Source organism: Argopecten irradians, chromosome 12, assembly GCF_041381155.1.
Source record: "Argopecten irradians isolate NY chromosome 12, Ai_NY, whole genome shotgun sequence".
NCBI lineage: Eukaryota > Metazoa > Mollusca > Bivalvia > Pectinida > Pectinidae > Argopecten > Argopecten irradians.
The window spans coordinates 21,033,983-21,106,071 of NC_091145.1; the positions used below are offsets into that span (position 1 = coordinate 21,033,983).

At 35.8% G+C, this 72,089-nt stretch overlaps 2 protein-coding genes across 2 annotated transcripts; both read left to right on the forward strand.

The window, feature by feature from the left end:
• The first annotated feature begins 719 nt into the window (after positions 1 to 719).
• Positions 720 to 6,716, forward strand: LOC138336730 (neurogenic differentiation factor 1-like). Its single transcript, XM_069286283.1, has 2 exons — positions 720 to 2,074; positions 6,486 to 6,716. Exon 1 carries the CDS (start codon positions 1,036 to 1,038, stop codon positions 2,068 to 2,070), a length of 1,035 nt encoding a protein of 344 aa, XP_069142384.1. The 5' UTR covers positions 720 to 1,035; the 3' UTR covers positions 2,071 to 2,074; positions 6,486 to 6,716.
• A 5,436-nt stretch (positions 6,717 to 12,152) lies between these two features.
• On the forward strand, positions 12,153 to 43,145 carry LOC138336113 (calcium-activated chloride channel regulator 1-like). The gene is made up of 14 exons (XM_069285421.1): positions 12,153 to 13,078; positions 18,472 to 18,760; positions 22,627 to 22,756; positions 23,096 to 23,258; positions 23,681 to 23,819; positions 24,599 to 24,723; positions 28,992 to 29,216; positions 33,702 to 33,980; positions 34,267 to 34,488; positions 34,767 to 35,037; positions 35,414 to 35,499; positions 38,416 to 38,497; positions 38,772 to 38,981; positions 39,355 to 43,145. Exons 1-14 carry the CDS (start codon positions 12,920 to 12,922, stop codon positions 40,050 to 40,052), a joined length of 3,078 nt encoding a protein of 1,025 aa, XP_069141522.1. The 5' UTR covers positions 12,153 to 12,919; the 3' UTR covers positions 40,053 to 43,145.
• Positions 43,146 to 72,089: the final 28,944 nt, after the last annotated feature.

The following is a 72,089-nucleotide window of genomic DNA, read 5'->3' on the forward strand; positions in this document are numbered from 1 at the left end:
TAATAAAGCGGTTTTTCTTAGTTTTCTTTTTTTCATTTTGTACTTTATTAGCCGTCTCTTACGGCGCTTTCCAAGTTTATAGCTTCTTGCTTTCTTTCTCCTCTGCTTTTCTCCCTCTCCACCCTCTTCCTCCTTCCTTTTCCTAATTTAGATATTTTAGGAAGTTTGTTACAGTATAATGATTTAAATAGCCGTGTAACAAATACTTCAAATAACTTTTAACCCTTTCCCTTGTATTTTTTATTTTAAACATATTAATCAGCACTTCGAAGTTTCGAAGACCTGGATATTTCCCTTAACATATAGATTTTAGGATCAAATTACACATATAACCATTTGTAAAACAGTCAGAAAACTATACGTTTCATGTAATCATTCACAAAGTCTGTAATTTTTGTGTAATTAGTTTTAAAGCCGAAATCAAATTTAACTACTCCTTACAATTTTTTGTTTAGTCACTGTTCAGCAAGTCGTTAATTTGATTAAGTGAATCTTCCTTTAGAAAAAAAATTATATGGGTAACACATTAAGCGGTCGTTAATTGTAAATGTTTACGTTATAGCTTTTATTTTGAAAATAAAACTTTATGAAAGACACCAAATGTTATAGTTCCACCTTGTCTGATGCCTGTTATGTGTGTAAATCGGTGTGAAATGTATTATTTTCACCTTAATTGATAATTAACTACTTACTTAGGAGATATGTACGAGGGCTGGGGTGACTGAAATCTAACGTTGTGATGTGACCGATAGAAATCGCTAATTAAACTCACATTTGAGCCGTAATGCAACGGTCAGCGGTCGGACAGGCTGGACCCCCTAACCGCGAGAACGGGACAGGACCTGGCTACTAAAATTTATGGCTCTGGTATTACTTCACACAAAACAATAGAAGGGGCTATCTATTGGTCACTATATCCCCAGATTTTGGCCAATCCTCCCCACTTGACCATTTTACCCAGACACTGAAACACCATCCCTTTACAGTGTAACAATTAAGAAATCTGAAACATTGACCAGCGGTCATTTTACCAAAATGGAAATGGAACGCGAGATTAGGAATGCCGAAAGAGACATTATTGAAAATAAGAACGAGTCGTTTGATAAAAACGATAAAGATATGTCGGATGAAAGTGAAGATGATGAACCTATTGATTTAACTTTGGAATGTGACACGGTAAAGGAGGAACTAAATTCGGATTCTCAGGAAAGGACATGCTTCACGGGAGGTAGGCATACACTCAGGAAGGCGCTTTCCTCTCGTCAACGGTGTATTATGAGCGAGGACGCAAAGAGGAAGATGGCAAATATACAAGAAAGGAATCGTATGCAAAAAATGAGTTCAGCACTCCAGCAGCTGAAAGACTGTTTGCCCGATGAGTATAAATTGTACAATAAGAAACTGTCAAAAATCCGGACATTACGAATAGCCATTGGATATATCCGAGCATTGGAGTCAATGTTAAAGTGCACTCCAACACCTCCGAAATGTGAACAGATTCCCGCCGGAACTCCAGGAGTCCCCGGACCAAATTCGGCGTACCTAGCAGCCCTCGGGACCTGTGCCCCACTAGCCTATCCCACCCCTGGGCCAATGGAGACAATGTATCCCAACCCGCTTAGGTACACGCCCTACTACCAGGGCTCGCCATATTGGATACCAGAAGGACTTCATTACCAGACTCCGAGAATGCTGACCCTACAATCATGTTGCGATACACCCAACTACCCGACTCCCGATGAAACCCCCGGATCCTCCTCATCCAAATACACACCCGTATACGACAAATACCCGGATCATAAATCTGACATTAGGTCACATCGCCTGTCCAGCGTCGCTAAGAGACTTGTCCGATCGTCCGTATACCCTTCTCCGTTTGGAGACAGACGGAACAACAATGAACTAAACACCAGTTTCCTAAGTGCCGGGAGCGAGGAGATGACCGAGCCGGAGGAGGGACGGGAAAGGTTTAGTAGTGATTGTTGTTTCGCCATGGAGGGAGTGTATCCCCTACCCCCGGATGATGCCACGCCCGACCACTGCCAGACTGTTGGATACTCTGCTCAATGAATAGGTAATCTAGTCTTTTTAATGTCATTTATTTTACTCAAGTTATACATGTACTGCATGTGTGTTATTTTGTCTCCACATCACAAAGAAATCGTTGAAAAATGTAATTTATTTTTAGCACAATGAATCAGATTTGACAGCAGCTTTTGGTTTCATTAGTAATAAAAGATACATATTGGTACCCTAAAACGCAATATCTTAGCACGAAATAAACAAAAATAAGTAAACCGCAAAAATTAACGCATCTTCAGTATCCTAATTGATATTTCGTCGCGGTATAGGTTTGGTGGACGGCGTTAATTCATTTAGTATATTTTTTGGTCTTTTTGCATTTAGTAATAGTACTATTTCAAACATTTTAGACGCAATTAATTGCATAATTATATGGTTGCCGCATTCTTTGTTACAAAATCGGATGCCACATGCACTACATACATTAATTGTATGTAATTTTGAAATATATATTGAAATCTGTGCTCAGATGATGTTAATTGTATGTAATCTTTAAATACAGGTATGTTTGAAATCTGTGGTACATGCATTGTGCATTAATTGTATGTAATTTTTAAATATATATTTTGCCATCCGAACTATTTCGCGATATTGTACTTGCATTTTGAACTAATCATAAAAAAAACATATTAATCAAATTGTCATCCTTAATTTTTGTGAAAACTAAAAGCCAACTTTTCTTAATTTTAATTTACTTAAGATATCCTGAAAAAAGATCAAGTAACTGAGTACAACATGTCATGATTCATTACTGACAGCGTTGATTTGACACCATAATGATAATATTTAACGTATATACAGAAATGTTAAGTCCATGCATGGCTATATATAGAAATGGAACGTAAGTGTGGATTTAGTCTTTGAACTATTTATATACATGTACAGTATATGTACACGTATCTAACATGCCATTTTCATCTTATGTGCCTTGCACAATTCTGCACCCATATCAGAATTACATCTAGTTAATTGAAATTCTAATTTAGTTTAAACATATATATAATATGTTTGTCATAGTTTGCAAACGGATTGGGCATGAGTTGTAACTTAACATATAAAAATCCTCTCGTCACAATAAACAATACATTGAATACAGTGTACATCATAAGACGGCTTTATAAAATATAAAGTTCTCATTATTGTTTTATTAATTTTTGTTTTTATAAAAGTGAGAGATAAAGGGGATATATAGAGAGGGGGATTCTTATACTAGAAGCGAAGCGAGTATCAGAAATTGCATATTGTAACAACGCAGAACACATCGATCGCCAGAAGTTTTAGAACAAAGTAAGGAATCTTGTCTAGTATGGCCAACTAACCCGATTTCCCCGGTAGACCCGTATTTTGGAATACATAATAACCTGATTGTCTTGAACTTGGATTTGATAGCGACTGAATAAGCAGGTATTCATTACAAAGTCACCTACAACCTAGCATACTAATCAATATCATATACCGATTTGATCCAACTAGAAATATATTAAACATAACAAAATTAATGATTTAATGAAGTTAATTTACAGTTTAAAAAAATCATGATAAATATCAAGTCATTCATTTATATGTACTTATTGGTAGTTAACTCCACTTGACTTTACATATACTCCATAATGTACATATAAAACAAACACAAAATGATCAGTCACAAGTTGTTTTAAAAGTCGTCTTTCAGTATAATACAATCAACACATTAGTGTTGACTTTTAGATATAAAAATTAAACAATTCAAATAATTTTACTTTGAGTAAATTACAATTCAAATTATTTTACTTTGATTAAATTTAATAATACATTTTAACAAAGCGTATTATGTTTACTTAAAGAATGCATATAAGATTGCAAATGTTAAAAAAAAAGTTAAAAAATTTAAATAACGAAAAGTAAATTTAAGTCGGCGTGTCGAGATCTGGACATGGACAAAGTTGCGTAGGCGATTTGTTTTAACCAGCTTATAAATCAATTAAACTGAATCTGACACCTGCCGGACATATTTTTGTCTTGTGTGTTTTTGAGCTGATTCATATCAATCAGGTAAAACAGTTAAGATTTTAAATAATTTTAAAATGTAGTGATCCCCCGGTATAGAGTACACTTGTACCGGACGGTTAATTATAGACAGTTAATGATTAGTGTAATATCTTGTTTTTAGTAAGTTTAGAATTGAACATACATAATATAGATTGTTTACATACGTATGTAGGATGATAGGGTCCCGTGCCACATTATTGTCTGCTTTTCTTATATATCATAAACCGAATTGTAACCACAAAATGATGACACGGTCTAGTCCGATTCATCACCAAACGATGCAACATTGATTACTCAAATTACTCATTATCTAAATAAAATTGGAAAGTTTTGAAATTAACCTACGCTAATCCAACCGCAAGATTAATTATTGACAAATTAACAGCGAAATTAAGGCGTATAAAAACGAGAAAATTGACATATTGTGTATTTTAACGGTGTTTCATTAAACAAATATCTACAAGTGTATTTCTCGTCCGTGTCACTGTCGCACACACTGACTAGAGAGCTTTTTGTAATATATATATATATTTTTATATATTTTTTTTTATGTATACAATATGCGCGTATAAAACTGAGACTTAATCAAAAACATCAATCTGTACATATTATACCCCAAAATATGCAGTTTGTTTCGATTTACTGATATTTTTCAGAAAATGTAATTTCCAATGAATATCAAATTAATATCATCACGCCTGTAAAAAAGATCGTTAGATTCGTCTAAGTTACTTCAAGTGGATTTTTTCGTTAGATTTCAATGTACATGTGTAAAGTAAACTTTATTACTACTGTTTGAAAATGTACATAGCTCAATTAGGAATCGATTAATTACCTTAAATCATGTTAATGGGAGACTATATTATCATCAGGGATTCATCACGTCCCTGTTGTCACGATTAATTCGTGTTTAATTTCAAAACTAAAATATTTGATTAAAATGTTCACGCTTATCAGTTACCGTTAATAGTCTCTAATTAACATATGCTCCCCATGTCGTCTTGTTTACCGACAACAGATTTCTCCCTCTACGCTTCCGGCGACACCAATCACGCGCAAACAAGTGGCGTTGAATTAGCGATTTCACGCTAATGTCCCTCCTCACACGATTCGGTGACTGTCTCACTCACTTAAAATGAATCCATCCATCTCACATCCCCTCCCCCGGGACGTCAAACCCTACTGATTCCGGCACGATGAAATGATTGTTTAATTGGGGGTAATAAAATGATTAAGTTGGTCCCTAATGGAGGTGGAGTGTGGGAGATGCTATCCGGTAATATGATGGTGCGAGAATAACGCTAATGAGGGGTGATAGGGGCTAGATTGGGGCTAGATAGCGGCCGTCAGTTCGCGTCTTTGCTTCTCCTGTCTTAATACATTAACGACCGTATGAAAATAAATGGGTTTCTACTCGTCTTTTGTATTTTCATTCTTTTAAGATTTTATCAAACGCACCCCAATAAAACATGTAACAGTTTTATTTTCTGTGATCTAAAATGGTCCTTTCTTTAACGTTTCAGATGAAAACAACTTGATGAATAATTGATAGTTTTATTACAATCACTAAGAAAAATTCGGCCCTGGAAGGAATGTTGACTTTCAGTGAAAACATCATATTTCATTTGTTTGTATGGAAGTTACGAAAAATGCGAGCACAAACGTTTATTGTTTTTTTTTCTGAAGAAATAGTTCTGTGGGATATAAGATGGATTTTTCTGTCTTTGGTTGTCTATGTCCTTGTAATCGTTATTGGAATGAATATACAGTGTAATTGTAGGTGCATCTAACCTCTAATTTTAATGTAAATGGCATTAAATAAAGTAACATCATTTCTCCAATACAGTGAATATGTTAACAGACAAAGGCAAATTTCAATCTTTTAAAAATAATTTTGTCGGAGAAATACAGCGTATAATCTATTCCTCCACATTCCAGTCCCTATATACTAGGATCATCCTGCGTTATGATGTATGAGTTATCTCCCGTGATACATAGAGAAGCGGTCGAATGAAAACGTAAAAGAAATTATGAAGCCACACTATACGTAACTATCAACAAAAAGTCAAGTTAGATTCAACCCCGATATTGTTCTAAATCACAAAACAATAAAATTGGATATTGGACATTTGAATAAATCATTTCTGCCTAGAAATAGCTATGCATATTGATAGTTTAAACTGTGTTTATCTTATTTAGAGAAAGCTTTAAGGTTGTTGATGTTTCTGGAGTTACATGTGTATAACGATACAATAATAATATGGACGCTGTACATTGTTGTTATGATGTTAAAGAATGACAATACTTAGCCTAATACTTAGTGAACATATTGAAAATAATACGTGAACTAATAATAATTCCTTTGTTTATTGCAGTGAAAGGCGGAGTTGGACATCTTTCCAGTTTACTTGTTCAGCGAGTTGAATCACCCAAAGAATTCAGAGGAGTTCATGTCGGTGCTTCGAGACCATTTTGAACGGAAGCTGAAGATACATGTAGAATAGACTCACATGCAAACTGCGTGATTTTCAATGTTTTGAGATGAAAAATTACTCTGTCGAATCGCTTGTTCTTTGTTACTTTGTATAAATAAACTATATGTATTAAACCTTGATAATCAAGTGAGTTCGTTTTTCCTGAAGTTTAAGACCTTGTTGTTCAAATCATTATTAAACTAATCACATTGACACACCAATGTTGATATGACGTCAAATCAATTTTAACAAAATGGATATAAATTTCTCAAATATATAAATGAAGTAAGGACAGATTTCTTTTAGCAAATGAGATAACAAACTTTAATTACCGTAACCAGGTACAATTATCTAATCATGTTTTGAACAACTGGGCCAAAAGATCAAAAAATTTCGAACGCGATCGAAGATGTACGTAAAAGCGATGTCATACTGTCTTTATTTCTAACGAGATGAGTAATATAGGATCAGCAACTGATAAAAACCCATATCTTCAATACGCTTATGTTATATAATTAATCAGATTGATAGAAGCAGTCAGTTATTTCATAGCGGATTAACATTATATTAAAGGCCCACTACCTTTCCGGAGAAAAATATAAAGGTTTCTTAAAAAACATTAATAACATCAGAAAATGCATACCGATGACCTAAAATAAGATTACAACACCAAACATATGCAAGATTTCATGCGTAATATATGAAAACAGAGGAGAGTCGATTCGCCGTTTTGCCGTCTGGCGCAGTGATAGTCAACTACCGCGCGGTATTTAGGACGACGGCGGGAAACATAATACGACCCGCGTTATGAAAATAAACATTTTATTTATATTAATCAAATCGTTCAGAAGGTGATGGTAAATGTAGTATTAACGGTAAGTTAATAACTTTTAAGACTCTACAAAAATATCGATCTTGTTTTACATTCCCATTTTAAAAATTAAAAGCCGGTTCGGAAAGGTAGTGGGCCTTTAAGGTAAGTCTGGGGATGTTATGAGGAAAATGTTGAGAAGCGTATAGGCCATTTATTATATAGGTCAGTGACATGGTTTGTATTTCAGATACTAATTGCAAATTCTAATAAACTGTTATTGTAAAACAAATACAAAATTGTTTCATATCTCTGTAAGGCATGGACATACAAATGTATTATATACAATACCCAAATTGTGACTGAGATTATTTCCACGTGACCCACTGGTCATGACCTGGAATTAAATAACGTTAATACACACATATGTATATTACGATTCTGCTTTAGGTATCTACTTTCATTTTTGCGTGCCGACCCCAAATATTTTTTTATGAATGAATACTATGTAAGTAAACTAGACAAGTCATTTATTATAGTGTTTTAGATTTCGCTTGACGTTACTATCTATTGGGACATACGTTCTTAATACATCGTATGGAGGAGAAACAAATTAATTCACCCCTACAAGTTCATAATGGACAGGTCAATTGTTGGATTTAGAAGAGTAGAATGAGCTAAAATTGGTAGTGCGATTGGAACACGTGCATATATTTTATCATTAAATTGTACACGGTGGTATCTTACTTTAGGTTCAATTACCATTCTTATATACTACATAATGTAGTAACATATAAACAAACCAAATGGGGGAAGGGGTGATTTCAATATTTCATAGCACAGCTTCACGGACATTTCTTAACTTATGGGCCATAAAAAGCAATGCAATATTTAAAGAAATTCCCTTAACTTAAGATTTTCCTTAACTTCTTTGATGCTTTCATTTGGTGAATTTAAGTTCAGGAATTTTCGTAAAACTGGGCAAGGCAAATGTATGTTTCGGAAGTTTCTTTCTGTTACTTGGGGACTGAGGTGGCGTGTACACACGTGATGATGTAAATACACTATAAACGTATACGTTATAGGATAAAATAGGGAGACAGTCCCGTTTGATTTGACGTCATCAAAAACGTGCCGAGTGTCTCTCATTAGAAGCGGATAGTGGCACATCACACCAAAATACGGATCACGAGTGATATATCCTATTTATCTCCGGGTTCAGTTAGTATAAAATCCCAATTTTATCAAAGTGCATACAGAGACTTAATTATATAATAATTCTAGGTTGATAAGCACAGTATACTATGGTGAAAAGACCATTCTTACCGCTCTTACAGGGTAAAATTAGCAACCACCATATTACAATGCAAGGGAAATTAATTTTCTTTGTCTTTTTCTTGTTCAATTACCTCCTTACGATGTATAGTCAAAAATATATAAGAAAAATGTTTCATTTACATCTGCACAAGTTAGGTGGTTGCCTCACCAATATCCATATTGGTAAAATTGCGTTTGAATATTTTGTTCTACAAAAATTTATGAAATATCTGATTCTTTTTAAAATTCCAAATTTGGAAAATTAAAATAAAATCCAGTGTAAGAATAAACCCGAAATCTTATCAATTTGTGTGTTTATACGGCTTGTTTCTGAAAGTGGGTTTATGATAATCTTCATCATGTCTTCCTAACACTCGCCAAATTCATACACCTTAGGATAAAACGTACAGGATCTCGCACCCCATAAGTAGTAAAAGAAATAGATTGTCAAGTACAAGATGGCCTTGCATAGCCACAGTTACTGATACAGAACTAATAATGGGAGGTAACCCCGACCACTTGCTGTGAGCGGCCTTCGGCTACACAAAAGGTATTGTTGTTTATAGTGTATTGTTGTTATTTTGAGCTTTGCTGGTGGCTGTTATTAAATACAATGATATGGTGTTTTCCCATATAGCCTTGACATCGTACATACCAGGGTATTATTTTCATTCCATGTTGTTTCGTGTTAGAAATTTTCCGAAAATTACGAGAGAAATAACGGAATTATATCCGTCTGTTTTTTGTCTATGACAATACATAAACCCAAAAGATGCTGAGAACAATGCTTATTGATAACTCCGTGAGATACTGATATGGCATTGATATTTTGCTTTTACTTATTTTCACAAAAAAACCCAAACGAACAAAAACAACAGATGTGGCGCATTGATACATAATGTACATGTATCTTAGCCCATATTGTGTTTGGCCAATTACAGTGTGTGTTACCGCGAAAACTTTCTACGTGTAACTCGACGTGCAAATCATTCAGTCTATGCAAAACTAACAAACGCTTGCCTTCGTCTCTTCTGGTCTTAATTCGTTCCAAATCCAAACCCAGAATAAGGTATAAAGACCCTACAAATAAAGTGATAAAAACTATTGTATAATCTATAGACTTCTTGATTATATAATTAAGTTATATACTAAAACTATTCTACAACCGAAATAAGTAACTATAGATCATTCACACATGTATAAATCAATAAAAGTACCTCAGGACTGGTCATGACCTATATACAGTATACCGTTTAGTCGGTAATTTTCTGTGACATTGTTTTAGTTGTGAAAATTAATATGTATAACAACAAATGACAGATAAAATCGCATGTTCTCTTCTAGTCAGACTGCAACATTTTAGTTCGTTAAAATTCAATTTTCTTGTTTTAAGTCGAAATCGACAAAATTGTTTTTTAACCACGAAAAAACCCGGTTACACGGTATCGTACGTAGGATTGATAGCCAGTATACACAAACTATGTGTGTGGTACAGAAATGTACAGTGCATACTTACATGTATACTTTGACAAGGGGATGACAGATGTCATTTAAAATATAGTACCACAAGGTGCACGGTACATCTATGGGGGCGGGGATCTGTCAATCAGCGTGGGATATCATTCATTAAAGCACATTTTATATGGTGTTTTATTCCATAGTCTATACACTCTTTATTAACTTTTTAAAACTAAGTCAGTGTGAAATCATGAGTATCTCCGGTGATGAACGTTTTCAACAAGGAAATAAAATCCGCGTTGTGAATACGACGGTTGAACGATGTTTTGTCAGCACATTGATATTACAAATACTGGGTAATTTATGTATTAGGTGAAGATGTCTGGGTGTTATCTTGTCGCAACACAAGTATTCTTGTTCAAGAGAGGTTTTTAATTGCCGGAATGTTATTTATTATGAACAAATTCTATCTTATTCTATACACATTGAACAAAATTAAACTTACTTATGGGCTTGAAAGAATATTGTATTAAACGAAGAAAACGGTTTTTGTAAATTTGTATATATATGTAATGAGACGAAGAAATTTTAATGAGCAAAACGTTTAGCCACACATTTTACAATCTCCGTAATGTATTAATAGATTAAAAAATTAGAGGAGTCTTATTACACTCCCTTGTGGTAGACCGCTTTTAACTTTCCTATTACTATCAAAACGTTCAAGATGGATTTCACCTAGCTTTTCTTTCGTTTCTATGTACCTGAAGATGGCCAAGAGGCCGAAAATTTGTGGAAGGGATATTTATACTGTTTAATGTTTATATATATTCTCCCTCTGGAGAATTAGTATTTGAAAGTTTCATATTACTTTTTGAAAATTTGATTTAAAAACAAACTGGTGAGTGGTGAATTGTGACATGTGCACTCGACGTTTTATATTCATGTTAAGAATTTCTGCCCTGTCCTTACGAAGAACCTTAAAATACCCAGACACCCCAAAAAAGTCTATAAAAGTGGTAGTTTCTGCTCCTGCTTGGAGCTCAGCATAAAGGGAATGGGACGACTGGTTCGCCAGTTGTCAATATAATGTGACCGGGTGAGGTGTGTTGCTTGGTGTCTTCGGCGGCATGCTTCAGTTATATAGCACTATAAAAAAAATGGCAAGAGTTCCACTATACAAGAAGACACAATACAAATAAACCAAAAAGTTTCCTAAAACGCACACCCGCACTTCATACACGCAACAAATTGCATACATAGAGGGGGGTTCCTTACATTATCCTGGCTGTTAATATGATGTTGATTAATCAAACAAACAAACAAAACACCTTAAAATACTGTATGGGGAAAGGAGGGGCGGACTTAGAACTGGAAAATCCAAAAAGTTAACAGTCGAGTTCCGCTTTAAACAAACTTCGGTTTTGCTTCTTGAAGCTTTATTTTGCAGTGATCTGGTTACAAACAGACCGTTAGGCGATACCCTATCGATTGTCTAATACATCATTAGTATTTGGATGCTCCACTGGGTAACCTGTCGACTTCCGGTTCTTGACATTCGAACCAAGGGTCTTTTTTGCGGGTCAGGTTTAATGTGCATGTGTTCAGTAAGTCTAAATCTGATCTGTTCGAACACGAGAAAAATTTAATCTTGTTAGTGAAATATTGACATTTGTGCTGAGGTTTACAAAGCTGCCTGGGAACTTTCACAACAAAGTGTAATTATGATAATGTTTATGTACATTTCTCGAGATCATAAACCTACACACATCAGCACCTATGGATATATATATGTATACGTGTATATATATTTAGTACAAATGATATCGTTTTACTTTGACAGTACAATGTTTTACGACTGATTAACCTCGGAACAATACACACACTACTGCACACAAGCCTTATGTTATAAAATGAACAACTTTAGAGCACTTTCTCGACCACGTAACCTAATCGACACACCATCAGATCCTAAATGACATTTCGTGTCGCTGTACATTAACCTGGATCGGATGAGTCAACCGATATCTATTGGTTTAACGTTTTTTGTTTGTTTTTTTTTGGAGTAAAGTTTTAAGTTTTTCTACATTACGTTTGTTGCACTTAACTGACAGCCTGGACATCCTCCCCTACTCCCGGGGGTACGTGCACCACGTCACGGGTAGAGAATCAATTGCTGTGGACGTACATCGACATAGATTCATTGAATCGTGACGACGTCACAGGTGCGAGTCGGCACGCGATTACGGTACAGGGGCGGAGGGGGCGGACGAAAGGGGAGACTATTGCTCGTCGATGTGTTTTTTTAACATGGATTACTTTTGTCGCTGTCTAATATAAGGCCCTGACCGAAACAGGACCAGTAAGATTTCTGTAGGGAAAGGAAAGATGTGTAGCCTATAATTAGAAATAATCCGACGTATGCTGAGCGGCCCTAGTTAAAGTTATAAAGCGTATAAGCAGGATTAAAATGGATTTGTCATCTTAGAGCATTGACAAACCGCTGTGTTGGACTTTATTTAATCCAAAGGATTGTATTTTGTCTACATTCCTCAATACACATGTTCAAGGATAGAAGAGATAATGTAAACATATACAGGTACACGACAAAGGATATCACTTCGTTCGTGGGGTGGGGATGGGCAACACTCTCCTGTAGCGACTAAATAAAATCGCAAAAACTTTCGATGTAGGAACAGTACATCTACAGGACTTTACAGTGTAAGCTTTAGTACACGTTTTTATTTACAAGATGCGTGTTGCTTTATCAAGGATAATCTTTTTATTTATGGTGCCTCTTGTCATTTCGGAAAAGCATGAAATCCGAATTGTGGACAATGGATATACCGGTGTGAAAGTTGTCATTTCGGACAAGGTACCCGAGACTGCAGGACTCGTGGACGGAATTAAGGTAAAGTATGGTATATGTATGACCTACTCCGGACAACCAATTTAATTTTATGAGCATAGCATTATCTGCATGTAGTTCTTATTATATGGATTTCTTTGACAAGCTTAGATATAGTTAACTTTAAATCATATAGGATAATGTAAAAAGTGAAGAAAACTTCAAATAATGAAAAGGGAAGCAAACGGAAAATTATGACTTTGGAGAATGAACTTGACAATATGAAATGCTTTCAGACTTCAGAATATTTCATGATTAGACCAGCCGCTGTACACAGCAATGAGCTGTAGTACTGTAATATGTATCGCTGTAACATTTAGTATCTTACTCGGACCTGTTTGAGTACTGTTATTATCCGAATTAGGTGGTTAACAAAAACACATTCATATAAAATATAAAAGCAAATATCCGTATTAAATATAACGATTAATAATATCCATCCCCAAAAGGTGTTTTTTTCTAAAGACTAAAGCAAATATCAAAAGCAAGGAATGCCAAAACCACAGGAAATCGCAAACATTGTAACTTGACCTAAAATGGTAAGGAGAAGAAACGAATGGGATCAAATGTCCTCAATGAAAGTTTAACACACGATACTATGGTACCCTTATTTTCCTAAATATCATTCATCTTGAATGGTATAGTTAGATGTGAATGTAAACAAAGACCCACGCCTCCTCTAAGAAAGCAAACATCTTAAGCAAGCTTTGATCCTTGTTTGATTATTTTGCGCGTACCAGTTTGGGCCATCCTTATTTACATACTACAGTGTGTGTCTTATCCCTGTGAGATTTGCTACGTAAAATGTACATGCTTATTTGAACATATTACCAAGGTTCGAGTATGATAATTGAAAAGTAGATTGGGAAGCACATTGGAAATAGAAATGGACACAGCATGCAACGAATTGACATTATTTACAAGTGTCAATTGCAGTAGTCTAGAAGTATAACGCTAATGTTGTGGCGGTCGAGTGGTAAAAGTATTAAACATTCTACCTCTAGCCCTCATTCTCTGGATCATAGACAAGAGAGTCACTAGGTGCGGAAAGAAGACTTTATTTTTTCTGTTCAAATTCCAGATTTTTTTACAACTAAATCCATCCCGATATGCCATGAAATGATACGGAACCTGATAACTGAAACCACACGAACAAAAATGTTTAACCATTGTTAATGACGACAAATAAAAATCTCGCCGATTTCTGAAAGAATTATCCCGTTTTAACGAGGTGTTGTTGGGCCATTAAATGTTCTGCTGTGATACAATACCTTTTCGCCATAATAAAATGAGTCTTTTATATACATTAGGACACGTTTATGCTAAACTATCTAATTTAGAATTCGGGTACGGAACAACTCCCCGACAGGTGTACAATATCCTGGTTCCCGTACCCCGATACCCGTATTGAGTTACTAAGCTAGGGTAACCCGTACCTATTTTATTGCTCCCTCCTCCCCTGTTTTATATTTCCGGCTTAGCTTTCACCATCTCCAAAAACTAAGCCATGTATTTATGGGGTTTAGTACTAACTTTTCGGCGATATCTAGCACTGCCCATTTATTGTGACGTCACTGATACTTGAGGATGAGGTGTGACGTTTATCCCATCCCAGCCAAATCGTGCAGAAGTTCGAAAACGAGTAAAGGGTTAAAGCTTTCTTGCAAGTACTATAATGGACCTTTTATGTAGATTTTAGCAGTTTTGCATAATTACAATGTATGAATTGCCGCATGAAATCCTTTTACTAAATCAGTTCACAGATAATAGAATATTGTAATTGTAACACATTTCCAACTCAGTCTAGTATTTAACAGTTGAAGAGATTCATTTAGTTTAATTGCATTTCAAGTTTAGGGTAAATCTCCTCGCATCAACTCTTTTGACTATGTGTCATTATCGTACGAGTCCAAGAAGGATAGAACTAAGAAATGTAACTTAGGATGCAGTACATATGATGTTAGGATTTTAAAAGAAATGCTGATATAATATGACTATGGTACTAGGTACTGAAACTGCTAAAACAAGATTATTGCTCCTTCTTAATAAAGATGGAAGAATCACTTCTTATTTGAGCCATAAAAATAAAACCTTGACTTTGATATGCGAAATCATGAAGGACGATGTATATGATCATCTTAATACGGCTAATCAGAGTTTAATCCTCATTTTATAAACTAAAATAATATTGAAATAATACTGAAATAGAACTGAAATAATACTGAGATAATACTGAAATAATACTGAGATAATACTGAAATAATACTGAAATAATACAGATGTAATACCGTCAACAGCCTTCGGCGTTTCATTAAGATTGTGTTAATATTAGAGTTTTAATGCCGGGTGTCCAGTGCTATTTAATTCCCATTTCAGTTGTGGTTTTAAACTGATTGATTTCGAGAGCATTACAAGAAATAAAACATTATTTATTTCAAATATTGGTTTACTGTGCGTGAATATGATGTTTATCGATATGCATGATTTGTGCTAATTCGGCGTGAAGTATGAACCTGACCTGATATATTGTTAATTAGCTGACAGTGACTAATCTGTTGTATTGTTGTCTGCAGAAACCACAGCAACAATAAATTATAGATAAATCGTAATACATAGCATTATACTAATATTCGATTTATGCAATTTACAATATACAAATTAGAATAATGAGGAAAACAAGAAATCTAACAACAAAAATGAGTTGATACCATTACACTGTAGATAAATAAACCTGTATATATATTTCTTCTTACGAAACTAATGGTTGGTTATTTTTCTATTGTAACTGCACTTTTTTTAGTTTTGACTGATATGTTTTGACGCGTGTAGGAGGACACAGACAAGGAAATCTTTACTGTACATGTTTTACACCTGTATGATTCAGTTTTATATAGTAAACATTCCACAGGGTTTGTCCCCTTTTATTGTCTGTGTGCAGTACATCATAACCTCTTGCTCACAAACAATGTGATCAGTATTGTGTCATGTGGAACAATTTACTACGGAGAGCTTTTGATTGATGAAAGATCACAGAGAAAACAGCTAATATATAGCCTGCTTTAATTTCTGGCAGCAAACAATGTAGATTATGCTGATATTCTTGAACTATGTGTATATGACATTTCAGCTGGTGCACGGCATTGGAGCATTTTAAAAGAACTTAAGAACGGTTTTATTGAAATGATTATTATTTCCTTTATTTCCTCCAATATTGAAGAGTTTACAGAAAACAATATATTGATAAATAAAGAGACATTCTAACATACACACGTTACACATATATATACATATCAATAATCAGTAGAAAGGAATATATTCAAATACATTAATGCTTATAATAATTAGTTATAAACATATGTAGATGAGACATTACAAATGATACACGCAGTTTGTAATTACAAATACATACGTATCAAAAGTCAATATCTAAGGCTAGCACAAAAACATACATATTACAAAGACTCTGGAGTTCACAAGATTTAGTAAACATGTAACTTCAGTTACAGTTAATATGATCAAGTAATTGCCTAAAAGACAAGGTCAGTTATGAATACCACTTTATTTGTATGAACACTTTGTTAATAATAATAATTGCATTTAGTCTAAAGTCTTCCAGTTCATTTTGAGATAAATGGTAGTTAAATAGTCCACCAAGAAGAACATGCAGTAGATGATATTTTGACATTAAATTGGGATAAAAAACAAAATCTATATCTTTCACAGTACAGAGAATATACCTTAGTTGGTCTCGCAAGTTCTCAGTGTCGCTACATTCAAGTACACTGTGCAATATGAGATCATTATAAATTAGACAACAAAAATGACACAAATATAAATTTTCACTATCGCGTATTTCTATGCATATTTTAACAATTCGTTTAATGCATGAACTATACTGTGGAAAACGTAAAGCAAGTTTCCATATTGCATATGGTTCTATTCTTTCATGTAAAAGAGAAAAACGAGAAACATCTTTACCAGCTTTCATCCTTTCACAAAGTTGGAGCTGTTCATATTTTTTAACATGGGTATTTACTAAACGTTTCCATTCGCATTTGTTTGGAAATGTACCACATTAAAACAATTACATCCAGTACAAAATACAAATCAATTTACTTTCCCAAAATTTGGATAATGTCAGGGATAAATCCGCTGTTATAACTGCACAATTTAAAAACGAAGAGACGTTTTACGAAAATTTCGCGAGTTAAAACTCCTACATTTGTATATCAATGGAACATATTCTACCAAGGAACAACAATTTTTTAATACTAATATACACTTCAATAGAAAACCAATTAATCAATCAATGATGTGGACATATCTGTCCTCGTTCTTATATTGAAACCTTGTATGGATTTGACAATGAAATTTTGTGCTTTTTCTAGCATGTATACTTCATTTTTCTTTAATTGCCACAACTCACATCCATAACGTGCAGATGGATAAACTTTGCATTTAATAATTTCAACAGTGGTCAACGGATTCAGGGCACACTGATGAGCACCATAACGATTGAGAGACATTACACCACACTTTAATTTAGAACAAGCACGTTCTGTACGTTGTACATAGTTATTTTTACCATTCAATGTTATACCAACGTGAATAATATTATCTACAATTGGTAGTTTAGTTTCATAAACTGTAACATTACAAGAAATATTTGGCTTATATTTGGAAGTTAATATAACAATCTTCGATTTAGAAGCGGAAAATGTAAACCCCCATTTTCTACTGTAATTCTCACAGATAGAAAGTAAGTATTGAAGGTTAGCTACATTATTGCTAATAACACATATGAAGCTCTTAATATCATAAATATCAATTTCATATCCTACCATGTCGATCATCCTTCTCAAAATATTCATTGTTTATATAATGTATAATAGTGAACAGTACTTATTATAGGCTCCAGCGAAACCTTCTGTCTCCCCGAGAATTTGATTATGTCGGGGTCAAAAGCTTTCTGATGTCTATAACAGCTTCACTTCGGAATATGAATCAAATCATTTCTCCGTGGTGACAATGCGTGTTTTATTGAAAGTGAAGAAACGTGATGTACTAATTAAATGATCAAAGGCGTGATATTTCGCTTTATATGGGAACTTCATGCACTAGACTAAAGTAGGAATGAGGAGGAATTCCCATAAGTTTCATTTGTGGAATGTAGTGAAAATCGCGTGTCACACATTCACGGGGTCAGTAACTGTTTTATAGACCGTAATAAACGTTCTGTACGTAAACTTAATGGTTAGTAAACATGTAAGTGTTTTTTAAATGTTGTTGTGATTGTACTTAATTTCCAGATTTCTCTCAAGCAAAGAATGATTTAATCTATTGCATATTGTCACACTTTTATGGATTTTATCAACCTTGAACTTTGTATTTTTCAGGCGGCCTTTACCGAAGCATCCAGAATATTGTACCATGCCTCGAAGAACTTCGTCTACTTCAAGGATATTACGATTGTTGTCCCGAAGTCCTGGTCATCTTCCGCCCAGTACATGACGGTTTCCGGTTCAGCGTCGAACAGCATGGACTTTCTGGTTGATGTAGAAAGACCGGAAACCGGAAACACGCCATACGTTCACGGGCTTACTGAATGTGGCGGACAAGGGTTGTATGCGCATGTCACACCGGAACTGATGCTCACATCACAATCCATAGGCTATGGTCCTATCGGTAAGCATTCATATGTACGATATAGGTAAACATTCAAGAATGAATTATCTCAATGGAAATTGCGTGATTGCTCAATTGCATGTCATTAAATATACATGTATATACATTGACCGCCAAATTGCGCAATAAAAAGATCAAGTCCTTATGTTCTAACAAAAGAAATTGCAAGTGATATGCAAGATTTCAATGTGATAGAAGCTGGATGTCGTAATGTTAGCTCACATAAACATTTTCCGTGATAATTTTCGTGTAATTGTTGTATAAAGTGTCCTAAAACCCGGACAAAACAGTATTTATCTGAAATCGTACACATGACTCTCTGGTATACTGAGTACCTGTTCCACTCAATGTTCGGACAAAAGACGCGGATAAAAGTATTATTTTCTGTAAATCACCGACAACACAGCATTCCTCCTATAATTTAGCGGCTCTAATTTCCCAATAAAATCCTAACTTGTGTATTAATTGAGTCACGATTCATGATGATTTGAACAATTTAGATGTAAATACGGAAGGTTTGTGAAATGAAGCGAGTATTTTTACGAGGTTTTTACTGTGCTGGAAAAATCTAAAAGTGGACTTGCTAGCTTTTATTACAACTTTATATTTAATTTTTAATAAAGTAAGTAAAATATCTTTACCCTAATTGTGTTGCCTTTCTGGTTACAGGGCGTTGTAAATTGACAAAGAAATATGTGGAAAAACGTAAAACGCGAAAAAACAACAGTTTTTTTTCAATCCACAATGTGCAGTGTTTCATATATATAATGACATATTGTTTAATGCAATACTGTTGCAATGTATTGGTTAACACAAAACTGAACAAATCTTTTGTCTGTATAAACACGTATTATTAAACACGAGATCTTTAGTCTGTATAAACATGTATTACTAAACACGAGATCTTTTGTCTGTATAAACACGTTTTATTAAACACGAGATCTTTTGTCTGTATAAACGTGTATTAATAAACACGAGATCTTTTGTCTGTATAAACACGTACATGTATTATTAAACACATCTTGTGTTTGAATAAACATGTATTATTCAACACGATATTTTTTTTCTATATAAACACACGTATTATTAAACACGAGATCTTTTGTTGTATAAACATGTATAATGAACACGAGATCTTTTTCTGTATATAAACATGTATTACTAAACACGAGATCTTTTGTCTGTATAAACATGTATAACTGAACACAGATCTTTGTCTGTATAAACATGTATTACTAAACACGAGATTTTTTGTCTTTATAAACATGTATAACTAAACACGTCTATATAAACACGTATTATTAAACACGAGATCTTTAGTCTGTATAAACATGTAGTACTAAACACGAGATCTTTTGTCTGTATAAACATGTATTATTAAACACGAGATCATTTGTCTGTATAAACATGTACTACTAAACACGAGATCTTTTGTCTGTATAAACATGTATTATTAAACACGAGATCTTTTGTCTGTATAAACATGTATTACTAAACACGAGATCTTTTGTCTGTATAAACATGTATTACTAAACACGAGATCTTTTGTCTGTATAAACATGTATTATTAAACACGAGATCTTTTGTCTGTATAAACATGTATAACTAAACACGAGATATTTTGTCTGTTATAAACATGTATTACTAAACACGAGACTTTTGTTTGTTTAACACGTATTATTAAACACGAGATCTTTTGTCTGTATAAACATGTATTATTAAACACGAGATCTTTTGTCTGTATAAACATGTATAACAAACACGAGATTTTTGTCTGTATAAACATGTATAACTAAACACGAGATCTTTTGTCTGTATAAACATGTATTATAAACACAGATTTTTGTCTGTATAAACATGTATTACTAAACACGAGATCTTTTGTCTGTATAAACATGTATTACTAAACACGAGATCTTTTGTCTGTATAAACATGTATTATAAACACGAGATCTTTTGTCTGTATAAACATGTATTACTAAACACGAGATCTTTTGTCTGTTATAAACATGTATAACTAAACACGAGATCTTTGTCTGTATAAACATGTATTATTAAACACGAGATCTTTGTTGTATAAACATGTATTATTAAACACGAGATCTTTTGTCTGTATAAACATGTATTACTAAACACGAGATTTTTGTCTGTATAAACATGTATACTAAACACGAGATCTTTTGTCTGTATAAACATGTATTATTAAACACGAGATCTTTTGTCTGTATAAACATGTATTATTAAACACGAGATCTTTTGTCTGTATAAACATGTAGTACTAAACACGAGATATATTTGTCTGTATAAACATGTATTATTAAACACGAGATCTTTTGTCTGTATAAACATGTATACTAAACACGAGATCTTTTGTCTGTATAAACATGTATATTAAACACAAGATCTTTTGTCTGTATAAACATGTATTATTAAACACGAGATTTTTGTCTGTATAAACATGTAGTACTAAACAAAAGATCTTTTGTTTGTATTTACACGTATTATTAAACACAAGATCTTTTGTCTGTATAAACATGTATTATTAAACACGAGATCTTTTGTCTGTATAAACATGTATAACTTAACAAGAGATCTTTTGTTTGTATTTACACGTATTATTAAACACAAGATCTTTTGTCTGTATAAACATGTAGTATTAAACACGAGATCTTTTGTCTGTATAAACTCGTATTATTAAACACGAGATCTTTTGTCTGTATAAACATGTATTACTAAACACGAGATATTTTGTCTGTATAAACATGTATTACTAAACACGAGATCTTTTGTCTGTATAAACATGTAGTACTAAACACGAAATATTTTGTCTGTATAAACATGTATTATTAAACACGAGATCTTTTGTCTGTATAAACATGTAGTACTAAACACGAGATCTTTTGTCTGTATAAACATGTATTATTAAACACGAGATATTTTTTGCCTGTATAAACATGTATAACTAAACAAGAGATCTTTTGTTTGTATTTACACGTATTATTAAACACAAGATCTTGTGTCTGTATCAACATGTATTACTAAACACGAGATATTTTGTCTGTATAAACGTGTATTAATAATTACGAGATCTTTAATTGTATAAATATGTAATATGAAACATGAGATCTTTTGTCTGTATAGATATGTAATATGAAACATGATATCTTTTATTTGTATAAACATGTAATACTAAACACGAGACCTTTTGCCTGTATAAACGTGTATTAATAAACATGAGATCTTTAGTCTGTATAAACATGTTTTACTAAACACGAGATCTTTTGTTTGTATAAACATGTATTATTAAACACGAGATCTTTTGTCTGTATAAACATGTATTACTCAACACGAGATCTTTTGTCTGTATAAACATGTATAACTTAACACAAATCTTTAGTCTGTATAAACACGTATTATAAACACGAGATCTTTTGTCTGTATAAACATGTATAACTTAACAAGAAATATTTTGCCTGTATAAACGTGTATTAATAAACACGAGATCTTTAGTCTGTATAAACATGTTTTACTAAACAAGCACTCGTTGATTCGGAATCCTTTAGCTATATTCAACCTTCCCCATAATGATATTAACCTACTATTGGACCAGATTTTCTCAAGTCGTCCGTGAAACACGTCATAGTAATACCTCCGACACTTCATGTCCTTTCCTCTTCAACAGGGATCTACATGCTAATGTCACTCATATTGTTGTGAAATTTCATATCTTTCATGCAAAATTTGTCCCTATATATGATTCTGGTTTAGGAATGAGAATGAATATTTAGTTCTGTCTATGTTGTTCATATCTTCCAAATTTTGTATTGTTTTGTTGTGTAATATCAATAGCGGATTCTTTTTTGTAGAGAAGATTCTTGTTCACGAGTGGGCCCATTTAAGGTGGGGAGTGTTTGACGAGTATCCGACTGTGGAACAGCCAGACATCGATGAAATCGAGAAATTCTACAACGACGCTGGTACATGGAAACCAATCATGTAAGGCAGGACCAAGTACAAAAACTTGCTTAATCATCCAATGATATTTTTTGTTATCTCAAAAAGCTGTTTGATAGTTAATGATACGGGCATTTTCATTGGCTTAAAATGATGTAATGTTACATTTAACTGAAAAGTTTGCATAATGGACTCTATGAACACAGTGGTATGTTCTTTGAAGTTGATTTTGAATAATGCAATGAATATTGCAAGGATTAACGTGAAGTTTTTTTTGTGGAGAATTTATGATGAATACTAATCTGAATTTTCTCTCATCATATTGGTGAATAATTTGTTTTAGCGAAACTTTGTTTTACGAAGTGTCAAATGTCTTTGTAGGTGTACGGACAAAATAAGAGGAGCGAATCTGCGGGATTGTTCTAATGCGCGATCCAGGTGTTTCGTAGATCCGGACGGTAAACCTGAGGCGGATTGTCAGTTCTGTGTTCAGGCTCCAAACACTGCTATAGCCTCCCTGATGGCTTTCCAGTGGATATCGTCCGTAAGTATAAATAACATGCATTCGGATTGGCTGAACATCTATATTATAAGGAAGCTTTTGATTAGCTGATACAGTTGATGTCATTTATTTCGCTAAAAGTCATCTATTGAAGAGGTATACACTTGTATGTTGAAGTGGATATTGCAGGGAATGCGCATAGATATACATGAATATATAAACGAAAACGTCTTATATTTTAGAGGTATTAAGACAAACACCATCGGTAGAGCATTTTTATGTAACCAGTTTTATTGAAAGGGTACATTATCTTTTAAAAGAATGCTGTGGCAAAATAGTTAGTTCCGCTTATTTTTTTCCTGCATAAAAATGACTGGCAGAAACGCTTAAACATATCTAAATGATAATACATGTGTTGGCATTTCGTAAATGTTTTAAAGCGTCATCTGGGCATTTTATTTTAGGTCGTTGAATTTTGTGACGAGGATACCTCCTCTGTTGACGAGGCCCTACGTCACAACACACTGGCCCCAAACGACCAGAACAGGTTCTGTGGTCAGCGGAGTGTGTGGGAAGTAATGCGGACACATTCGGACTTCAATGGTAAAATCATGGTCACTATACTGTCAAAAGTCACAAAACATAATATCATCATATAAGCGCTTGAATTCAGAACAAAGCATTGAAAAGGAAAATCAATATAATACATGTATGTACATCAACAAATGCAACATCACGATATTTTAAGAGTTGATATTAAAAAAGGTATTGTATCCTAAGACACCATCGGCCGTAAATAAGCAGCTGAAGTCTATAATATTGCATAACTAAATGAAGCAAAAAACGAAAGTGATCGTATAAGGTTTGGAATAGATCAAAATTAGATAAAGTTGTAACATACATAATGTACTTAGCGATAACGTTATTGCATAAAACTCAAAAGTAACACTCCAGAAGGTGACCAGATACAGATCTACATTGTACCGACGATATGTCATTATTACAACACGGGGATTCCTTACTACTTTTCTATTTTTGTATTATTTTACAGAATTTTATTGACATCAACCAGGCTTAACTCACGATTTAATGAACAGTAACGGACAGGACAAGCTCGCTAGAAACAACATAGAATCAACAAAGTGATTGCATTGAAATCGCCTGTTTATTTATTAAACGACATTCATTACATTTTTGACTTACAAATGTGTATAATGGAAGTCGACATTTTAAAGACATAATATGCACTAATATTGGCCTAAGTTGGCGATACTGGACCTTTACAGTGATATTTGATTGTACAAAAATCTGAAACCATATTCCATTCAAAGCTTATGCAAATCAATGAAATATAACGAATCATATGATCACTTTTTTCTCAGCGTCCAACACTGCTGGTGCCAGCTCCAAGGCGACCGATCCCGTGTTCACCGTGGTCCAAGAAGGAGAGTTACGATTGGCTCTAGTGTTAGATATCTCCAACAGTATGAATGCTCAGATTGTAGGGGTGAGTATTAGATATCTCCAACAGTATGAATGCTCAGATTGTAGGGGTGAGTATTAGATATCTCCAACAGTATGAATGCTCAGATTGTAGGGGTGTGTATTAGATATCTCAAAGTATGAATGCTCAGATTAAAGGGGTGAGAACTAGATATCTCCAACAGTATGAATGCTCAGATTGATAGGGGTGAGTATTAGATATCTCCAACAGTATGAATGCTCAGATTGTAGGAGTGAGTACTAGATATCTCCAATAGTATGAATGCTCAGATTGTAGGGGCGAGTACTAGATATCTCCAACAGTATGAATGCTCAGATTAATGGGTGAGTACTAGATATCTCCAACAGTATGAAATGCTCAGATTATAGGTAGTATTAGATATCTCCACAGTATGAAGTATTAGGTGATACTAGATTCTCCAACAGTATGAATGCTCAGATTTAGGGTGAGTATTAGATATCTCCAACAGTATGAATGCTCAGATTATAGGGGTGAGTATTAGATATCTCCAACAGTATGAATGCTCAGATTATAGGGGTACAGATGAGTATTAGATATCTCCAACAGTATGAATGCTCAGATTATAGGGGTGAGTACTAGATATCTCCAACAGTATGAATGCTCAGATTATTGTAGGTGTGAGTATTAGATATCTCCAACAGTATGAATGTTCAGATAATAGGGGTGAGTATTAGATATCTCCAACAGTATGAATGCTCAGATTAGTAGCGGTGAGTATTAGATATCTCCAACAGTGTGAATGCTCAGATTCTAGGGGTGAGTATTAGATATCTCCAACAGTATGAATGCTCAGATTGTAGCGGTAAGTATTAGATATCTCCAACAGTGTGAATGCTCAGATTCTAGGGGTGAGTATTAGATATCTCCAACAGTATGAATGCTCTGATTATAGCGGTGAGTACTTGATATATCCAACAGTGTGAATGCTCAGATTTAGGTGTGAGTATTAGATATCTCCAATAGTGTGAATGCTCAGATTTAGGTGTGAGTATTAGATATCTCCAACAGTATGAATGCTCAGATTGTAAGGGTGAGTATTAGATATCTCCAACAGTATGAATGCTCAGATTGTAGCGGTAAGTATTAGATATCTCCAACAGTGTGAATGCTCAGATTCTAGGGGTGAGTATTAGATATCTCCAACAGTATGAATGCTCAGATTATAGGGGTGAGTATTAGATATCTCCAACAGTATGAATGCTCAGATTGTAGGGGTGAGTACTAGATATCTCCAACAGTATGAATGCTCAGATTATAGGGGTGAGTATTAGATATCTCCAATAGTATGAATGCTCAGATTGTAGGGGTGAGTATTAGATATCTCCAACAGTATGAATGCTCAGATTGTAGGGGTGAGTATTAGATATCTCCAACAGTATGAATGCTCAGATTGTAGGGGTGAGTATTAGATATCTCCAACAGTATGAATGCTCAGATTATAGGGGTGAGTACTAGATATCTCCAACAGTATGAATGCTCAGATTGTAGGGGTGAGTATTAGATATCTCCAACAGTATGAATAGGGGTGAGTATTAGATATCTCCAACAGTATGAATGCTCAGATTGTAGGGGTGAGTATTAGATATCTCCAACAGTATGAATGCTCAGATTATAGGGGTGAGTACTAGATATCTCCAACAGTATGAATGCTCAGATTATAGGGGTGAGTATTAGATATCTCCAACAGTATGAATGCTCAGATTATAGGGGTGAGTACTAGATATCTCCAACAGTATGAATGCTCAGATTATAGGGGTGAGTACTAGATATCTCCAACAGTATGAATGCTCAGATTGTAGGGGTGAGTATTAGATATCTCCAACAGTATGAATGCTCAGATTATAGGGTGAGTATTAGATATCTCCAACAGTGTGAATGCTCAGATTTAATTGTGAGTACTAGATATCTCCAACAGTGTGAATGCTCAGATTTAGGGTGAGTATTAGATATCTCCAACAGTATGAATGCTCAGATTATAGGGGTGAGTATAGATATCTCCAACAGTATGAATGCTCAGATTGTAGGGTGAGTATTAGATATCTCCAACAGTGTGAATGCTCAGATTATAGGGTGAGTATTAGATATCTCCAACAGTATGAATGCTCAGATTGTAGGGGTGAGTACTAGATATCTCCAACAGTATGAATGCTCAGATTGTACGGGTGAGTATTAGATATCTCCAACAGTATGAATGCTCAGATTGTAGGGGTGAGTATTAGATATCTCCAACAGTATGAATGCTCAGATTATAGGGGTGAGTACTAGATATCTCCAACAGTATGAATGCTCAGATTGTAGGGGTGAGTATTAGATATCTCCAACAGTATGAATGCTCAGATTGTAGGGGTGAGTATTAGATATCTCCAACAGTATGAATGCTCAGATTGTAGGGGTGAGTACTAGATATCTCCAACAGTATGAATGCTCAGATTGTAGGGGTGAGTACTAGATATCTCCAACAGTATGAATGCTCAGATTATAGGGGTGAGTACTAGATATCTCCAACAGTATGAATGCTCAGATTGTAGGGGTGAGTATTAGATATCTCCAACAGTATGAATGCTCAGATTGTAGGGGTGAGTACTAGATTTCTCCAATAGTATGAATGCTCAGATTGTAGGGGTGAGTTATATATATCTCCAACAGTATGAATGCTCAGATTATAGGGGTGAGTACTAGATATCTCCAACAGTTTCAATGCCAGATTGTAGGGGTGAGTACTAGATATCTCCAACAGTATGAATGCTCAGATTGTAGGGGTGAGTATTAGATATCTCCAACAGTATGAATGCTCAGATTGTAGGGGTGAGTACTAGATATCTCCAACAGTATGAATGCGCAGACTATAGGGGTGAGTACTAGATATCTCCAACAGTGCGAATGCTCAGATTATAGGGGTGAGTACTAGATATCTCCAACAGTATGAATGCACAGATTGTAGGGTTGAGTATTAGATATCTCCAACAGTATGAATGCTCAGATTGTTAGGGGTGAGTACTAGATATCTCCAACAGTATGAATGCTCAGATTGTAGGGGTGAGTACTAGATATCTCCAACAGTATGAATGCGCAGACTATAGGGGTGAGTACTAGATATCTCCAACAGTGCGAATGCTCAGATTATAGGGGTGAGTACTAGATATCTCCAACAGTATGAATGCACAGATTGTAGGGTTGAGTATTAGATATCTCCAACAGTACGAATGCTCAGATTGTAGGGGTGAATATTATCATGCTGCAATGATATCTTTGCCTTTTTTCAGGAACACAGGGCCAAGAATCTTGAATCGACTTTTTGTGAAGTTCTGGAAGGCCTAGTAGATACCAGTTATTGCTTATGTAGATTGCTGACATAAATGGCTACCATATTTGTTAATATGATGAACCTTCACTTTTAATCAAAGTCACAGGGGCCAAAAAAACACCTAAAATCTTTAAACTACTTCTTGCCCAGTTCTGAAAGGCCTAAGATCTGCCTGAAGTTGGACTTGTTGCATGTTGAGATAAAAGGCTACCAAGTTTGTTAATAGGAATGGCATTGATTGTAATTCTTGTTAGTTAATTGCCCATCAAATTTCCTTATTTTCATGATGGTTCAATACCGTAAGATTTTCTGTTGATAAATCATAATCCTTAAATATCTAACCAGGTGATCTGTAATTAATGATATCGTACTGTATAACATATTGATCAAGGCAGTTGTTGAATAATATACAATACACGTTAATTAATTAATCTGTGTTGTATCCATGTGCGCGTTCTTCCGTGGTTAAGTGATTAAAAATCGTTTTGAAGATACAAGTGTTCATGGTTAATGTTTGGATTACAGTTACGTGTAAATCCGACTTCACGTGTCATTTCTTGATCATTTCCAGCCAGCTGTTACGACATTTTACACACTGATTTATAGTATTTTACCTGATGTTTTTTTATCGTGATATCGGTGGTTTCCATTTTAGGCCGCATTATTTGTTTCAGTTTGCAAACAGCTGAAATGCTGTGTTATAGGAACGTAATGACCTAAATAAATTGGAGTGTCTTCGAAAGCGAATTTTTTTGGAAAGGAGGGAGGGTTGTAGCGGGACTTGACTGGGTCAAGTATAGCTCAATCGGAAATCACATGGCTATTTTCAAAGGTCAAGCGTTTGAACTCCCTGTTAAATTCTTGGCCGTCTTTGCTAATAATTTGTCAATATAATAAAAACTGTTTACCATTACCTCAGTTATTCATGACGTCATTCTCATTACAGCCGTCCAGATTGAAGTTGTTACAAGACACCGTCGGAAACTTTCTTTCCTATACCGTCCCAGATAATTCTGACGTAGGAATCGTCACTTTCTCATCTGATGCCCAAATAGTCACGCCCATGAGCACCGTGACATCCGACGCCGTACGTCAGAGTCTGGTGCAGGACCTCCCCACAACAGCTTTTGGATATACAGCCCTTGGAGCCGGTCTTCTGAAAGGATTGGAGGTCAGTGAGATAATTTAGAATTATATTCATCTTACTGTTTTCGTAGGTCTTTCGCTACACTTTAAAACATAATTTTGATGTCATCTATTGTTTCTGTACTTTAACTCCCGGATTATCGGACAATTACCTGTAGCTGTCCTATATGTTACCTTTTACTGTCTTATATGTGACTCTAATATATAAGACAGTCACTTATAAAACAGTGAAAGGTAACTTATGAGAGAGTTACACATTACAGGTGAGTATGTCTTCGGGCGTAACCCTATATTTATGTTGAACACACAATACACTATCTGCCGGAATATTCCATTATTTTTTATTCCAAATTACGAAAAAATCCCACACAATGTATATGAAGAAAATTTAATCCTCTGTTGATGCGTAATTAAACATATCCATAGAATTTCTGTATGTATCCCTTATCGACTGCCCCCCCCCCCCCCCCCCCCGGGGGGGCAAACATGTCTTTTTGCAACCTCCCCCCCCCATTTTCGCCGACTGAAATTTTCTAAAAATGCTTATTTGAAAGAAAAAAAAGGGTCCTCCTGCACATTTTTCGTACTTCATTCTAGAAAATTTTCCGCTGCGCGGCGCATTTACTAAAACGTTCAAGCACATAATGTCAAACCTTAAATAGTAAAAATTCAATACACACGAATTAGATTAAAATGTCCATCAAGGGATTCTATGTACTATTTAAAAAATGTCTCTTAAAAGATCAATTTGTCTTAGCGAGACAATTAATTCATTTAGTGGGGTTGCATAATGTTATGACGACACAATTATCATTTCTAAATGCAGGTAGCTTTAAATCGAAAAATTACCATGTTAAGAACGCTTTATAATCATTAAAATACATCGTAAAACTCATCTCAGCCATTCTAAATCGTAATTTTTTCCGGGGGAAATCCCCGGACCCCCTAACACCAAATTCTCGCGCCTTTGGGCGCTCGCAAATTCATCAAAATGCATCGTAAAATCATCTAAGCCATTCTAAATCGAATTTTTTTTCCCGGGGGAGCCACCAAACACCACAATCTAATTTAAGGTATTCTAAAGTAGCAAATTTACATGAAGTTTGTAATATGTCTTTTAACTCTAAAGAGGATGTTGATAACTGTATTGACATCTTTTCCGGTATGATTAGTGAAGTCGTCTTGCCAAATTGTGACGTAAAATCTGTAAAAGTTTTGCCAAATGATGGGCAAAGGAAATACAGAAATGATAAAGAAGACAAACCCTGGTTTTCAGATCAATGTAAAAAGAACTACATCGAATACAAAAACGCTTTAAAAGATTATAATAAATGTAAATCGATTGAAAATCACTCAACACTTATCGATAAGAAAAAACGATATAAGAAATTAGAATGTAGACTTAAAAGGAAATACAAACTTCAAGAAGGTAACATGATGGAAACTTTAAGAAAATCTAACCCGAAACATTTTTATAAGTATTTTTCAAAAGGGCCTAGTCAAATACCTCGGTCAAATATCAATATGGAAGATTTTGTGGAACATTTTAAAATGTTAGGAGGGGCTAACGATGGCATTGTTAACCAAGGTCGCTTAGGCGATGACGTAGAATCCACTGTCTTCGACGAATTGGATAAACCGATTACAGAAGACGAAGTCCACATCGCTATTCGAAATATCAATCGGAATAAAAGCTGTGGGGAAGATGGTATTTTAAATGAACTTTTCTTAGACTTTGAGGACATTCTCATTCCTCATATAACAAACCTATTCACAAAAATATATGACTCTGGATTTTTTTCCCAGAGATGTGGTCACGTGGTAATATAATACCTATTTACAAAAATGGCGATGTCAATAAAACATGTAACTATAGAGGTATCACGTTGGTTAGCTGTATGGGTAAACTATTTACATCTATTTTAAATAGACGACTTTTAAATTGGGATAAAGAAAATAACGTCATTACTGACGCACAGTTCGGTTTTAAAGAAGGTTGTTCAACAGTGGATGCAATCTTTGTTCTCCAATCATTAATTAATAGAGCTTTAAAAAATAAAAATCGTCTGTATTGTTGTTTTGTAGATTATAAAAAAGCTTTCGATTTGATTGATAGAAGTCACCTTTGGAGCAAATTAATTAAACAGGGAATACAAGGAAAACTACTAAAAATTATAAAATCGCTGTATGATAATGTCAAATCATGTGTTAGATACGAAGGTCATGTTTCAGATTATTTCCCTAATAGAATCGGACTCTTTCAAGGCGAAATATTGTCACCGATTTTGTACAGTCTTTTTGTAAATGATTGTGAAATTAACTTCATAAATGAAAATTGTCCATCAATTGAATTACGCATGATTACTATATTTTTACTAATGTACGCGGATGATTCTGTTTTGTTAGCCGAATCGCCATGTGCCCTGCAATCATTGTTAGATGCATTGCAGAAGTACAATGATAAATGGAAGCTTTCACTTATACCGTCCCAGATAATTCTGACGTAGGAATCGTCACTTTCTCATCTGATGCCCAAATAGTCACGCCCATGAGCACCGTGACATCCGACGCCGTACGTCAGAGTCTGGTGCAGGACCTCCCCACAACAGCTTTTGGATACACAGCCCTTGGAGCCGGTCTTCTGAAAGGATTGGAGGTCAGTGAGATAATTAAGAATTATATTCATCTTACTGTTTTCGTAGGTCTTTCGCTACACTTTAAAACATAATTTTGATGTCATCTATTGTTTCTGTACTTTAACTCCCGGATTATCAGACAATTACCTGTAGCTGTCCTATATGTTACCTTTTACTGTCTTATATGTGACTCTAATATAAGACAGTCACTTATAAAACAGTGAAAGGTAACTTATGAGAGAGTTACACATTACAGGTGAGTATGTCTTCGGGCATAAGCCTATATTTATGTTGAACACACAATACACTATCTGCCGGAATATTCCATTATTTTTTATTCCAAATTACGAAAAAATCCCACACAAGGTATATGAAGAAAATTTAATCCTCTGTTGATGCGTAATTAAACATATCCATAGAATTTCTGTAAGTATCCCTTATCGACTGCCCCCCCCCCCCCCGGGGGGGGGGGGGGCAAACATGTCTTTTTGCAACCTCCCCCCCCCATTTTCGCCGACTGAAATTTTCTAAAAATGCTTATTTGAAAGAAAAAAGGGTCCTCCTGCACATTTTTCGTACTTCATTCTAGAAAATTTTCCGCTGCGCGGCGCATTTACTAAAACGTTCAAGCACATAATGTCAAACCTTAAATAGTAAAAATTCAATACACACGAATTAGATTAAAATGTCCATCAAGGGATTCTATGTACTATTTAAAAAATGTCTCTTAAAAGATCAATTTGTTTATGTCTTAGCGAGACAATTAATTCATTTAGTGGGGTTGCATAATGTTATGACGACACAATTATCATTTCTAAATGCAGGTAGCTTTAAATCGAAAAATTACCAAATTACGAAAATTAAGAACGCTTTATAATCATTAAAATACATCGTAAAACTCATCTCAGCCATTCTAAATCGTAATTTTTTCCGGGGGAAATCCCCGGACCCCCTAACACCAAATTCTCGCGCCTTTGGGCGCTCGCAAATTCATCAAAATGCATCGTAAAATCATCTAAGCCATTCTAAATCGAAATTTTTTCCCGGGGGACCCACCAAACACCACAATCTAATTTAAGGTATTCTAAAGCGTAATATTTTCCTGTGGGAGGCCCCGGACCCCTCAATCACCAAAATCTCGCGCTTTCAGGTGCTCGAAAAATCATTACAATACATTGTAAACTCATCTCAGCCATTTTAAATTACAATATTTTTTCCTGAGGGTCACCCTCAGACCCCTAATACACCAAAATCTCGCGCCTTCGGCGCTCACACGCTAATTTGGCCAATTTGCGTATTCGTCAATTTCCTTTTAGCGACCCCACTGTCTATAGATATATGAAAAATGTACATAAAGCATATATGGTTTGGAGTTGAATTAATCTCCTCCTGTAGGTCCGGCGGCGGGAAGGGGGGGCTGAGGACCTTTGCCCCCCCCCCCCCCCATTACGTTTCATCTTCCTACGTCACTGTCATGCATTCGGTTTATGAATGCTATCACATATAACGCAGGCAATATTTATTTCTATGTTGCCATTGTCTATATTAGATTTGTCATGGTTGAATGCATATTCGCAGAGCTACCTGAGCTCATAGACAAATGCAAAAAAACTGGTTTATATTAGAAATAAAAGTGTACTTTATTAACACAAAGACTTGCTATGTTTTAAGATAGAGATACATAAAAGCCTCAAACTGTACAATATTTGGGAGACTGGCCTAGATACAGTTCTCTCTCCTGCATATATACAGTTTTCGGCTTATCTCCATAACAGAATAACGAAAGTTATTAGTTTTCGAAAAGTACAAACTGTATTGCTATTTAAAGAAAATCTATGGTTTTTAATTAAAAAAATCCCGCCAATCATCCATAGGTACTGAACACAACAGCGAGTCTGAATGGTGCTATCATTGTACTGGTAACGGACGGGAAGGAAAACAGACGCCCCCTGGTGGAGGACGTGTTACCGACACTTGTCAGTTCCGGTGTCACTGTCCACTCACTGGCTATAAGCAGTGCGTCGGACGGTCAGCTGACATCCATCTCCCAGGCCACAGGCGGGAAGAGCTTCTTCTACTCCGAGAGCACCAGTTCCACGGTATTACAAGATGCTTTCAATGCAATATTGGATGGAACAGATACTCCCATACAGGTACGTACTAATTTCCTGGCGGTAGGAAAACGAGTTTTAAAGTCCTTGTGTTGTGAATGTCATATAAACATATACGATTGAATGTCATTAAGTTTGACTCGTATCAACTCGAAAGCCGTGTTTAGTTCTTCCCTAAAATGGTTTTACTATATGTTTTACTACGCTTATTTCGAATACATGGACAATGTGGAATTGCTGGAACTGCTCCGCCGTCGAATTCAGGGGATATGACTGTATGAGTATATTAGAACGTCTTGCTATCTCACTCTTCAATTCTATTCTTCAGGTTGACAGCCAAAGCGTTTCTGTACAGGGTGGTACTCCTGTTACCGGGCAGTTCTATATCGACTCTACGTTGGGACCCAGCACCATCTTTCAGGCCATGGTCAACGACACGTCCACCGCGTCTATCAGGGTAACTGGACCCGACGGTACGACGTACACCGACACAAGCGGGTCATCCGCTAACTCCATATGTCGGAACGTGGCCATCAGTGGCACAGCGGCGGTAAGTTCCTATAGAACGGTTACCAGTAACTTAAAAACATCGTTTTAATATCCATTGTTTATATTAGGTATTGTTATAGGTACAGACGGTATTTGATATTCTCAAATAGAAAACGCACAGGAACAATAGTACTGTAAAAATGGCATTGACGTCGACGATAATGACAACGACGACGACGACGACGACGATGATGATGATGATGATGATATACCGCTTTTATTTATTTATGCAATTCTAAGGACCAAAATTTATTAAAGATTATATCACACTCCCAACAGGCTGGACGATATACATACACCATAATCTCAGATACGGATCTAAAATGCACAGTGAGCGCACAGTCTAAACGGAGAAACAGTGCATCTGACGGCCTTGTCATACGGTCGTGGACCTCGAACCAACAGTACAGTTATGGACAGGCCTCCACTTTCACGGTTTATGCCTCCGTCCTCAGGAATAAATCACCAGTTTTGAGATCAACCGTAACAGCCAACTTGGAGAACGAGGACGGCGTGACTGTAGCTATATCACTCAAAGATGACGGCGTGGGTGCGTACATACATTCTGTTAAGATACTGGAATACCGTAGTCCATCAGAGATTGTACATAGATTAGCGAACTTAAATAAGTTTAGCTCTGATGGGGTATTCACATATTAAAGCAGCAACCACTACATCTCACTCTCACATTTGCTAAAGAAATTGGCATCTCGGACAATCTGTACTTAAATAAGTATAACTACGAAAGACGCTAAAATTAGAATACTTATAAATAAGTAAGTGTATAGTATGTGAAACATTTAACACTTGCGGAGATTTGATGTCATTTGATGCTACACTATACTTATGGGCATGTTTCTATAGTCCAAAAGCACTGGCAACAGTATAACTTGTAAATTCTATCCATGAGTACTTCCATCCTTTAGGGTCTGACCTCAGAGCTGACGATGGAGTGTATTCGGCTACCGTCCTCCCCAAACATGTAAGCCTTAATGGCCGACTCAGTGTCAAGGTAAATATGGCAAGCCAATTTAACATTTATTGAAGGAGCAGGGTTTATCCCGTATTTAATCGAATCAGATATCTTATATAAGTATGTAAGATATCTTATATATAAATGAAATATCTAATATCTTTATAAGATATTTTATATAATTTTTGTGAAATCTTATAAAGTATATAAGATATCTTATATAGCATATACGATATCTTATATAAGATATCTCATATATATTATTTAAGATATCTTATGTAATCATAGGATATCTTATATATTATATAAGATATCTCATATAGACATTAAGTAAGATATCTTACTGTATATATGTATGTAAGATATCTCATATAGCATGTAAGATATCTTATATCGTATATAAGATATCTTATTTAATTTTCTATATAAGATATCTTATATCGTATGTAAGATATTCTTATATAATTGAAATCTCGTTGCTATATAAGATATCTTATATAGAATTATATTTCGTAGCATTTAAAACCAGAAACTAATTTCTCCCTCGAGCATCATTCGGAGAACTTCGGACCACATCTTAGAATCGTTCGCAATAACAGAGATAGCACTGAAAAGACAAATCAAGCACTGTTTGGTTGCATTCAACGATGTATTAAAAAGGCAGAAGTAGTTAATTCCCATCACTCTAGTAGTCAATTTGGACATGGAAACAATAAATTTATTGGCTATATGGTGACCTATCTATGCATGGCATGATGCATACTTTTATCTCGTTCAACCAAACACTTGATACTAGCGTACATACGAGTCTCAAAGTCTCTATGACTTCCGGGTAGGGGGAATTCATTTCTGGGCCTTTGTTGAAATCTGGTTCCTATATAAGATATCTTATATAACGATATTTCAGTTATATAAAATAGCTTATTATACAAATATTTCATGGGTTACTGTGCTCTAGTTCATAAGATTTAACCCGAGGTGATGGTAATCAACAAATGTTATATTGCACGAGGCCAAATTGTTTTATTACATAATCACCAGTTTTTCAGTTGAATATTTTTTTTATAAAACGAATACGACAATCACTTAACAAAATCACCAACACCGTACCGTATGGAAAAAAAAACCTTAATATCCTATTGAAGATTGACGTATAGCCCACGTACGTCACGTTGTAACTCCGGTTTGAATGTCTTATTGTCTGTTTTAACATTATTAGACCTGCTTGCAGCCTTTTGATCTAATACATTCATCGTGTCCGTCCTTTACTCGGTACAGTAAACGTCTACATGACGTGCTTGATTCGAGATCTATAAATCCAGCGCGAAATTGAGCGTGAACCTTTGTGACGTCATAATAACGTAACTCACTGTTACTCGCAATTCCTCGGAAGTTTTCCACAAAACTAGACAACAACAGCGAGGTGTTCCTAACGCCGTGCGATATAACATCTCGAACCGTGCAATATAACGTTTCCATGGAAGCGTGCAATATAACTTCGAACCGTGCAATATAACAACGTTTTATTGAACGGTCGGTGTAATAGTTGAAAATATTATATTTCTTCATATATAGATTGGTGTAAACAAATTATGTAATAAAATATTTTATTACATAATTTGTTTACACCGAGGTGATGGCGAAATTGAGCGTGCAATATAAACCTTTGTGATCATATTGATATTCATAATTCGTCGGTGTTCGCCCTCTACTTTATAAAACCAAAATGTCAAGCACAGCGAGCAACGTCTATGGCGTGCTTGATCCGACATCTTTTAAAGCTAGCTCGAAATTGAGCGTGAACCTTTGTGACATCATAGTAACGTAACTCACTTTATACGCGCAATTCCTCGGAAGTTTTCTACGAAGCTAGACAACAACAGCGAGGTGTTCCAAAAGCCGTGCAATATAACATCTCGAACCGTGCAATATAACGTTTCCATGGTAGCGTGCAATTTAACTTCGAAATGTGCAATATAACAAAGTTTTATTGAACGGTCGGGATAATAGTTGTAAATATTATATTTCCTCATATACAGATTGGTGTAAACAAATTATGTAATAAAATATATTATTACATAATTTGTTTACACCAATCTGTATATGAGGAAATATAATATTTACAACTATTATCCCGACCGTTCAATAAAACTTTTTTATATTGCACATTTCGAAGTTAAATTGCACGCTACCATGGAAACGTTATATTGCACGGTTCGAGATGTTATATTGCACGGCTTTTGGAACACCTCGCCGTTGTTGTCTAGCTTCGTAGAAAACTTCCGAGGAATTGCGCGTATAACGAGTTACGTTATTATGATGTCACTAAGGTTCACGCTCAATTTCGCGCTAGCTTTAAAGATGTCGGATCAAGCACGCCATAGACGTTGCTCGCTGTGCTTGACATTTGGTTTTATAAAGTAGAGGGCGAACACGACGAATGTATTGGATTAAAAGGCTGCATATAGTTCTAATAATTTAGAAAATGCTATACGACATGAAAAGTGGAGTTACGCTGTGAAGTAAGTGGACTAGACGCCAATCTTCAATATGATTAGAAGGTTTCCCGTACGATACGGTGGTGAAGATTTTGATCTGTGATTCTGGAATTCATTAAAAATCAACTAAAAAACTGGTGATTATTTGATTACGTAATAAAACAAATATTTTATGGGTAACTCAGTGCTCTAGTTCATAATATTTACCCTTGGTGATGGTAATCAACAAATATTATATTGCACTCGGCCTTTGGCCTCGTGCAATATAACATTTGTTGATTACCATCACCTCGGGTTAAATATTATGAACTAGAGCACAGTAACCCATGAATATTTGTATAATATAATATATCTTAAATAGATAACTTAAATGAGATATCTTAATACGATATATATATGCATTGAAATTAAGGATCGACATTGCTTTTTGAATACATTTTATTTTGGCTTACCATAGGTAACTGCTGCCAGCACAGACGGATCTGCCAAGGTACTGACCAAAACTTCTGGAAGTGGTGCGGCTCCCATCAGCGGATCTGGTAGGTTGCTTTTGCTGTACTTTCATTCATTATCGAGATATTGTATAACTAGTTATTTTAGCGAGGAAAATATTTTCACGATTTCGCGGGACGTGGCTATGGCGCGAATATTTAATCCGTAAATTATTGAGAAATTGATGAAATAAAAAAAGAATTTAAAAAACTTTTTCGAGTTTTTATCCAAAATCCCGATATCGCGACTCGCAAAAATGATCGGTACATTCTTTTCTATGATTAATGGCTGTGGCACTCACTATATTTATTTGTTGAGCAGGCAACCCAGTAACCCTTGGTAACCAGGAGAACTTTCAGAGAGTGTCCCAGACTGGTGAGGTGGTTGTTGCGGACTATGTTCCAGGAGCAATACCAGATGTTATTCCACCCGCTAAAATCACCACGCTCGTACTGACGTCAATCGATGATACTTCTGGTGTCATCCAGGTCACGTGGAAAGCTGTTGGTGATGACGTAGGTGATGGAACAGGTAATTCACATGTATATTTCCCAAATAGGCAAATAAGACTATTGTTAATATACTACAAATAATTAAAGTTTCAAAATTTAAGCAAATATTACTTGTTCCATATTTTTTTACATTTCAAAATACAGTTTTTGTTACCTATTCAAATATAGCAACTGCTTATACAATTTTAGGTTTTTCAACCGAAAAAGAAAATTCAATCTATGGATTTTATTATCCTGTAAGTTATGATTCTCTTTACATGCAATTAATTACGTTATTAACTTATCATAATAGTTGCATATTCATACATTTACATTTATTCTTATTCCTGTGAATCGTGAAGCGAACAGCATTATACATTAATTAACGTCTACATTTCCTTATATCTTCACAGCCACTGTATACGATGTGCGATTGTCAAATGACATTAACGCCCTGAGGACAAATCCAGGGGGCGCCACACAGCTGACATCTCAGGTTCCTACTCCAAAAGTTTCGGGACAAACGGAAGTGTTTACTTTCACTCTCCCCTCACTTACACGGGACGGTCGTACCTATTATCTTGCCGTCCGCGCTACAGACGACAGTCAAAATACCGGCGAACTCTCCAACATTATATCGTTTTCTCTTGTTACTGACGTCAATTGGCTTCCAACTACCACAGCACCTGCTCCCACTACTACCACTACTACCACCACTACAACCGTCACACCAAGGTTGGAGCAAAGTTCCGACCAATCGGTCCTGATTGGTCTTTCTACGGCAGCTGGAGTGGCTGCCCTTTTACTTATCCTGTTTGGTTTAAGCTTGTCCTTCTGTCTTGGCCGATGGAAAAGACCTCCGCCACGAAAACATATCAATGGTGACGTGGAGTCAGGATATTTGTCGCCAAGGCGACACACGCGGAAGGCGCGTTCGAAACGAAAGAGGAGTTATCACAGTAATCGCACGGACGACTCACGAGATTATAAGCGGAGTCGACACAAACATGATCCTTTTGATATTTATTCAGTACCGGGTGTTACTCCTTATGACTATCCATATACAAAATATAGTTCGTCCTATAGCGATAGTATACCATATGCATATTGATAGTCCAATGTACATGTACAGTATATAAAGGTCATCTATTTCCGCGGACGTATACATCCCTTCCATATCTCCGTATTCCTATTACTGTAATCCACTTTATTTTCGCGAGATATTTATCTTTTCGAGGGCTACTAGAACGCAAATTCGAATGCTTTATGAATAATTCTATTAAACATAACATTACGATACATATAAAGGGAAAATTCACGTTTACATTTTATGTTTAACAGCAAGTGATCTCAACCTACTAGTAATGTATCCGCGAATTTGAGATTTATGATGGCTCGATATATACTTTACACACAAAAATAAGGAGATTTACAGTAAGTTGTGGGTATATGAGATACCATGTGCTGGTTGGCGTATATATCTTAAAATGGCATCATTATTTAGTCATCATATAAACATATGTTCAGAAAATGGGTATCTAATTCATCGTTACTGTTGCTCTTTGCAATTTTTCATTTACTCTCATTCATGCAACCATTAGCGTGCATCACATTTTTATCGTGTTTCAAGATGTGTACTGTGTAGCTGGTTAATGGTTATGTCTGCTTAAAGGCCCACTACCTTTCCGGAGGAAAACATGAATGTTTCTTAAAGACACTAATAACATCAGAAAATATATACCAATGGCCTTTAGATGAGGTTACAACTCCAAACATATGCAAGATTTCCAGTGTAAAGTTTGATAACAGTAGAGAGAGTTATTTCGCTGTTTTGCCGTCTGGCGCAGTGATAGTCAACTACCGCGCTGTATTTAGGACGACGGCGGGAAACATAAGACGACCCGCGTTATGAAAATTAACATTTTATTTATTTTAATCAAATTGTTCAGAATGTGATGACACGTGTAGTATTAACGGTAAGTTAGTAACTTTAGCGACTATACAAAAATGTCGATCTCGTTTTACTTTCCCATTTTAAAAATTAAAAGCCGTTTCGAAAAGGTAGTGGGCCTTTAAGTTATACTCAACACATTTCAATTAAAAATATTAAACAGATTATTTTGCAAATAATAATTTCGTTGATCTCTCGGTGAAATGTTGCTCAATTTTTGCACCATAATCTGCCAAATTGTTAGAATGTATCGGTGTATGTGTGAGGTGCGAAATGTCGTTGATGATGAACGAATTCCAATGATACGAATAACCCAGTGTTTTTAGTTATAGAAATATTGTATTATTACAATATATGTCTAATATCTAAAATTTTAATATCTGACAAAAATAGTATCGGCGCTGGCCTTGACAAACTCTTTATGACATTGTTTAAGGGATGCAGTTACGTTAGGGATTAAGAAAACTTTTAAACTATGCTGATGTGTTGCAAAGTGTTTGGCATAAAACATTTACAGCAAAGAAGTACTCACTGTGTAGGAATACACACAACGTTTGCTTCCATGTGCAAAAGCTTGTCTGATAGGCATGGTTATAAAACATTAACATTACGAGGAATGTTACATCCAAATACACAAAGCATTGCATACTTCAAATATCGACATGAAAAATGAGGCTTTAGATACTGATAAAAATGAATTGAATAGAATTATGATCGCCCGTGCTGTAAATTGTCGAATATACAGTATCCAGACACAGATAACGATTCTGTGAAGTGTTTAGTGACGTCATGGTGACTTTTAATATATCATGTGATACATGATTAAATTGTAACAAATTTATCCTTTTCTTGTTTTGATAGTCCGTTTTCGATTTCATTTTGTAGCAGTGTGCTACAAGTTGGTAATGATGATACCGTGTAACTTGCATTCTGTCTTTCCAACGATGGCTTATTTATATTGTGTTGATCTGTTAATTACGAATCTATATCAACTTTATGAATGCGGTTTTTTATTGTATAATATATTGCAATATTTGATATTTCAATAAAATGGAAAAATATAAATTGTGAAGAAATATTTCTTGAGAATTATTATAAAGGACCTCTTATTTCACAAAACGGAGTACGATATAGACAATATATAAATATATATGAGACGTCATAATCACTAAATAATTGATCTATATGTCGCTGTAGTAAGTCACTAGTAGGTATTCGGACCACAGATAATTAACATAAACAGACCTGTTTCAAAATCAGAGGCCCATAGGTCTTAACGGTCATCTGATTATTGGCACAATACAACATAGTCGTTTAAAGATTTCAGCCTATTTAACCCCTGTGAATGAAGATCAAGGTCATTTTTTAAAAACAGATATGGTAGCCCTTCATCCCAGCATGTCTTAGGCCCAATATCAGGGCTCTAGGCCTCCTTGTTATTCTTAAGAAGTCATTTAAAGATTTTAATCTATTTGACCCCTGTGACCTTGAATGACAGTCAAGGTCATTCATCTGAACAAACTTGTTAGCCCTTCATCAAAGCATGCTGCATAAATCATAGCTCCGATTTCTCGAAACAAGTCATTTTCCTCCTTATGTAACTTACATATACTTATATGAAATCTTCGACTTAAGTTTCGAGAAATCGGGACCTGATCTGTTCAGTGTTTGTGAAATATGTTATTAAATAAATTCACTGAGTTGCTAAGATCATATCTCTTTCCGCAGCTTGACTACTTAAAATGCGAAAAAAAAAACATTTCCAAATGTCCAACCTGTTATACAATGCACTGTGCATACGCATGCAGATTTTTTTAGTGATATATAATTATTTGACCAGATACACTGTGTGTACACAGCTTGGGGAAATTTGCTGCCACTTTGTGGTATCAAGTACATGTGTTTTTTGTTACATTGAACATATCTGTTTTATTGTCTCTGATCCTTTTGAATGCAGAAGTGGATGAAATTTCAGTTACCGTATTTCACTGAAATCTGACATGTTATTCAAATCAGTCTTAAAGTTATATGTGCTATACTTAGGCAAAAGAAATCTTCGGTAATCTATTGAAAATAATCAGTTTTGCTTATTCATTTTGAACTCTTATTTGTACATGTAAAATTAAAACTTGTGCATTGTAATTCTCAACATGTTAGAAATGCTTGGTGGTGAATAAAATGTTATAAGGTCTTCTTGATTCGTGAGCATGAAAATTACGGCACAAATCACTTTAAATAAATAGTTAAACATCACATTCAGGACTTTGCCTGTACATGGGGCCACGAGATAACATCTAGTGCTTAACACGAGATAACATCTAGTGCTTAACACACCGATGATAACGACTACCCAGCTGCCAGTCTTGTTAGCTACCAGGATGTGAGTCGTCTTCAATAATATAGATATGGTGGCATGTGTCATGGAAAATACGGTCCAAGTAGACCAAGTACATCTCTCAACTATCCACATATTCCACAATTATGATGTCACTTGGTTGTAGCTTAATTTCAAATTGGCGAATATTAGTTTTTGGTTGTAAACTTTGCATCATTTTCATGGCCACAAAAAGGTCATATTGCTTGCAAGCCACACTCACACGGAAGAACACATCTCATGAACTTGAAATAGTTTTTTCTCTATCTGACCACAGTAGTATGCTCTTGCTAGAGGATAATCTGTACTGTTTTGAGCATAAATGTATGTTCCGTCTAGGTAACTGTCACATTGTCACCATAGAAAGCTTTAGTGAGATAATGTTGTTTGTAAAGCTGCATCTTCACGGCTGATATGATCAGTACCATGGTTCATTGTACTTTGTGACGATTTGTTCATCTGTTCGATTATAGTACTAGTGTGGGTGCTACCATATGTTCGTCAAATTTTCCAAGGTGTGGTCACGAAATGTAAGGTGTTTTTTTTCTTTTCTTTTTTTCTTTTCTCATTTTTTTCCTAAATAAACGCAAAGCAATGTGTGTACTTTTAATCAATAATGGACCAACCTTTCTTTTACCTCGGACAGAGATCGATATCCGCAATTTTACCAGTGTGAGATTTTTTTCTAAGTCACAGAGTTAATCGCACTCTTTGGGTGACACTGAATATTCCAACCCTCAGGCAAAGCCTCGTGTTTGACAACTTTCCCTTCGAGTTGAGATTCTCCTGTCTCCTCCCCTATTGTTTTAGTTAGGCCACGGGCATTTACAGACTAAAACAAATATTCTGACAGCATGTCTAGGTAGTAATATATTATCAGAGTTAATATCAGAATAATTATTATTAAATAATAATATATAAATACTACCTGCATTAGAGGGTGACAGTGCCTAGTGTCACCCCGAGGATATCACTGGATATGACTGTCACCCAAGGGCGAAGGGTGACACATTTGTTCCAAAGAATGTAGAGAATACAAGGTAGATTCAATAGTTGAAACAGCGTTATTGTAATAATAAAATGTTCTCGTTATAGGATAAAAGCGTCTACGAGTGCTAATGTAGTATTAGTACACTGTAACACTCTACATTTGCATCGGGAAAACCTACGGGAAGGCCAATCAGGGTTTAGGGGAGCTATGATTGCACCTTAGTACATTATGCACCTGTGTTTGAAAGAAGAAAGAAACACCGAAATCGAACTTCATTTTACATAGCAACAAAAATCAATCTTTCTAAATATTAATACTATTTAGTACATAAATCTTTGCATCTCTCTTAAAAACCAACGTATACCCTTGTGATACTAGTGATTACTCATATTAATGGTTGTGTGAAGTTGGCTCGATATACATATGTACGACATTCGACATTCAAATATCGTTGGCCACCGAGCGGAATTTTGAATGTTGCGCAGCTCGACATACGACATTCAACATTCAAAACCAATAACTGGCCAACGAGAACAGAATTTGAATGATGTTTTGCTCGACATTCGACATTCAACATTCGGAACTTATATATGACCTAATTAATGAACGGACTTTTGAATGTTGTGCAGCTCGTCATACGACATTCAACATTCAGAACGTATATTACTGACTAACGAACGAACTTTTGAGTGTTGTGCAGCTCGACATTCGACATTTAACATTCAGAACTTATATATAACTATCTAATGAACGGACGTTTGAATGTTGTGCACCTCGACATATATAACTGAATAACAAACGAATTTTTCAATGTTGTGCAGCTCAACATTCGACATTCAACATTCAAACTTATATATATAACTGACTAACGAACGGACTTTCCAAGTTGTACTGCTCGACATTTGACATTCAACATTCAGAACTTGTGTATAATGACAAACGAACGGACTTTTGAATGTTGTGCAGTTCGACATTCGACATTCAACATTCAAAACCAATAACTGGCCAACGAGAACAGAATTTGAATGATGTTTTGCTCGACATTCGACATTCAACATTCAAAAATTGAATTTTTGTGCAGCTCGACATACGCCATTCAATATTCAGAACTCATTTTTAACTGACAAACGAACGGACTTTTGAATGTTGTGCAGCTCGACATACGACATTCAACATTCAAAACCAATAACTGGCCAACGAGAACAGAATTTGAATGATGTTTTGCTCGACATTCGACATTCAACATTCGGAACTTATATATGACTAATTAATGAACGGACTTTTGAATGTTGTGCAGCTCGTCATACGACATTCAACATTCAGAACGTATATATAACTGACTAACGAACGAACTTTTGAGTGTTGTGCAGCTCAACATTCAACATTTAACATTCAGAACTTATAGATAACTGACTAACGAACGGACGTTTGAATGTTGTGCACCTCGACATATATAACTGAATAACAAACGAATTTTTCAATGTTGTGCAGCTCAACATTCGACATTCAACATTCAAACTTATATATATAACTGACTAACGAACGGACTTTCCAATGTTGTACTGCTCGACATTCGACATTCAACATTCAGAACTTATATATAACTGACTAACGAACGAACTTTTGAATGTTGTGCAGCTCAACATTCGACATTTAACATTCAGAACTTATATATAACTGACTAACGAACGGACTTTCCAAGTTGTACTGCTCGACATTTGACATTCAACATATAGAACTTGTGTATAATGACAAACGAACGGACTTTTGAATGTTGTGCAGTTCGACATTCGACATTCAACATTCAAAACCAATAACTGGCCAACGAGAACATAATTTGAATGTTGCAGCTCGACATACGACATTCAACATTCAAAAATTGAATGTTTGTGCAGCTCGACATACGCCATTCAATATTCAGAACTCATTTTTAACTGACAAACGAACGGACTTTTGAATGTTGTGCAGCTCGACATACGACATTCAACATTCAGAACGTATATATAACTGACTAACGAACGAACTTTTGAGTGTTGTGCAGCTCAACATTCAACATTTAACATTCAGAACTTATAGATAACTGACTAACGAACGAACTTTTGAATGTTGTGCAGATCGACATTCGACATGTAACATTTAGAACCTATACAGTGTATATAACTAACTAATGAACGGATTTTTGAATGTTGTGCAGCTCGACATACGACATTCAACATTCCGACTTGATCGGAATTTTGAATGTCGTTTAGTTTGACACATGACATTCAACATTCATAACCTATAGCTGGCCAACGGGAACGGACTTTTGAATGTTGTGCAGCTCAACATAAGACATTCAACATTCAAAATTTATATACATATGATAAACGAACGGACTTTTGAATGCTGTCGATATTTGACATTCAACGTACACAAACTATACCTGGCCTGCGAGCGGAATTTTAAATGGTGTTTAGCTTGACATTCAACACGTGATATTCATTTTGACGTTTTTTTGTTTCGACATTTGACAGTTAACATTTAGAATGTGAATGTTGAAATCAAATGTCGTTGTGCTTTATATGTATAAACGGAATCTTTCTCCAACACAATTTCGAAGATTGTTTCCTTCTTTATTTTGTGTGTTAGCTGATTTTTACCAGCTCGAATAGGCGCAATGAAGATGGATACAGATAGATGTGAGACAATACGACAAAAACATTAGATGGCAAAACCAAACACCAAATTAGCAACAGGAATACCACTTTGTCACCTTCTTACCTTGAGTTTGTCGCGTTGTCACTGTATTTTTTTCTTGTCCCGTTATCATATTTCATATTGTCGCATCAAACTATGAAGAAATGTCTTATGGTTTTTTTTCAGTATGCGTATCATGACCAACATCTTGAAAAGCGTATCAACATGCTATATATTCTAGCATGGACTTCCAGCACCTTTTATGACACCAATACGATTATCTTTTCAAAGAGTCAAACCTCATGAGAAATTGTTATTAATTGTAACCAAAATTTTCTCCAAAGAATTTGGATTTTGATTCTTAATTAATAGACTACTGTTATCTTAAATTTAGATAAATTACACTTTTAAGAAGGGAATGACAAAGACTAAACGTTAGGTTAAGAGGATCGAGACACACCTCCAAGTCAGCACCATGTATATTTATTGTGTTGTACGGTATCCCTCATATATTTCATACATTTAACAGAACCTGTACATGATGTTTTGGTGATCACAAACTTAGACACCATACAGTTAATGGTATAAGTATCACATAAACCAATGTTCTTGAAGAAAGAAAAATGTTGATCAGTGTCAGCGGCTTAAGTGCTTAATTATCTAGTGATGTGAGTGATGTGAGTTTTTTATACAGAGATCGATTTTTTCAAATGTAAATCAATTTTACGAAAGGATTGTTGGAACGAAATCATCCAGTAAAAACATGTCTCTTAACTTAACAGAGACAGAGCAAGCCGACATACAGGACATATATGCCGTGACCAGGGCATTGAGAGTTTTTGCTTCATTGTTTGTCAATATCGTGTTGGCTGTGCGGTATTTTTGTTTTGAAAAAAAAACCGCTTAGTTGAAGAAGCGTGCCTTTCCCGTTTGGTGACTGCCCCCTTGTCTGGTCCAATCTTTTTCGAGGGACTCTTTCTTCTATTCAGAAAGATTTGAATGAGGACTCTCTTTTGCCCTTCGTTTGAAGATAATGCGTGAAGGCCAGTACCTCACATGGGCCAGCGCCACCCGAAAAGAAGGCTGGAACTTCAGCTCCCCAGTCTGCTGTGCAGCCGAAATCGAAGCCTTAGTTGAAGGGCAACAAGAGAAAGGTTATTAAGGATAAACCTCCTTCTGGGGACAAGAAGAAGAGTTAATGACCCTTTCTCGATTTCCTTTGTCGTTCCAGACGAAGGTTCTTTTTTGCAGGACTACGCTCCTCCAATTGCAGATTCTGGTCCTTTGAGAATTAGATTTCAGGACAGGAAACGGATTTCTGCACTCCAGGGGAATAGATGTTTACACCTTTTTTCGACGATTCTTTCATGCTCCAGCCAGTGTGGTATTCTTTAGAACAGAACACCCGTCTGGTCCTGAAACTTTTAATCAAAGTCGGTTTCATTCCTTTAAGGGAAAAGTCCGAGGTTTCCCCTTCTCAAGATTTTGTCTTCCTGTGAAACTGTTTCCACGGGGTTCAGAGTACTGCCTTTCCACCGTAGGAGAAGATCGAGAAGGCTAAAGATCCTGTTTGACCTCTATCGGCTCGTCCCACGTCAAGGTTCCTTGGTTTCTGGGTTACCGCAATAATTTGGCAGATTTAGTCCCCCTGGGGAGACGTTATATCAGACCTCCCCAGATGTTCTTCCTTGCGAACTGGGTCCCTGCCATCAGAGAAATTAGCTTCCTCTCAACCAGTCGGAGAATGATTTATTCGGTGTTCAACTTAAATCAAAGTACTGAAAGTACTGAAGGAGGCGTAATTCAGATTAATGATGTATTGAAATATTAAAGATAGATCATAATAGAGGTAATAGTACATGTACAATATTGATTGAAATAACAGATTGCAAATTTCGTGCTTTCGAAGAATGACTGTAGTTTATTATAGGATAATGTGGATCAAATATTTACAAATTGGTTAAATAATGGAAATGTTTAATCTTATAAGGTTGTTAAAGAATAAATGCTCCAAAGATCTTGAAAGTATTGTATGAGAAATACATATGAACAATGAATAATGACATATAGAATAAAAATGATGCAAGACTAATGTATATTCCTTTTGAAAGTTTGTGTTGGTGTTTACATGCTTTAAATTTCAATCATGGTTTCTTCCATCTGGGAAAAGTGTATGACAGTAGTAGTTATGTTCCTGCTGAGCTCAGCATATACTGGCAGTAGAGCCACTGGTTGACCCATTGTCAGTTTAATGTAACCAGGTGTGTTGGGATACTTGGGTGTCTTCAGCGGCATGTTCCAGTGATATCATTATACATGTATACGTGAAAATATGTGTGGCGGCCATATTGGAAAATGGCCGCTACGACGTCATAGGCTATGTTTGGATATGGCCCGGGTCCTTAAAAGTTTCCTTTTGTTGTGTTCTTGATGTCAAATTAAATAATTTATTTTTCAATTCGAAATAAATTTTGATAACTATGACATGATGTTTTTGGAATATAATAAGTAATATGTGTGGCGGCCATATTGGAAAAAGGCCGCCATGATGTCATAGGCTATTTTTGGAAATGGCCCGGGTCCTAAAAAGTTTCCTTTGGTTGTGTTCTTGATATGCGCCAAGTTTCATGCTTTTATCAAAAAGTGCACAATTTGACTAAATTTCTGCACGAATCCGCTGGACTACAAGAGTTGCACTATACAAGAAGACCCAACAAATACAGCACAGTCTCTGCATGCTACACGCACGACATACATTGGAGGCCGTCCATGCCATTGATGAATCCAACAATCAAATATTGCCAAATCCAGTGTCAATCTGTCATTTATAACAACAGTGTAAGGTGAAGTTGAAATCGATCTCCAACAATTTTCTCTCCAGGTATATTCCATTAAAACATCTAACCCAACTCAGGCTATTAGGTAAAAACATCAATACCCCTCATTTTAATTTAGAGAAGTTAAAATTGGATTGGAATGTTACATTTTGTTGCAATGGAAATACTGTAAAAAGTGCATTTTTACTATGTAAATAGCAGTATTTTATGTGTATTCATATTATCAATGACAATATTCATTGTCAAGAGTGCATAAGAATCTTGGATTCTAGAGTTATATAGTTTGTATTTTTAATACTGAGTTGAGATGTTCTGATACTGAGATAAGTGGGCTGTCACTATAGACAGTACAGTGTTAGATGTAAAACGAGCATGCTTGCTCATTATTGTTTACTGAAGAGTTTTCCTCGTGTTTTATTATCACTGTTCGTATGTTTTTACCTTTTAAGTCTGATTTAACTGTAAGTCCGGTGTATGAGTCGTCTAAAACGAGCGAGAAAGCTAATATTTTGCCAGAGAGTGTGCACGTTGCGTGAAAGTATGGGAGCCGCCATCTTGTGCACAGTAGCAGTGCACAGTAGCGACCTCTCGTGACCTATTGAACTGCCTCGGGGTCATTTGAGTGTACCTGTGTATCCAATGTGTATTGGAGTATTGGAATGTGGGATCGTTGGATGTATGGGGTGTATTGGAAATATTGGATTCGGATCGGAGAGAGAATGACGGTACGGAAGAGTTGTGAGAGCGGTTAATATAAAATATAGATATGTAATAGTTTATTTGATACTTATTTTTCATACAAGTGCCATTGGAGATCGTAGGACTTTTATAAGTTCAACGGGTACTACGTATACGTTACGATCGTTGGGTGGGACACCATTACTCCCGTCGGAATCCGCCGGGAACGGGTGTTTCCCGGCGATCTCGTGCGTTGCCTAGTTGTACTTATATTATATTGGATAGGCGTAAGGATCGTATGGGGATATGGGAAGTTAGTTGCCAGCGGATTTTAGAGGTTAATGCTGTTTTTATATTTTCGTTGCCGTCAGCTTATACACCTTTGGATTTTTCCAAAATCGTATAGCTGTCTGGTATGCTTTAGGTAAAGGGAAGCAACTCGTAGGAATAATGGGGATGGAAGGGAGATTTTTTTAACACATTTATAAATTTATATTAGCTATTCTTATAGCTTGTATAGGAGATTGTCAAGAGTTGGACTTATCAAATTTATATCAGTCTAGAATAATGTATAGAGCCTTAGTGTACAGTTTATATCTTTTATCTATTGCTGATACTTCTATACCTTATAGAGTTGGTACATAATAGTTCCTTATATTGCAATATTTAGTGGTTATATTCCTTGGCACTTGGTTCATGTCTGTTATCAATTTTATAGTAATGATAGGTATGGACCTTTTTGTTGTGTCCTCTACATATATCAGAAAGTTCTGATATCCAGAGGTCAAGTTAAGGTCTATGTATTAGTTCAAATTGTCCATTATAGCCCTTATTTATATAATATATTTATGAGAGTATCTCGAGTGTGTCTGATATTGTCATTGTTGACTTGTCAATTGTCATTGTCTATCTGTCAGTGAATTAATAAACGGTAACCGTAAAGGGGTGCGTAAACTGAATCTTTGATTCCTAGTTCTTTATGGTTAATAATTAGTAGTATGTACTCAGGTACATTTAGATCGGTTTGGAAATACCTATAATTTCCTGTTGGTTTGTCAAGTCATTAAAGTCGTACGTGCTCCATACATGTATGTAAAGGGGTTGAGCCAGGGGCGAAAACCGTTACAATACTAGTTAATATTTTAACGGAATATCCCTTTATATAGAGTATATAACATATGCAGATTAACAAGAGATTGTGTTCAAAGATTTACATATCAAGTGACTCTTTTAGACAGATAAAACTTTTAATTTATCATATAACATTCAAACATACCATGTATTTACATCAACTATCAAGTGAACATATCTGCAGATAAACAAGCGCATTGTCTTTACAGATTTAAAGGTCAAGTGACTCGAATCGGATAAACTTTTAACTTATCATCTACATCAACCCTCAAGTGAACACATCAGCAGATAACCCTTTACCACATGCAAACTAGTAGACTGCATCACCAGGCTTCCATGAGGAAAGTATACAATGTTCAACACGAACATTGTTGCAACATCTGTCAAGTGTATGCACCATCTCAATTGCACTTTGTGAAGTTTTCAGTCTACGTTTTTAAAAGTTTGATTTAGTTATTTTCATGTAAAGTTAAAACATCTATGTAGATCCGTCAAGGTCTTGAATGTAAATTAAAATCAAGGTTAAAATAACCTAAACGTTTACGTAGATGATTTATCTAAAATTAATAATACTGAAATATACGTTATGCGTTAATATGAATCTTCTAAGACACAAGATGGCTTGTTCAAGATTAAAACGAAAGACACGCAAAGTCAAAGGACGACAGATTAAATATCGAAAGTGACACCTCGCAAATTATAGTGACACAGAGTAGATTCTACTTAGATAGTCCGCTAAAACATGCTTATATTATTATGCTTTTTTTTTTTTTTTTTTTTTCCAAATATAAAGTCTATATATTAGACCAAAAAAAAATATAATATAGGCAGGCTTAGCGGAAAATTTCTATTTAGAAAATGCACAATATACTGACACATACTCTTGTTGGAGCGATACATTGTATAGAGAATTAAAACTTCCCGTCAAGATAGACTTTAAGAAGACAAAATACTATTTTTAAAAGTTTGATTTAGTTATTTTCATGTTTATTTTTGAGAAATGTTTTGTTGATAAAGTTGCTTCAAAATGAATCAAACTACACAATGATGCTATCATTTCCAAATATTATTCAACATGAGGACTTCAAAAAATAATAGAAAATGGGCGATTTTCTCTGTCGGAAATACTCAAAATTACTTGAAATATCGTAAACAAACAATCAATTAGCTGTAAACAAACTAATTTTTTTTTATTTTTCTTTTATTTTTCCAATTTATCATACATGTATAATACACAACATTATATCAATTATACTTCCACAAACAAACAGTAAAAATAAACACACACGCAAAGACACACATACTCCTCACACAAATAGTCATATAAACAAAACACTGCACAAAAGACAACACTAAAACTACATTTTACAAAACATAACAGTATACAGTAGAAAAGCATTTAGATTAAATTATATAACTTTAAAAGAAAAGACTATGGTGGTCAACTACTCGGAAAAATATACCTGGTAAAGCATTAAGAGAGAAAGGTATGGCGACAATTTTTTTTTTTTTTTTTTTGATAATCATGATAATTCTAGTAACCTTTGCCATTTTACGCATTTCTTTTCAAATTTAACTTTCAGTATATTATCACTAATTTGTATATTAAATTTCTGAATAGTGTACTGATCTTTAATATGATTGATGAAAGCTGTGATGGATAATGGTGTATTAAGACATCTGGACTTATATATATACCATTTAATCATAAGAACTATTTCATTATCAATTTCGCTATTTGTTACTCTATTATGAAATCCGAAAAACAATGTTTCTTTATTAAATCTAAAGGGAATTAGCAGAGCATCAATAAAATATTCCAAAATGTTGTAAAACTCTTGTATTTTGTAACAGTTCCAAAACGCATGCTCAATAGTTTCTATTTCATCATTACATAGCAAACAAAAAGGGCTTTCGGTAATACCTAATCTAAAAAGATGAACATTTGTTGGAAGTATATGATGGTTTATTCTATACTGTTGCCACTACAATTTTGTATTTTGAGAAACAAGAAAAGGGGTTCTATAAATCATTTTCCATTTATCATTGTCAAAGTTAAAAAAGTCTCCCCATTTTTTCCGTCCTGTTGCAATAGTATCATTTGAACTGAGTATATTGTAAAAATCTTTTGCACCTTTTTTACTCTTAAAAAATAATCTAAGATATATTGGCATGTAAGGGAAATTTAGAGTTACATTTGTCAGATCATGATTGGCAATATATCTTCTAACACTACTAGCAATGCCTTCAAACTGGAGAAAGTTGATGTTTAAATCATACCGTTGACCAAATTCGTTGAAAGTATATAAAATATTATCTTTTTTTTTATAAAATCATTAACTACAGAAATCCCTTTTCTGTACCAATCGTGATAAAAAATACTTTTGTTTTCAATTTTGAATAAATTGTTATGCCAAATGGGTGTTTTTAATAGTGATTCAACACCTTTTTCCAGTGATGTATTTTTTTGTTCTAACATATACCAAGCTTTTAAAACATCTTTCCAAAAAAGATTTTTACATTTTTTTTCACAATAAAATATATATTCATTACCACAATATGCTAGTTTATTCAAATCAATAAATGTGTTAACAATGGTCTTATATTTACTATCTCCAGTGAGAAGTCTCCTTATCCATGTTTGTTTTAGAGAAGCAATGAAAGAATTAACATGCACCATATTAAGACCCCCTTCATAATATTTCTTAATTACCACATCTCTTTTAATTTTGTCAGTTTTACCATTCCAAAGGAAGTTGAAAAGTTCTGAATTTAGTTTTTTAATGAAATCATCACTAGGATTAGGTAAAGAGATGAACAGGTGATTGAATTGAGATATTAATAGAGATTTTATAACATGTATTTTACCTATGGGTGTAAGGATTCTTCTTTTCCAAGACTGAATAAGAGATTTTAATTTTATCAAAATTTAGTTTTGGTATACGATGAAGGTCAACATGGAATTCTATGCCAAGGAGAGTAAACTTAGTATTTCCCCATTTTAAATTCCACTCAGGATAAAAAATTTCATCACTATATTTTTTATTGCCAATCCAAATTATTTGAGTTTTGCTAGAATTTATTTTCAAGCCAGATAATTAAGCATATTCTTTTAATTCTTTCATTGCTTCTTTAAGAGACAATTTCGATCCATCTAAAATAAGAGAGGTGTCGTCTGCATATTGAGATATTAAAATTGGCTGATTTTCTACACTGATGCCTTTTATGTTATTATTATTCCGAATTCTGATGGCTAAGATTTCTACACAGAGAATAAATATATATGGAGAAATAGGATCTCCCTGACGGCAACCACGTTTGATTTCAAAGAAAGGTGAGAGATAGCCCCCTTGATTGACTGCTGAAATTGCACTATTGTTTAAAATATTTACCCATTTTCTCATACTATCTCCAAATTTAAAAAATTTCAATACATTGTCCATAAATTTCCAATCAACTGAATCAAATGCTTTTTCAAAGTCAATGATAAGTAGCATACCCGATAAATCATTTTCGTCTGCAAATTGTATCAAATCATAAATTAATCTAGAATTTTCACCGATATATCGACCCGATAAAACCCGTTTGATCTTTATTAATCAACTTATCTAAAACAAGTTTTACTCTATTTGCTATTGAACCAGACCCAATTTTGTATATAACATTTAGAAGAGAGATAGGATTCCAGTTTCTGAGAAATTGCTTGGGCTTATCTCCCTTAGGTATGCAAGTTATTATTTCTTGTCTCTGAGTTACCGATAATTTTCCATTACTATATCCAAAATTTAGTGATCTAACAATAAAATGACCTAAGAATTTCCAAAAACATTTAAAAAATTCAACAGTGAAGCCATCCGAACCAGGACTTTTCTTATTTTTCATGTTTTTTAAGTTTTTGCTGCTTCACTGTATGTAATAGGACCTTCTAATTTATTAGATTCTGAGTTATCTAACCTGGGTACTTCACACTGAAATAAGAAATCATCTATGCTTTTTTCTTCAATATCTGTATTATTACCAAATGAATAAATTTCTTCAAAAAAAATCTAACTTCATTAAGTATTTCATCCTGTTTTGTAACTATTGTCCCATTATCTTTCTCTATTTTTGGAATGATTTTAGATGTAAAATTTCTATTTTCCAAATTCAAAAAGTAACTTTTGTTGGTTTTTCCCCCTCATCTAGCCATTTTGCTTTTGATCTTATAATACTCCCCTTGATTTTCTTTTCTCTTATTTTTTTCATTTCTTCTTTTTTTCATCCAGTCTCATAAAATCTATATTATCTTGGTCTTCCAAAAGCTTAATTTCATCATATAATTTTTTTTTATCCTGTTGTTTTTTCTTAAAAGACGAATAGGAAATAGTTTTGCCTCTTATTTCAAGTAATAGAGTATCTAAAAATAGTTGATCATTAATTTGAAATTGTATATGGTCATCAGGAATTTGGTCAAGTTTATCTAAATTACATATTGGGACAGCATATTGTTTTTTATGTCTAAAATAAGTTTCTCTATTGTTTTAAGATATTCTAAGTCATGAAGAAGTAGATTGTTAAATTTCCATAATCCCTTTCCTTTTGTAAAATCATTAAACTTGAATGATATAACTGGACTAGAATGATCTGATCTGTACCCAGGCTCAATATCTGAGTGATTAATACTAGGTAATAAGCTTTCGAGACTAGGAAGAACTCCAAACGTGCCTGCTGTTCTTTTTTCTCTATGTATATCTATGAGTATGTGGATGACTGTCTCTGTAAATATCTACTAAGTTAAGCTCCTCCATCAATTCTTTAACCCTCTCCCTAGCCCTTGGATTATTTACCTGTTTGTAGCTATCATCATAGTCTAGGTCCGAATCAAGTATTAAATTAAAATCCCCACAAATTATATAATTTTCATGGAATTCATTCAACGTGTCTGATATATTGCTATAAAAACCTGGTGAATCTGTGTTTGGACCATAAAGTGTCAGCAAAGTTATTTTTGTGCCCTCTATTTCTAGCTCTAAACAAAGAAAATTACCAGTCATATCTTTTTGCTCTCTCAAAATTTTAAAATCAAAATTATTACAGAATAACAACCCCTCTAAAATTTGACTTATTCGAGCTAAACTAATAGTATTTTCAATGTCTGTAGTAAAATGTGTGTCTTGGAGACAGCATATATTGTACTGTTTACTTTTTAAAAATGCAAAAACATCTTTTCTTTTATTTTTATCCCCTAACCCTTGACAGTTAGCAGAGATTATTTTAATACCTTCCATAGTACGGTTATATAGCATTTAGTAATAGCTGACCACATTGAATATATTGAATAAAGAACTGTAAGGACACAAATATGAGACACAAACAAACACAAAAAAAACCACAGGAATTTAAAACAATACTTTTTGGCATAGAAATAGCCTGTATGAACATTCCATTACAAGTCTGGCCATCTCCTTAAACAAATATATTGAAGAAATATATGTCTTTTGTAATTCACAAATTTACCTCATGCACAAGAACAACTTTTACTTAATTTACAGCAATTTGATTTTTTCTCACATCATAAACTTATACGTTAACATACTAACTTTGTACACATGTAAAGTAAGTTTTCTGAATGTGTAGCAGAAGATAATGGAACTGAAGAAGAATAGCACACCAGTTATCTCCCTTTTGCAGTACCAGTATTATAGATATATATGTACAAATAAGAGTCAAATTTTATTACACTGTTTGGTTATCTTTTAAATATGAAAATTATCATTTTTGTAAAATGGATTACTAGCTATATAGATAGATACTGGAAATTAATGGCACCAATTTCTCCAAGATTAAGTCTGATGTCTGTGACTTTATGTTTAGCATAAACTTCATTATTATATTGAAATTACCAGAAATGAAAATAATTTAAACACTGGAATCAGAGCTATTAGATTTCAATAAAAATAAATTAATGGATGCAATCTATAATAAGTAAATGTATATAAATCAATATTGCTTTATCAGTATCTATTTACAAAGAAGTATTGTACATTTACATTGTAAATACACATAACGTAATTCATGTATATTATAACATATTAAAACGTTTTATTCCTAGTTGAAGTAATTAATATAGTGTATGGTATAATAAACACACTCCCTGAGTATACATACATTAAGGAGAAAAAAATCATTCTTAACATATATACAAGTGAGATAGAGCTTGGCTATAAAAACACCATTAAATTATTACTCTATCTGTTCTATGATCACAAACTAATTAATATCTGTAGCATGCCTCCATCAATATATATGAAGTATATTAAAGGTTTATTGAAGTTTTGAAAACAAGTTTAAACAAAATTATCAACACTCACGGCTGTAAACTCGCCAGCCATTCCAACACGGCGTCAGGTATAAATGGAAATATAGTACGGGACCTCGCCGTTCTTCATATGCTTTTAGGCCTGTGATATTTAAATACATGTATCATCACATCGTACTTAAAATTACAAATATATGCCGTAATATCAACAACAGAAGCCATGATGGCGTCCCCGGTAACATGAGTGAAGCAGTGAACACGTGTGATTTTTTCGGTTAATTTATTCAGTTTATCTAGTGAGTCGGCAGAGTTTGTAACAGTTGTCTCCCTTTGTACAGACTGTTCTTGTTGACATGTTCGTCAGTTTTGGGGAATTCTTGTTCATTTTTATAAAATATTAGTGGATAGGCATAGCTATATTCGATTAAATACCCGTAATTGAAAAGTCATTTATTGTCAGTTGGATTATTTTTACTTACAAACAAGTTTATATGCAAGTACTTTTAGATTCGCGGTTTGTAAGTTAGTCTGCCGTAGGTATTAGTACCGGTATTGTAATTATGTAATTATGTAAATTAACACCGTTGTAAGCTCTAATGGCTTCTGGAGGCGTATCCTTGTATACAATCGTTGTCCAATCAAGTAACATTAAAAACATGTAGGAGTAAATTTAGAGGGCTCATTGTGCCAGTGCTTGTTCAGGCGTGACTTAAATGAGTTCAGCGTCATTGCAGATACCACATTTTCAGGTAGACTGTTCCATGTATCCACAGTTCTACTGTTGAATTTGTTCTTTGTGACATTCAATCTTGCCCCGCGCTTCATAATCTTTTTTGAGTGCCCTCTGGTGACAGTAACAGGAGACATCGTAAAGAGCTTGTCCTTGTCCATAATATCGATATCATTGATTATTTGTAGACCTGGACAATATCTGCTCGTTTCCGTCTGTACTGAAGACTTGGTATTCCTAGTGATCTGAGACGTTGTTCATACGTCAGGTTGTTTAAACCTTTCACTCTTTTTGTAGCTCGTCTCTGGACATTTTCAATCAAAATTTGGTCCTTAATGGAAATTTGGTTCCAAACGCATGATCCGTATTCCAGATGAGGCCTGACAAGAGTTTTGTAAAGGTTCAAAAACATGTCTTTGTTGATATAGCTAAATGTTTTGAATATCAATCCTGTAATTCGGTTGGCTTTAGAGACTGAATTATTCACTAAATTTGAGGTGAGGATCGAAAGTAACTACAAGATCTTTTTCCGAACTACATTTGCTTATTTCTTCATTTGTGCCCATTTTGTAGTAGAAGTTGTCATGTTGATTTGAATTTCCAATAGACATGTGTTTGCACTTTGTGGTGTTAAATTCCATGTTCCATGTCTCAGACCATTTAATGATATTGTCGACGTCATTCTGTAGGTCTAGTCTGTCTCTGACACATCCAATACCCTTCATCAGCTTAGCGTCATCGGCAAACATTTTCACGACCGAGTTCAACACTTCAGGCATATCATTGATGAATATCAAGAACAAATCGCCCCGAGGACGCTCCCCTGGGGGACGCCGCTTGTGACGTCACGCAACACAGACAGTTCGCCGTTCATACAAACTCTTTGCTTCATACCCTTCAAAAAATCTTTTATCCATCCTAGAATATTTCCTTTTATACCATATTTTTCCATCTTAAGTAGTAATCGACTATGTGGTACTCGGTCAAAGGCTTTGCTTAAGTCGAGGTAAATGACGTCAACGTTGTTTCCTTTTTCCATTTCTGACGTGACATAGTCAACAACTTCAATAAGTTGAGTCACACACGACTTCCCTTTTGTGAATCCATGTTGGCAGGTTGAAAAAAAAGCCATTCCGTTCCATATGCGTTCTTATTTCGTCTTTAAAGGGACAATTCACTCAGGCTAATTCTTTTATATAACCAAGAAGCAAAATATGACATAAATGTATTGTTCTACATTTCTTATGAAACATATAACACAAAAATATTGACAAATTCCACGTCATTGTTTAGTATTTTAATTGATACCTTAATTCCAAATCGTTGATTAATATGATTAAGCAGATACAATATGTATGCTGTACCCATATCCGAGCTAAAGACACGCACTTTAAACAAATGAACTACATAATCACTGAGGAGGTGATAAAATGATTTTACGCAAGACAATTCATCTAAAAGGGTAAACACACTACTGTCAGAGCGATTTGAGCAGTTCTAGACAAAAAATGCTTTACTCTACGAGCAAGGGACAGGGTTCGGCATACAAGATGTTCGACCACAATGTGTAATGGCGGACAGCGAGTGAGTTTGAACATTTCACACGTATTTCACCACCATAGGCTTTTCTGGCATATCACAGTAAAACCGACTGACCTAATTCCCATAAGATCTGGGTTTTTCCCGATATATGTACAAATTTTAATGTTCTCTTAGACTGAAGTGTCCCTTTAATAATTCGCTGTAATATCTTGCAAGGCACGGAAGTCAGACTTATCGGGCGATAGTTTTCTTTTTTTGTTTTTGAACCGCTTTTATGAATTGGTGTTACCAAGGCATTTTTCCAGCCGTATGGTAATTTCTCTTCAATGATGGATTTATTAAAAATATTTTCGAGAGGTTCCAGAATTTCATAGGATGTCTCAATTATCAGTTTTGGATGGAATACATCAGGGCCTGCAGAAGAATTTGGTTTTAACTTAGAAATCGCCGACTTGATTTTTTCTTTTGTGATGTTAATGTTAAGCAGTGGAGTGTCTACATTTCTATCATTAAAATGGGGTAGATGATCTGTATCAGATTCAACAGTAAATACACTGCAGAAGTATTCGGGTTCTCCACACTTTCATTGAGAATAATGAGAATAATTAATACCTTATTGTAACATTGAAAATAAGTCTGAAGTAATTAAGTGGGAAAATGTGACTGAAACATGTGATAAACAGAGAACCTCTGACAGCACAATATACAACGTACGTGAAAATTTATCTCCCATAGTTCCGGAAACTGTCGATAAGATTACCAAGGTATAGTGTTCCGGTGATCATTGAAAACTAAAGTGATTGCATGATGGCTGGCGTATATTACACACGCCTCCGTAAAAAGGCAGTTTTCTATGGGGGATTATGTTGTCCACGACAGCTTTCACAAATGACATTGTCACGGAAGCGTCAATGAAAGGGCGGGGAGCTTACCTCGGTAGCCATCGCCAGTCCTTTGTGCCCTCGCTATCTGTATTCTCTGATTTAGTCAAGCATCTTCCGGGCAGTTTGACTGTTCTGGTGGATACTCTTTCAAGGCGCCGCCAGCCGGGTTTTCCAGAATGGCAGCTAAATCCCTCGATCTTTGAGGGCATTTGTCAGATGTGGAACAGGCCTCACATAGACCATTTCGCCAATTTCCTGAACAACCAGTTGCCAATCTTTGTCTATTCGGTGGTAAAAGACCAAATAACCTGGTGGGCAGGGTTCTATATTAGCTTTGGGAGGATTATTGCTCTCTCCTTCTGATAGTGCCCCTTTGGGTGCGACAACTCTGATTTCCGGAGCTCTTGTAGTTTTTGGTAGATGTTCCTCTAGTTCTCCCACCCAAACCAAACCAATATCCTGCGCCAGCCTCGGTCCAGGAGGATACATTCACGTCCCGGCAACCTCCACTTCCACTCGCGGAAGTTATCTCAGGACGCCTCGCTCAGGCAGGTTTTTCTTCGGACTTGTCAGCTAACATAACTCGATCAATAACGTTTTCCTCTTCTGCGTCTACCAGTCACGAAGATCATCTGTGACTCGTGAATCAGTAGAAAGATGGGCCTGGCCAATGCATGATCCGTATTCCAGATGAGGCCTGACAAGAGTTTTGTAAAGGTTCAAAAACATGTCTTTGTTGATATAGCTAAATGTTTTGAATATCAATCCTGTAATTCGGTTGGCTTTAGAGACTGAATTATTCACTAAATTTGAGGTGAGGATCGAAAGTAACACCAAGATCTTTTTCCGAACTACATTTGCTTATTTCTTCATTTGTGCCCATTTTGTAGTAGAAGTTGTCATGTTGATTTGAATTTCCAATAGACATGTGTTTGCACTTTGTGGTGTTAAATTCCATGTTCCATGTCTCAGACCATTTAATGATATTGTCGACGTCATTCTGTAGGTCTAGTCTGTCTCTGACACATCCAATACCCTTCATCAGCTTAGCGTCATCGGCAAACATTTTCACGACCGAGTTCAACACTTCAGGCATATCATTGATGAATATCAAGAACAAATCGCCCCGAGGACGCTCCCCTGGGGGACGCCGCTTGTGACGTCACGCAACACAGACAGTTCGCCGTTCATACAAATTCTTTGCTTCATACCCTTCAAAAAATCTTTTATCCATCCTAGAATATTTCCTTTTTTATACCATATTTTTCCATCTTAAGTAGTAATCGACTATGTGGTACTCGGTCAAAGGCTTTGCTTAAGTCGAGGTAAATGACGTCAACGTTGTTTCCTTTTTCCATTTCTGACGTGACATAGTCAACAACTTCAATAAGTTGAGTCACACACGACTTCCTTTTTGTGAATCCATGTTGGCAGGTTGAAAAAAGAAGCCATTCCGTTCCATATGCGTTCTTATTTCGTCTTTAATAATTCGCTGTAATATCTTGCATGGAACAGAATTCAGACTTATCGGGCGATAGTTTTCTTTTTTTGTTTTTGAACCGCTTTTATGAATTGGTGTTACCAAGGCATTTATCCAGCCGTATGGTAATTTCTCTTCAATGATGGATTTATTAAAAATATTTTCGAGAGGTTCCAGAATTTCATAGGATGTCTCAATTATCAGTTTTGGATGGAATACATCAGGGCCTGCAGAAGAATTTGGTTTTAACTTAGAAATCGCCGACTTGATTTTTTCTTTTGTGATGTTAATGTTAAGCAGTGGAGTGTCTACATTTCTATCATTAAAATGGGGTAGATGATCTGTATCAGATTCAACAGTAAATACACTGCAGAAGTATTCGTTGAACAGTTCAGCCTTTTTTCTGCTGTCGCTACATATTAAGCCGTTTGAGATCTCCAAATTTCCTACAGTTCGTTTTATTTTGGTATTAGTCCTTACATATTTCCAGAACTGCTTCGGGTTCTCCACACTTTCGTTGAGAATAATTAATACCTTATTGTAACATTGAAAATAAGTCTGAAGTAATTAAGTGGGAAAATGTGACTGAAACATGTGATAAACAGAGAACCTCTGACAGCACAATATACAACGTACGTGAAAATTTATCTCCCATAGTTCCGGAAACTGTCGATAAGATTACCAAGGTATAGTGTTCCGGTGATCATTGAAAACTAAAGTGATTGCATGATGGCTGGCGTATATTACACACGCCTCCGTAAAAAGGCAGTTTTCTATGGGGGATTATGTTGTCCACGACAGCTTTCACAAATGACATTGTCACGGAAGCGTCAATGAAAGGGCGGGGAGCTTACCTCGGTAGCCATCGCCAGTCCTTTGTGCCCTCGCTATCTGTATTCTCTGATTTAGTCAAGCATCTTCCGGGCAGTTTGACTGTTCTGGTGGATACTCTTTCAAGGCGCCGCCAGCCGGGTTTTCCAGAATGGCAGCTAAATCCCTCGATCTTTGAGGGCATTTGTCAGATGTGGAACAGGCCTCACATAGACCATTTCGCCAATTTCCTGAACAACCAGTTGCCAATCTTTGTCTATTCGGTGGTAAAAGACCAAATAACCTGGTGGGCAGGGTTCTATATTAGCTTTGGGAGGATTATTGCTCTCTCCTTCTGATAGTGCCCCTTTGGGTGCGACAACTCTGATTTCCGGAGCTCTTGTAGTTTTTGGTAGATGTTCCTCTAGTTCTCCCACCCAAACCAAACCAATATCCTGCGCCAGCCTCGGTCCAGGAGGATACATTCACGTCCCGGCAACCTCCACTTCCACTCGCGGAAGTTATCTCAGGACGCCTCGCTCAGGCAGGTTTTTCTTCGGACTTGTCAGCTAACATAACTCGATCAATAACGTTTTCCTCTTCTGCGTCTACCAGTCACGAAGATCATCTGTGACTCGTGAATCAGTAGCAAGATGGGCCTGGCCAATGCATGATCCGTATTCCAGATGAGGCCTGACAAGAGTTTTGTAAAGGTTCAAAAACATGTCTTTGTTGATATAGCTAAATGTTTTGAATATCAATCCTGTAATTCGGTTGGCTTTAGAGACTGAATTATTCACTAAATTTGAGGTGAGGATCGAAAGTAACACCAAGATCTTTTTCCGAACTACATTTGCTTATTTCTTCATTTGTGCCCATTTTGTAGTAGAAGTTGTCATGTTGATTTGAATTTCCAATAGACATGTGTTTGCACTTTGTGGTGTTAAATTCCATGTTCCATGTCTCAGACCATTTAATGATATTGTCGACGTCATTCTGTAGGTCTAGTCTGTCTCTGACACATCCAATACCCTTCATCAGCTTAGCGTCATCGGCAAACATTTTCACGACCGAGTTCAACACTTCAGGCATATCATTGATGATTATCAAGAACAAAATCGCCCCGAGGACGCTCCCCTGGGGGACGCCGCTTGTGACGTCATGCAACACAGACAGTTCGCCGTTCATACAAACTCTTTGCTTCATACCCTTCAAAAAATCTTTTATCCATCCTAGAATATTTCCTTTTATACCATATTTTTCCATCTTAAGTAGTAATCGACTATGTGGTACTCGGTCAAAGGCTTTGCTTAAGTCGAGGTAAATGACGTCAACGTTGTTTCCTTTTTCCATTTCTGACGTGACATAGTCAACAACTTCAATAAGTTGAGTCACACACGACTTCCTTTTTGTGAATCCATGTTGGCAGGTTGAAAAAAGAAGCCATTCCGTTCCATATGCGTTCTTATTTCGTCTTTAATAATTCGCTGTAATATCTTGCATGGAACAGAATTCAGACTTATCGGGCGATAGTTTTCTTTTTTTTGTTTTTGAACCGCTTTTATGAATTGGTGTTACCAAGGCATTTATCCAGCCGTATGGTAATTTCTCTTCAATGATGGATTTATTAAAAATATTTTCGAGAGGTTCCAGAATTTCATAGGATGTCTCAATTATCAGTTTTGGATGGAATACATCAGGGCCTGCAGAAGAATTTGGTTTTAACTTAGAAATCGCCGACTTGATTTTTTCTTTTGTGATGTTAATGTTAAGCAGTGGAGTGTCTACATTTCTATCATTAAAATGGGGTAGATGATCTGTATCAGATTCAACAGTAAATACACTGCAGAAGTATTCGTTGAACAGTTCAGCCTTTTTTCTGCTGTCGCTACATATTAAGCCGTTTGAGATCTCCAAATTTCCTACAGTTCGTTTTATTTTGGTATTAGTCCTTACATACATATTTCCAGAACTGCTTCGGGTTCTCCACACTTTCGTTGAGAATAATTAATACCTTATTGTAACATTGAAAATAAGTCTGAAGTAATTAAGTGGGAAAATGTGACTGAAACATGTGATAAACAGAGAACCTCTGACAGCACAATATACAACGTACGTGAAAATTTATCTCCCATAGTTCCGGAAACTGTCGATAAGATTACCAAGGTATAGTGTTCCGGTGATCATTGAAAACTAAAGTGATTGCATGATGGCTGGCGTATATTACACACGCCTCCGTAAAAAGGCAGTTTTCTATGGGGGATTATGTTGTCCACGACAGCTTTCACAAATGACATTGTCACGGAAGCGTCAATGAAAGGGCGGGGAGCTTACCTCGGTAGCCATCGCCAGTCCTTTGTGCCCTCGCTATCTGTATTCTCTGATTTAGTCAAGCATCTTCCGGGCAGTTTGACTGTTCTGGTGGATACTCTTTCAAGGCGCCGCCAGCCGGGTTTTCCAGAATGGCAGCTAAATCCCTCGATCTTTGAGGGCATTTGTCAGATGTGGAACAGGCCTCACATAGACCATTTCGCCAATTTCCTGAACAACCAGTTGCCAATCTTTGTCTATTCGGTGGTAAAAGACCAAATAACCTGGTGGGCAGGGTTCTATATTAGCTTTGGGAGGATTATTGCTCTCTCCTTCTGATAGTGCCCCTTTGGGTGCGACAACTCTGATTTCCGGAGCTCTTGTAGTTTTTGGTAGATGTTCCTCTAGTTCTCCCACCCAAACCAAACCAATATCCTGCGCCAGCCTCGGTCCAGGAGGATACATTCACGTCCCGGCAACCTCCACTTCCACTCGCGGAAGTTATCTCAGGACGCCTCGCTCAGGCAGGTTTTTCTTCGGACTTGTCAGCTAACATAACTCGATCAATAACGTTTTCCTCTTCTGCGTCTACCAGTCACGAAGATCATCTGTGACTCGTGAATCAGTAGCAAGATGGGCCTGGCCAATGCATGATCCGTATTCCAGATGAGGCCTGACAAGAGTTTTGTAAAGGTTCAAAAACATGTCTTTGTTGATATAGCTAAATGTTTTGAATATCAATCCTGTAATTCGGTTGGCTTTAGAGACTGAATTATTCACTAAATTTGAGGTGAGGATCGAAAGTAACACCAAGATCTTTTTCCGAACTACATTTGCTTATTTCTTCATTTGTGCCCATTTTGTAGTAGAAGTTGTCATGTTGATTTGAATTTCCAATAGACATGTGTTTGCACTTTGTGGTGTTAAATTCCATGTTCCATGTCTCAGACCATTTAATGATATTGTCGACGTCATTCTGTAGGTCTAGTCTGTCTCTGACACATCCAATACCCTTCATCAGCTTAGCGTCATCGGCAAACATTTTCACGACCGAGTTCAACACTTCAGGCATATCATTGATGAATATCAAGAACAAATCGCCCCGAGGACGCTCCCCTGGGGGACGCCGCTTGTGACGTCACGCAACACAGACAGTTCGCCGTTCATACAAATTCTTTGCTTCATACCCTTCAAAAAATCTTTTATCCATCCTAGAATATTTCCTTTTATACCATATTTTTCCATCTTAAGTAGTAATCGACTATGTGGTACTCGGTCAAAGGCTTTGCTTAAGTCGAGGTAAATGACGTCAACGTTGTTTCCTTTTTCCATTTCTGACGTGACATAGTCAACAACTTCAATAAGTTGAGTCACACACGACTTCCTTTTTGTGAATCCATGTTGGCAGGTTGAAAAAAGAAGCCATTCCGTTCCATATGCGTTCTTATTTCGTCTTTAATAATTCGCTGTAATATCTTGCATGGAACAGAATTCAGACTTATCGGGCGATAGTTTTCTTTTTTTGTTTTTGAACCGCTTTTATGAATTGGTGTTACCAAGGCATTTATCCAGCCGTATGGTAATTTCTCTTCAATGATGGATTTATTAAAAATATTTTCGAGAGGTTCCAGAATTTCATAGGATGTCTCAATTATCAGTTTTGGATGGAATACATCAGGGCCTGCAGAAGAATTTGGTTTTAACTTAGAAATCGCCGACTTGATTTTTTCTTTTGTGATGATGTTAATGTTAAGCAGTGGAGTGTCTACATTTCTATCATTAAAATGGGGGTAGATGATCTGTATCAGATTCAACAGTAAATACACTGCAGAAGTATTCGTTGAACAGTTCAGCCTTTTTTCTGCTGTCGCTACATATTAAGCCGTTTGAGATCTCCAAATTTCCTACAGTTCGTTTTATTTTGGTATTAGTCCTTACATATTTCCAGAACTGCTTCGGGTTCTCCACACTTTCGTTGAGAATAATTGATACCTTATTGTAACATTGAAAATAAGTCTGAAGTAATTAAGTGGGAAAATGTGACTGAAACATGTGATAAACAGAGAACCTCTGACAGCACAATATACAACGTACGTGAAAATTTATCTCCCATAGTTCCGGAAACTGTCGATAAGATTACCAAGGTATAGTGTTCCGGTGATCATTGAAAACTAAAGTGATTGCATGATGGCTGGCGTATATTACACACGCCTCCGTAAAAAGGCAGTTTTCTATGGGGGATTATGTTGTCCACGACAGCTTTCACAAATGACATTGTCACGGAAGCGTCAATGAAAGGGCGGGGAGCTTACCTCGGTAGCCATCGCCAGTCCTTTGTGCCCTCGCTATCTGTATTCTCTGATTTAGTCAAGCATCTTCCGGGCAGTTTGACTGTTCTGGTGGATACTCTTTCAAGGCGCCGCCAGCCGGGTTTTCCAGAATGGCAGCTAAATCCCTCGATCTTTGAGGGCATTTGTCAGATGTGGAACAGGCCTCACATAGACCATTTCGCCAATTTCCTGAACAACCAGTTGCCAATCTTTGTCTATTCGGTGGTAAAAGACCAAATAACCTGGTGGGCAGGGTTCTATATTAGCTTTGGGAGGATTATTGCTCTCTCCTTCTGATAGTGCCCCTTTGGGTGCGACAACTCTGATTTCCGGAGCTCTTGTAGTTTTTGGTAGATGTTCCTCTAGTTCTCCCACCCAAACCAAACCAATATCCTGCGCCAGCCTCGGTCCAGGAGGATACATTCACGTCCCGGCAACCTCCACTTCCACTCGCGGAAGTTATCTCAGGACGCCTCGCTCAGGCAGGTTTTTCTTCGGACTTGTCAGCTAGCATAACTCGATCAATAACGTTTTCCTCTTCTGCGTCTACCAGTCACGAAGATCATCTGTGACTCGTGAATCAGTAGCAAGATGGGCCTGGCCAATGCATGATCCGTATTCCAGATGAGGCCTGACAAGAGTTTTGTAAAGGTTCAAAAACATGTCTTTGTTGATATAGCTAAATGTTTTGAATATCAATCCTGTAATTCGGTTGGCTTTAGAGACTGAATTATTCACTAAATTTGAGGTGAGGATCGAAAGTAACACCAAGATCTTTTTCCGAACTACATTTGCTTATTTCTTCATTTGTGCCCATTTTGTAGTAGAAGTTGTCATGTTGATTTGAATTTCCAATAGACATGTGTTTGCACTTTTGTGGTGTTAAATTCCATGTTCCATGTCTCAGACCATTTAATGATATTGTCGACGTCATTCTGTAGGTCTAGTCTGTCTCTGACACATCCAATACCCTTCATCAGCTTAGCGTCATCGGCAAACATTTTCACGACCGAGTTCAACACTTCAGGCATATCATTGATGAATATCAAGAACAAAATCGCCCCGAGGACGCTCCCCTGGGGGACGCCGCTTGTGACGTCACGCAACACAGACAGTTCGCCGTTCATACAAACTCTTTGCTTCATACCCTTCAAAAAATCTTTTATCCATCCTAGAATATTTCCTTTTATACCATATTTTTCCATCTTAAGTAGTAATCGACTATGTGGTACTCGGTCAAAGGCTTTGCTTAAGTCGAGGTAAATGACGTCAACGTTGTTTCCTTTTTCCATTTCTGACGTGACATAGTCAACAACTTCAATAAGTTGAGTCACACACGACTTCCTTTTTGTGAATCCATGTTGGCAGGTTGAAAAAAGAAGCCATTCCGTTCCATATGCGTTCTTATTTCGTCTTTAATAATTCGCTGTAATATCTTGCATGGAACAGAATTCAGACTTATCGGGCGATAGTTTTTTTTTTTTTGTTTTTGAACCGCTTTTATGAATTGGTGTTACCAAGGCATTTATCCAGCCGTATGGTAATTTCTCTTCAATGATGGATTTATTAAAAATATTTTCGAGAGGTTCCAGAATTTCATAGGATGTCTCAATTATCAGTTTTGGATGGAATACATCAGGGCCTGCAGAAGAATTTGGTTTTAACTTAGAAATCGCCGACTTGATTTTTTCTTTTGTGATGTTAATGTTAAGCAGTGGAGTGTCTACATTTCTATCATTAAAATGGGGTAGATGATCTGTATCAGATTCAACAGTAAATACACTGCAGAAGTATTCGTTGAACAGTTCAGCCTTTTTTTCTGCTGTCGCTACATATTAAGCCGTTTGAGATCTCCAAATTTCCTACAGTTCGTTTTATTTTGGTATTAGTCCTTACATATTTCCAGAACTGCTTCGGGTTCTCCACACTTTCGTTGAGAATAATTAATACCTTATTGTAACATTGAAAATAAGTCTGAAGTAATTAAGTGGGAAAATGTGACTGAAACATGTGATAAACAGAGAACCTCTGACAGCACAATATACAACGTACGTGAAAATTTATCTCCCATAGTTCCGGAAACTGTCGATAAGATTACCAAGGTATAGTGTTCCGGTGATCATTGAAAACTAAAGTGATTGCATGATGGCTGGCGTATATTACACACGCCTCCGTAAAAAGGCAGTTTTCTATGGGGGATTATGTTGTCCACGACAGCTTTCACAAATGACATTGTCACGGAAGCGTCAATGAAAGGGCGGGGAGCTTACCTCGGTAGCCATCGCCAGTCCTTTGTGCCCTCGCTATCTGTATTCTCTGATTTAGTCAAGCATCTTCCGGGCAGTTTGACTGTTCTGGTGGATACTCTTTCAAGGCGCCGCCAGCCGGGTTTTCCAGAATGGCAGCTAAATCCCTCGATCTTTGAGGGCATTTGTCAGATGTGGAACAGGCCTCACATAGACCATTTCGCCAATTTCCTGAACAACCAGTTGCCAATCTTTGTCTATTCGGTGGTAAAAGACCAAATAACCTGGTGGGCAGGGTTCTATATTAGCTTTGGGAGGATTATTGCTCTCTCCTTCTGATAGTGCCCCTTTGGGTGCGACAACTCTGATTTCCGGAGCTCTTGTAGTTTTTGGTAGATGTTCCTCTAGTTCTCCCACCCAAACCAAACCAATATCCTGCGCCAGCCTCGGTCCAGGAGGATACATTCACGTCCCGGCAACCTCCACTTCCACTCGCGGAAGTTATCTCAGGACGCCTCGCTCAGGCAGGTTTTTTCTTCGGACTTGTCAGCTAACATAACTCGATCAATAACGTTTTCCTCTTCTGCGTCTACCAGTCACGAAGATCATCTGTGACTCGTGAATCAGTAGCAAGATGGGCCTGGCCAATGCATGATCCGTATTCCAGATGAGGCCTGACAAGAGTTTTGTAAAGGTTCAAAAACATGTCTTTGTTGATATAGCTAAATGTTTTGAATATCAATCCTGTAATTCGGTTGGCTTTAGAGACTGAATTATTCACTAAATTTGAGGTGAGGATCGAAAGTAACACCAAGATCTTTTTCCGAACTACATTTGCTTATTTCTTCATTTGTGCCCATTTTGTAGTAGAAGTTGTCATGTTGATTTGAATTTCCAATAGACATGTGTTTGCACTTTGTGGTGTTAAATTCCATGTTCCATGTCTCAGACCATTTAATGATATTGTCGACGTCATTCTGTAGGTCTAGTCTGTCTCTGACACATCCAATACCCTTCATCAGCTTAGCGTCATCGGCAAACATTTTCACGACCGAGTTCAACACTTCAGGCATATCATTGATGAATATCAAGAACAAAATCGCCCCGAGGACGCTCCCCTGGGGGACGCCGCTTGTGACGTCACGCAACACAGACAGTTCGCCGTTCATACAAACTCTTTGCTTCATACCCTTCAAAAAATCTTTTATCCATCCTAGAATATTTCCTTTTATACCATATTTTTCCATCTTAAGTAGTAATCGACTATGTGGTACTCGGTCAAAGGCTTTGCTTAAGTCGAGGTAAATGACGTCAACGTTGTTTCCTTTTTCCATTTCTGACGTGACATAGTCAACAACTTCAATAAGTTGAGTCACACACGACTTCCTTTTTGTGAATCCATGTTGGCAGGTTGAAAAAAGAAGCCATTCCGTTCCATATGCGTTCTTATTTCGTCTTTAATAATTCGCTGTAATATCTTGCATGGAACAGAAATTCAGACTTATCGGGCGATAGTTTTCTTTTTTTGTTTTTGAACCGCTTTTATGAATTGGTGTTACCAAGGCATTTATCCAGCCGGTCGTATGGTAATTTCTCTTCAATGATGGATTTATTAAAAATATTTTCGAGAGGTTCCAGAATTTCATAGGATGTCCTCAATTATCAGTTTTGGATGGAATACATCAGGGCCTGCAGAGAAGAATTGGTTTTAACTTAGAAATCGCCGACTTGATTTTTTCTTTCTTGTGATGTTATTGTTAAGCAGTGGAGTGTCTACATTTCTATCATTAAAATGGGGGGTAGATGATCTGTATCAGATTCAACAGTAAATACACTGCAGAAGTATTCGTTGAACAGTTCAGCCTTTTTTTTCTGCTGTC

Bases quoted from the DNA above. Each gene is read 5' to 3' on its own strand.
- LOC138336113 (XM_069285421.1), top strand. From the start codon at position 12,920: ATGCGTGTTGCTTTATCAAGGATAATCTTTTTATTTATGGTGCCTCTT. The intron at 13,079-18,471 runs GTAAAGTATGGT...TGTATTTTTCAG, and splicing joins GACTCGTGGACGGAATTAAG to GCGGCCTTTACCGAAGCATC. The intron at 33,981-34,266 runs GTACGTACTAAT...TCTATTCTTCAG, and splicing joins GAACAGATACTCCCATACAG to GTTGACAGCCAAAGCGTTTC.
- LOC138336730 (XM_069286283.1), top strand. From the start codon at position 1,036: ATGGAAATGGAACGCGAGATTAGGAATGCCGAAAGAGACATTATTGAA.